This window comes from Equus quagga, chromosome 1 (assembly GCF_021613505.1).
Source record: "Equus quagga isolate Etosha38 chromosome 1, UCLA_HA_Equagga_1.0, whole genome shotgun sequence".
NCBI lineage: Eukaryota > Metazoa > Chordata > Mammalia > Perissodactyla > Equidae > Equus > Equus quagga.
The window spans coordinates 11,474,125-11,545,555 of NC_060267.1; the positions used below are offsets into that span (position 1 = coordinate 11,474,125).

The 71,431-nt window shown below is 43.1% G+C and overlaps 2 protein-coding genes and 1 long non-coding RNA gene across 3 annotated transcripts in view; all 3 read left to right on the forward strand.

Moving 5' to 3' along the window:
* Nucleotides 1-586, forward strand: part of RDH16 (retinol dehydrogenase 16) — a 3,969-nt gene extending 3,383 nt beyond the window's left edge. Inside the window, exon 4 of the mRNA XM_046681647.1 lies at nucleotides 1-586. This exon is cut by the window's left edge and continues 532 nt beyond it. The gene's annotated coding sequence lies outside the window, so the exon portion shown is untranslated.
* Nucleotides 587-6,362: 5,776 nt separating this feature from the next.
* Nucleotides 6,363-19,953, forward strand: SDR9C7 (short chain dehydrogenase/reductase family 9C member 7). The gene is made up of 4 exons (XM_046672331.1): nucleotides 6,363-6,808; nucleotides 10,055-10,313; nucleotides 11,006-11,169; nucleotides 16,933-19,953. Exons 1-4 carry the CDS (start codon nucleotides 6,508-6,510, stop codon nucleotides 17,148-17,150), a joined length of 942 nt encoding a protein of 313 aa, XP_046528287.1. The 5' UTR covers nucleotides 6,363-6,507; the 3' UTR covers nucleotides 17,151-19,953.
* Nucleotides 19,954-51,341: 31,388 nt separating this feature from the next.
* Nucleotides 51,342-60,248, forward strand: LOC124245129 (uncharacterized). The gene is made up of 3 exons (XR_006890184.1): nucleotides 51,342-51,489; nucleotides 55,989-56,139; nucleotides 59,462-60,248. It is a non-coding gene; the product is annotated as an uncharacterized LOC124245129 (long non-coding RNA).
* Nucleotides 60,249-71,431: the final 11,183 nt, after the last annotated feature.

Here is a 71,431-nt window from a genome sequence, read left to right on the forward strand (position 1 = left end):
GGGAGTGTGAGCAGTTGGGAGACACTCAGCCCCTCCTGAACCTGCTCTGCCTCTGTCCTCCTCCCCAGTTGTGCTTTGGTCCTGGCCTGTCTCTCCCTCCCACGGGATGGAAAGGACCTGGAAGAAGTGAAGTCTCCTCTCCACTGAAGACATCTGTGGACAGAGGTGGAGGTGTGGAGCGTGACACCAGCCTGACCAATCAGCCTCAGGTGCCAACTCACTAGGGAGGCCTGCCATGTGAGCTTATGACCATTCCTACCCCTGAGAGGAAGAGCCTCTATGGGTCCATTGGAAATCAATAGGCACGGTGAATGAAGAGCTGCGTGTGAAGATGCCTTAATCTATTGTTCTAAATGTGAAACAGATCTTTATTGTCCAAAGAAATGCCTGAAGGCTTCTAGTTCCCTTTATTTGAATGTAATATTTTAGCCAATTTTCCAAAATTGCTAACATATTCCAACTTAATCTAAAGTTGCTTGGCCCCATGGCCGAGTGGTTAAGTTCACGTGCTCCGCTGCAGGCGGCCCAGTGTTTCGTTGGTTCGAATCCTGGGCGCGGACATGGCACTGCTCATCAAGCCACGCTGAGGCAGCGTCCCACATGCCACAACTAGAAGGACCCACAACGAAGAATATACAACTATGTACTGGGGGGCTTTGAGGAGAAAAAGGAAAAAAAAAGTTGCAATAGAACCAGCATGAAAACAGTTTTTGGTATTTTATTTATTTTTATTTTTTAGTATTTTTGTTCCTCATCTTTATAATCAAGACTCACTGCTTCTTATCATCAGTATTTATTGAGCACTTACTGTGTACCAGGCACAAACACATGCACAAATCGTTTTTCCTTCCCTAGAGGAACTTATATCCTAAAAGAACAAAAAATACACCTCTCTTAATATGTCACCACATATATATCACTTATTGGTGTTTACTGAGGAAATATTCTGTAGGGTGGTTTTTTAAATAATTTAGCCTCATCATGTTTTAGAGAACTGAAGAAGAAGAAAGATTTAAAGGTAGTCAATGAGAGACCATTCAGGACAGGTGGATGTGGTAGGCAGGATAATCGCCCTTCAAAGATGTCCATGTCCTAATTTCTGGAACCTGTGAATTTATTGCCTTACCTGGCAAAGGAGAATTAAAATTGGATATGCAATTAAGATTGCTTGATGTGAACCTGATGGGGGTGATCCAGGTGACCCTGAGCCTGCTGTCCCTAGTGAGGAAGGCAAGGGGCTGCATGGTCAATGTCTCCAGCGTCTTGGGCTGGATGACCCTTTTTGGTGGGATCTACTGCATCTCCAAGTATGGCGTCAAGCATTTCTCGAACTCTCTCAGGTATTAGACTGGGACAGAGGCCCTCCTTCAGTCCTCCTTCTTCTGTGCTTCCAGGAAAGCCTTTTCAGAGGCCCTTCCTTCCAGATCCCTCTCTCTTGCTTTGTGCCAGGCATTCACTGGGAAGCACTTTTTAATGTTCTGGGTGTTGAGAACAGTTTGATTGAACCTATCCCTCCCCTGGAATTGGAAAGTGTCTGAGGCAGAATTGGAACTGGGGTAAAGTGGCTGTAGAGACCGTGTCCATAACCCATGTGACATTCAGCTCAGGGAGCCCTTGAGGTGGGAGTAGAGTATTTGAGTCAATTCAACAAACACTTCTTGACACCTCTGTGAGTGCACAATAAATATGTCTGAGGACAAGAAGATTTGGTCCCTGACCTAAAAAGGCTGACAGCTGAGAAAAGGACAACAGATGCAGAAATGTGGCCATCTCTCATGATGGTGGTGACCAAGTTTGGCCATCTCTCATGATGGTGGTGACCAAGTTAGCTATGTTGGCTGTGGTGCCATAGGAATGAAGGGAGGGATCTGGAGAAGGGTCTGACCTGAGTATGAAGAACTTAACTTGGTTCAGGTGTGAGAAATAGGGTGTGAAGTCTTCCTGGATGAAGGAATGATGTCAGGCAAGCCCAGGGTGAGTAATGGTTGAGTGCCTATGCTGCAGTGCCATCCAGGGGTAAAGGACAAGGCCCTGGCTGGCAGGAGGGATGCTAACCCCATGGAAGGGATTTAATCAGGGGAGCTACTTTGTCAAATCAGCATCTACAGAACCCACTGGCTTCAGGGAAGAGGATGGCTCTGAATGTGGGGGAGCTGGGACTGAGGGCAGAGAGAGGTTCCTTAGGGCACAGATGGCCAGGCAGTTGACTAGAGCAGGAGAGGGGAGAGAGAGGATTGAGGAGAGTGGAGGAAGTATGATGGGCAAAGTCTAGAGATAGATTGGATGTGAGAGGACTCAGGAGGAGAGAGTAATTAAGGGATGACTTGTAGTAGAATAGGTAAGATTTAGAGCTAATAATCACATGTAAGTAAAATATGTGGAAAGACGTACAAACCTTATACAGAGACTATGCCATCATCATCATTTTTCTCCCCTTGGCCACTGCACTTTGAAACTTACCAAACTTTTGAGTTCGTGTCACCCAAATCCTGTGTTGGGATTGCATCGTTTCTGTTTGCTTGTTTGTTTGTTGTGTTTTGTCTCCCAAGGCCTCTGAAGTCCTTGCCCCTCTGCCTGTCTGCCTTCAAGGAGGGAGCTCTCCCACTTTGGGGTGAAGGTGGCTACTATCCAGCTTAGTTACTTCAAGACCGGCATGAGTAGGAATGAGAGTTGTTTCACATGGCTTCCCTGAAGAATAAGATTAGGCAACCCAGAGGTCAAGGAGATCTGTGGGGAGAAGATCCTGGATTCTGTGAGTGAGCTGTGGACCAAGGAGAGAGAAATAAAACATTGTCTGGAAGCCTGGGTCCATCATCAGCGCCTCCTGAGGTCTCAGGTTCATGCTTCAGGCTCTGAATCACCCACACAGTGGGGACTTTTAGCTTCGTCCCATGGTCCCATGTGATCAACTGGTAACCTAAGGAAAGGATCCAGGCTTGTTAGACCTGGGGACCACAGGCTCATCTGAACCCCTCACTATGTTGAGGAGGAAACTGAAGCCAGAGAGTGAAGACACTCCTGGACTCAAGGCAAGCTGGTAGAGCAGCTGGTTTTCAGGTGCCTAGATGTCGAGGGTTTGTAGAGACCTCCTATTTATGCAGTGCACATATTCCCGGGAATAGAGTCAGAGGAGGCCTAATGTGGAGAGTGTTCCCGGGGTAAGAGTTGGGGCACACTCCAATGACATCCATGGATTCCATTTGAGCATTATTTGGGGGCACCCAGGAATTTCATCTGCTTAGATTTCTAGTGTTTATGGAAACACCCAATTGATGTTGTGCAGATATCCCAGGAATAGAGCCAGAGGTGGCTTAGTGTGGAGCACTTGTTCTTGGGGTAAGAGCTGGGGACTCCACGGGGAATTTGGATAGGTTGGATTTGGAGCATATGTTTAGAGAAGCCCAAGAATCTTTGAAATTTTATTCCCAAACTAGAGCAGTGAATTGCAGAAGAGGAATGGGGAAGTGTATAAGGACCCTGTCTCATCCTGAACAGACATAAAAATAACTGAAAATATTTTGAAAAAAATGCAGATTGAATTTACCTTTACTGACAGACTGCACGGAACATGCTCTGACCGCCTGCTACCCCTGTACCTGATACCCACCTGGCTGGCATGCAAAGCTCTTCTAGCTCCCCAAGAGCTACATGCCCTCCTTCCTGGTGGATGCCAGGAACTACTGGATATGCCTAAAGTCTGCTAAGGACCTGTGAAGCTAGGACTGTGGTGCCTGGGGGTCTAGTTGGGGTGTGTGTGAGGAGTGATGTTTCACCAGGAGGGAAATAGGGTGGAGGGAGAGAGCTCTCCGGTCTCTAGGGCGATGTAGCTAACCCTCCTCCTCACCTCTGCCCCAGTTTTCTCCTGGGACTCTGGGGATATTAGGAGGATAGAACCAAGTTTTGCAGCTGAGGAACAGGGACCTAAGGGCACACGTCTTTGTCCTGTTACTTAAATGGCCTCTCCAGGGTCTAAGCCTCATGGCTCTCCTGCCCCCATGAAGAATCTATACTTTTTGGAGGGTATGAGCAGCTGGGAAGGGGGCTCAGCCCCACCTTAGCCTGCTCTGCCTCTGTCCTCCTCCTCAGGGTGTGCCTTGGCCTGGCCAGTCTCCCCCTCCCCCAGGATGGCCTGGAGGAGACGAAGGCCCCTCTCTACTGAGGATATGTATGGACAGAGGTGGGGATGTGGAGGGCAACCACCAGCCTGACCCATAAGCCTCAAGTGCCAACTCAACAGGGAGACCTGTCATCTGAGAGTGGGTGGTATTCCCAGCCCTGGGAGGAAGAACACTCTGTGGGGGTCCTGAAGCCTTCCTATCCCCTACTCCATGGCCTGCATTTTCTGACATCTGGAGTTTGAGCCCAGGGGAGCACTGGCTTGGCCAGCAGTAGGCAGAGAGGCCCATGAGATGGTGAGTCAGTCCCAGGCCTGTGTTGGGGCAGTTCCAAGTCATCGCCTTCCAGATCCAGAGACAACACCTGGATCTCACTTGTCTTCTCAAGAACTGGGATACTCCTGTGCCTGCTCTGACTGCTCCCAGCCAAGACTTCCCTGTTCACTCACCCAGGAGGCAGAGTTGGAAGACGCCTCTCAGATCCAGTGTAGGAGGTGTTGTGCCTTGGGGTGGGTATGAAGTAGGTGAGGTTTTTCTTCATCACTTCCTACCTCCATCCCATACAGGATTAGTCTGCTCCCCTGGGGGAGGGGAGTCCACGATGTGACCTCCCACGCCTACCACCCTTGGTGTTGAATGGCCAAGCTCTCTGGCCTTTCTCCAGGTGACACTTGCTTTATCTAATTCCGGAGCTGACCAACCTTGGTAGGTAGGTAGGGGAGCATAGAGATGTACCCTTTTCTCTTCACTCTAGGGAAATTTGTGGCCCCGTTTCTGTGTCAGCCCTCTAGACAGGAAAGGCGTGGGCAGTTGGTTCCTCATCCCTCGTGATGTGCTGGTGACCAGGCTCATCCTGAGGCATGGTGACCCTAGAGGTTTATCAAAAGGACCACCATAGACTCCAGCATCATTATGTCCCTGCATCTTATGCAAGCCTGGCCATGGCTCCTACTACTCGCACATTTGTCTCATTTCCTTACCAGCTTCCTTTCTACCTTTCTGTGAGTTCTTTGCCCCATTTTCTGGAATCTCTCCCTCCCCTCCGATTTTCCAAGTCTCTGGCCCCAGTCCTCTGTTCCTCCCATACCTCATCCCCACTCAGAGCCAAGGACTTGGCCCCAGGCCCTTCCTACAGCTACCTTAGAACTCATGACCCATCCTCATCATCTGGCTGGATCTTGTCTCAATCATGCTCATGTCAGAACTCTCTCTTTTCCCTTCTTCCCTCCCTATGCCTTAAGTGTCCCCTCTCCTGATTTCTCTTGCCATCTGTGGTTCTACCTGTTATTAGCCCCACACCTTAGAATCACTTTGACTCCTGCCCTCCCCTCCCTCTGCACACCTAATTAGCCACTGAGTCAGTTGTCTTCATAGTCCCTTCCACTGTCACCACCCCTCTTCAGGCTCCTTGGCTCACCAGATCACCTACTGTGTGCTTGGTCCTGGGGGTAAAAGGAAATGCCCACTGGGGGCCCTGCCTTGGGGGAGCTGTTGTGTCCTCAGTCCTTGATTCCCTCCACTTGCGTGGTCACAGGGTAAGGGCAAGAACTGGGGCTTCTTGGAGTGCTGTGGCGGCTCCTCATTGGTGGCCTGAGTATCATCTCCCGAGGACCCAGGCCCTGAGTCCCTCAGCCTTTCTGCTTCCTGGGAGTTGGAATCTCACCTCAGTAGCCTCCCTTATAGGAGGGCCCTGCTGCCTCTGGCCTCAGGACAATGGAGGCACATCCATCCTGGGGGAACCCTTTGTTTTTCCTCATCTCTCGTAATGCAGAGAGATTCTTACCTAAAGGCAGAGAATTCCAAAGAGCTAATAACCTGGAACTCATTTCTCTTGGGGTTTGGAGGGCACAAAAATCAATTTTGTTTGTTTTACATTAATGAATTTGTCTTCATTTTTTTTCCCTGAAAATAAAAATTAAATTTATTTACACACTTGGACTCATGACAAATGATTTTGATCCCTGGGTCAGAGGTGGAGAATTTTTAGAAGAGCTCTCTGGGCTGAGTCCTCCTTTGTCCTTTGTCATTTGAACTGCTCAGACCACCCAGGTGAGCCATCTCTCAATTCCAACATCACCACTGCCGTCTTTCCCTACTTGGCACCTTCTCCCATCAGGGCTAGGGGAGAGAGAGGAATCCACCAGGGCTGTCCGAGGTGACACAGCTTCAGGTTGGACTTGAATTTCTTGCATCTAGGCTAATTGGTGTGGAGATGCATCCACCTATAAAAATTATAGAGTGGCTCACTCAGGGGCCTTGCGTGTGTCACCAGCGGTGGAAGGGAGGAGAACTGTTCTTCTCAGTGGGTTCCAGCAGACTGGGGCTCAGAGAACCAGCCTCTCCTGCTGTCTCCTGAGCCTGATCCTTCTTGGCCATCACCTCCCCCTGCCCTATGGCGGCTCTCACGGACCTCTCCTTTATGTACCGCTGGTTCAAGAACTGCAATCTGGTCCGCAACCTCTCAGAGAAGTATGTCTTCATCACGGGCTGTGACTCGGGCTTCGGGAACCTGCTGGCCAGGCAGCTAGTCGATCGGGGCATGCGGGTGCTGGCTGCGTGCTTCACTGAGGAGGGGGCCCAGAAGCTTCAGCGGGATACTTCCTACCGGCTGCAGACCACTCTATTGGATGTCACCAAGACGGAGAGCATCCGGGCCGCCGCCCAGTGGGTGAAGGACCAAGTGGGCGAGCAAGGTGGGGTAAATTGCAGTCTTTGGCTTTCTCAGTTTGTCCTTGTTCTCTCTCTCCCCCAGGCCTCTGGCAGTTATCAGGGGTCCTGTTGTTCAGATGGGGCGGGAGAGGTGATGTAGAGAAAGGGGCTGGGGCTCTGGTTCGGTGGGATTGGAAACTGTTGCATGATTTGATCTGTCCACGTGAAGAGGTGATTTCCCGAGGAAGTTTTCTGTCCTAGAAACGCAGAGGGATCAGAGGGAGGTTGCAATAAGAGCGGGGAGAGGGAAGATGTGTTCTGCGGGTCCAAACGTGTAAAGATGGAGTTGCCTCTTGGGGACTTCAGTAGTCCCGACCATCAGCTCCTATAGAAACGTGAGCACATTTCTTGTCGGGACCAGACTGGGGAGAGGGTAAGAGAAAATGAAGTTGGCCTCCCTGAGTGGGGCATTTGCTCTCCTTGGCTGTGTCAGGCTAGAAGGCCGGGGAGAGAGAGACCTACGCTGCTCCTCACATCATGGTGGATAGTGAGTTGACCTCAGGGTAAGTCCAGACATCAGAGTGGCTGCTCCTATTGGAAAAGGAGGCTGTGTGTGTGTGTAGGGGGGTGGGTCAGGACTGCATGGGGACATACCTAGGAAAGCTTCCTGCACACAGAATGTGGGCAGGGGAACGAAAGGAACAGGGTGGCTCTGTTGTAGAAGCAGCAGCCTGGGGGAAGTCCTGACTCCTAAGTGAACTAGTCTGGGGTCCATGCGTACAGGTAGGGGCAGGAGAGCCCTGGGGCTCAGAAGGGGCCAGGCAGTAACGCCTTGCTTTGTTTTTCTCCTTGGCATTTACCACTATCCTATACACAATATATTTTACTTATTTTTCTTACATATCGTCTATTTCCCCTGCTAGGATAAAGCTTCCTTGGAGGGCCGGGCTTTTTGTCTCTTTTATTGACTGCATATCCTTAGTACCTAGAACAGAGTCTGGTATCTAGTAAGGTGCTCAAATAAATATTTGTTCAATGAACTAAGTAATGAATAATTCAGCAAGAGTGAGTCTCTTTTTTCAGCAGGCTGCCTCACCCAGCAACCCACATTCAGCCTTGGGCCACTTACGTTAATGAGCAACCAAGTATATTAGTTTCCTGCTGCTGCTGTAACAAATTAACACAAATTTAGTGGTTTAAAACAATGCAAGTTCATTATCTTTTAGTTATGGAGGTCAGAATTCCAAAATAGGTCTCCCTGGGCTAAAGTCAGGTGTCTCCAGAGCTGTGCTCCTTCTGGAGGCTGGAGGGGAGAATCCATTTCACTGCCTTTTCCAGCGTCTAGAGGCCGCCTCCATTCCTTGGCTTATGACCCTCTTCCTCCATCTTCAAGGCCAGCAAGGTCGGGCCGAGTCCCTTTCATGCTGCCATCTCTCTGGTTCTCTGTCTTCTGCCTCCCTCTTCCACTTAAAAGGACCTTTGTGATTATGTTGGGCTCACCAGGTTAATCCAGAAGAATCTCTCCATTTTGAGGTCGGTTGATTAGCAACTTGAATTCCATCTGCTATCTTAATCCCCCTTTCCCATGTAATCCACCATAGTCACAGGTTCCAGGGACTAGTACGGGGATATCTTTGGGGGCCATTATTCTGCCTACCCCATTGGGAGACACTCTTGGTCTAAGAAGCCCTGGGAAATGGGGAGAGGGGCTCTTACATGCTCTCTTGTTGCTCCTGAGAGTCTCTGGTCACAGCAGGTTGGCACAGCCCTGAAGCTGTTCACACGCTCTGACAACTCTCTAGCTGCTCTTTGCAGGAAAAAAAAATTAAGGTTGCCTGATTTGCCAGCAGGCAGAGCCGTTTACAGGGGATGGTCAGAGGAAGTGGTGAGTGTGTGTCCTTTCTCCACAGGCAGAGACCACTTGGGTTTTATAGTCTTTGGATCTCAGGAGCCTCATTTCCTCTTCTGCAAGATGAGAAAGCCCCCTCTAGCTGGAAAGGTTCTGAGTTCTGCCAGCCAGTTGGTCTCCTCGGGTCTCTCTAATTGGAGGAAGACAGGAAGATAGGATGGAGGCACGGCTTGTGTGTGGATCCCAGGCCTAGGGGGAGGCACCATGAGTGGTGCTTACATCTAGACCTGCCCTCAGGAGAGAGTGGAAAGTGTGCCCAGAGGAGTATCTTGAGGCTGCAGGGGTCAAGGTGAGGTGCTGGGATGCGGGGAGGGGAAGGCAGGGGGAGGAGTCAGGGCAGTGGGGATCATGGAATCCCTGGATAGAAGAGCCAGAAGGCATCCCTGGGGATCATTTAGAGACTTTTCCAATGTGTTTTTAGCATCAAATATCCTCCCCCAAGTGGAATTTTACTTGGAAGCTCAGTATGTAACACAAATGAGAGTCGAGCTTCTGCATCTCCCTCTCTCAGCAGGTTCTGGAGTTCAACCTGGAAAGCTGTCAGGTTTGCAACCCACAGGATGGAAACAACTGGTCTAGTCTAGTCGATGAAGAACCTGAGGCCCAGAGAGGGGAACTGAGTTGTTCAAGGCTGGAGGTCGAAGCAGGACTAGAACTTGAGGCTCTTCAAGCCTGGACCCCTGCAGAATTGAGTGGCAACACTTAGCGTTTTTCCCTCTCCATTTATACCAACTCAAGTGAAATATCTCAAAGGAAGCCCTTATTACATTTCCCATAATTATTTTATTTAAATGTGTTATATATTTCTGTATGAATATTATTTATTCTCCCTCTGGTTTGTGAGCTCCTGGAGGGATAAGAGCCTGTCTTGTTCATTTTCCATCGCCAGCACCTTCCTCTGTAGCTGCCAGAGGATGGATGCATGAATAAATGAATGAAGGGATGAATGTGCGAATGGATGACTATATGACTGATTTTGGCAACGTGTGAAATGGAGTTGGTTCCTTACACTTAGGTGGAGAGAGAGAGGGAAGCAAGATGGGGGAGGATTTCAAACATTAATTCATTGGTATGAAAATGGTCTCTCTCTTCCCAGAGCTAATAGCTAAAGCCTGGATTACAGCTGGATCAGGGCCCCAGCTAGCTGGCAAACTGCATGAATCAGAAGTGCCCCTTTAGGGAAAACTAATTAGTGAAAGGCACATCTTCCTCTGGGCTGTCATAGCTCCCCACCCCACGCCCCCAGCCTGGCCGTCTTGTGCCTTGTGCAACGGCTCAACCATCCTTGGCAGCCCCGAGCTGCTGGGTAGTGGACCCTGGCACTTTTCCAGAGACACTGCTGATTTCTGTATGGTTTTCTCTCCCTCCACCATGCCCCCAGGCCTCTGGGCCCTGGTGAACAACGCTGGTGTGGCCCTGCCCAGCGGTCCCAATGAGTGGCTGACCAAGGAAGACTTTGTGAAAGTGATCAACGTGAACCTGGTAGGACTGATTGAAGTGACCCTCCACATGCTGCCCATGGTCAAGAAAGCCCGGGGCAGAGTTGTCAACATGTCTAGCTCCGGTGGTCGTGTGGCTATCATCGGTGGTGGCTACTGTGTCTCCAAATTTGGTGTCGAGGCCTTCTCTGACAGCATCAGGTGACTGGGCCCTGGTGCCAAACCACCCTGGGTGGGCATCCTGGGGGTTTCACCTCAGGAACAGAGGGCTGCAGGGGGACGGCATGTCGATAAAGTAGTTCTGGAGGAAACTGAAACAGAAGCAGGAGGAGGGCTGGTCTTCAGGGGGCCTTCCCCAAGGACCAGGAGGAGAAGGGACGAGGAGAAGAGGAAGGATGGTGATAGGAAGCTATCTTCCTGACTTCCCCTGAGCTATCTCAGAGTAAGCCAAACCCTTTTGGGCCTGTGGGAGTAGGAGAGAGAGCTACCAGACAGACAAAGAGGTCTGGGGGCGCTCATGCCCGGTGGAGACACTCCAGGGAGGAGGCAGGCCTCGCATAGACCTCCTCACTCCCTTCTCTACATTCTTGCTCGGTGTGGGGCTGAGTGGGAGGGACCCAGTGGGAGGCAAAGCCTTGGTCTAGATTCTCTGTTGACTTCCTTCTTGCTGGGTTTTCCTAATGCAAATTGCCCAGAGACAGGCTTGGGAAACAGTGAGGCTCTAAGCCAGGGCTTATTTGCAAGAAGGCAATGCCTGGCCTGGTGCAGAGGTCAGGGGAGCACCTCCAGGTTATCCTGGGAGATAAGCCCCTCTAGAGGTGTCAGAGGTAACCCTCCCTGATGATCCTCTGTCATCTTGGGGTCCCAGACTGAGTCCGACTCTTCTTTCCCAGGCATGAGCTCCACTACTTTGGGGTGAAAGTCAGCATCATCGAGCCAGGAAACTATCGGACATCCATTCTGGGCAAGGAGGGCATCGAGAAGCGCATGCAAAAGCTGTGGGCGCGGCTACCGCAGGAGACCCGGGATAGCTATGGAGAGGAGTACTTCCGTGTCTGTGAGTTCCCCGGGAGGGAGAGGGGTCTCTGAGAGGGACAGGGAGATCTTAGGGGGTCACTGACTAGCTTTCATTTTACAAATGATGGGTTGGAGGGCTCTGAGGGGCCAAGGCCACATAGCTAGTGACAGAGTGGGATTTGAGAAGAGAGACCAAATGGGCACGTGCTGGAAATGGCAGAACCACAGCTGCTGGGGAGATGGGGGTGTTGGGAGAGGGGCTGCCCAGGGATGCTGCCCCCATGCCTGGGCACTGGCGCCTGCCCCCAACATATTATTATGCAGGGGAATCTGGTGAAAGTGCCCTGACATGAGTACAGAGAAGTTACTAAGAGCATGGCTGCTTGGGCCAGACGGCTGGTTTGACTGCTGGTTCTGCCGTTTGCCAGCTAGGAGACTTTGGGCGTGTTACCTGGTCGCCCTCTGCCCCAGTTTTCTCCTCTATAAAATGGAGCTAATGATAGTGCCTACCTCACAGGGCTGCTACGAGGGTTAATGTCTGTGAAGTGTCTTGCGCACACTAAGTGCTTGTTAAATCAATAAAGAGGCAAAGGAACACTTGAGTATTTAAAAGGAAGGGGCTCCAGGCAGTCCCCTTTCTCCCTGAGTACAGATCTCTATGAATTTAAGGTGTCTTTACAGGGTGGCGGAGGGACATCTCAGCCATTTCTATATTGCCTAAAAACTTGGTGCAGTCCTTCTAGATTTTTTTTTTTTATTTGGCCCCCATGAACATCTCTGAGAGGCAATTTACCATTGTGATTAAGCTCTTAGACTCTGGAACTAGACTGCCTGAGTGCAAATTTCAATTCTCCTGCTTGCCCTGGGCAAGCTACTCAGTTTTCAAATCTGTACTGAGTTATGAGAATTAAATGAATTAATATAGATAAAGGGCTTAGAATATTAGCTGGTCCCTGGTAAGAACAATTTGATTTAAAAGTTTGTTGTTTTTAGCCTCTCTTGGACTGAGTATGGCTTCTTTTTCTACATTGCACAGGTATCTACAAGCCATAAGTTCTTGTATTGCAAAGAGAGACCCTTAGATCATAATTACCCAAAATCCAAAGTGATGAATTTTTAAAATATACCCAGACACCCTGGATGGGCTAAATGTAACCATTCAGATCAAATCCATGACAGGGGATGGCTAACTGTCCAGGGGTGGGGCCTTATTTTAGTGACATGCATTCCTGGACATCATACATCAACAGAGTCAAAAGTCAAGACACCAAAACCATGACAGCCATTTATTCACTTATAATACACACTTTACTGAGAGCCTGCCACATGCCAAGCACTGTCTGGGGCTGAGGGGTGAGACAGGACCAAGTAGCCGAGTCACAGCTCACTGCCTGTAGCGCAAGGCCCGGTAGGGGAGACAGACCTTAATAAAAACGCACACGTTGAATGACAAATGTGGATAAGAACCATGGAGAAAAACTCAGGGCTATGAACAAAGAAGGGGGTTGGGAGTGTGGCCCCAGTTTAGTTACGGCTTCGGGGAGGGCTTCTCTGAGTCGACTTCGAGGAAGAATAAGTCAGGCGTTGTTGGAAAGTGGAAAGCGGGGGCAGGCAGAGAAGTTGGTGCAGGAAGGCTCTGAGGCGGGTGACTCTTTAGAGGAACTTTAAGGATGCGAGAGGGTGGGGAGCAGGGTCAGGGAGCAGAGGGGCCCAGGATAAAGACACTGAGCATTAAGGATGCGATCTGATTTGTGATTAGGAAAGACTGCTCTGGTTGCTGCAGTATTCCAGGCTAGACACGTCAGTGGTTTGGACTAGAGAGAAGGTGGAGGAGATTGAAAGAAGTTGATAGACGTCAGGTGTGTGTTAGACCTACTGGTACTTGAACTAAGGAAACTGGTGGATGGAGGTATGATTCATTCATTGATTTAAGGAAGATTCAGGGGAAAATATTTGAAGAAGGATTCCTTGGAGAAAGTAATCTTTTGGTTCTGGACATACAAGAATTTTGTGAGGAGAAAAAAAGCTCTAAGATTTACATCAGTTGAGACTTTCTCAGTTACAAGTGACAAAAAGGCCAACCCAAATTATTTAAGCAGAAAAGGAATTTCTTGATACTCTTGACTAAAGAGTTGAGGGAGGTGGGCTTCAGGCACAGCCAGATCCAGCCCACAAATGATGTCATTAGGACCTGGGTTCACCCTATTTCTCGCCTCTGCTTCTTTTTTCCTGGCTGCAGTCTCACAAGCTCTCTCCCCTGTGGAGTTCACATGGCTGCAGCATCTCCTCATCTCCTCCCAGGGATAGTCCTTTCCAGTAGCTCCCCAAAGGGCCTAAGGTTCAATCTGACTTGGTGGGCCTATAATCAGGGTAGGATCAGATGGAACTGCAGGATGTACTCAACCCTGCGTTCATGACTGTGCCCAGGGAATGTGAAGGTCTGATTGGCTCAGCTGGGTCATGTGCTGTGCCCGGACCAAAGATCACAGAGTGGAAGAGGCGTGGATCCCCAGAGAGAAATCTATAGCTGTTGCTCTAAACAGAGGACTAGATGTTGTGGAAGGGTAATGACATGTCCTCTGTGAGATCCCCTAAAACGCTCCCTTAGTAAAAAGCAACCCAAATCATTTATGGGGCCACTAGGAGGCTGGGGCGAAACAAAGATTCAGTCAGGGTCTGGGAACCTCACAAGGCATCTTCCGAGTAAAGTAGCTCAATGCAGGCACACATTGTCGAGCCTTCAGTGCGGGCCATAAAAGAGCCTCTTCCTCTGAAAGCCTCTTGTTGCAAAGCCGGTATCGTTCTTCTGAAGAACAGTGAGGATTGGGTTTATAAAATACCATAGGCTGATTCCTCTGTCATCCACCTCGTGATTTCAGATGAAAATTTTCAGGCAGGTGTTTGACTACTTATACATAAAAACGTTTCCAAGTGAATATACTCTAATATGCATTTCAGTTAAGCTAGCGTTTCCTGGGGTAGAGAGATAAGACAAAGTCTCCGGGAATCTCGCAGGGCAGATCTGAAAGCAAATAGCACAGCACGTGGAGAACTGTGCAACAATGGGCGGCATACAAAACAAAGCAACACTACAGAGACTTAATTCTTCTGCCGCAAAAGCTTTCACGGAGCTTTGACGATGGATGCCTTGGTGAGTTTTGAAGAGTGAATAGGAGTTCACCCATAGGGAAGGTGGCAGGTATTTCCCACAGAGGGAGGAGCATGAGCAGCATTCTGGAGACCTGACACAGCACGGTGTGCTTTTGGAGGCAGCGAGGATTCAGTCAGAACTTCAGTCTTCATTAGAAAGTATAACTCCTCTCTCATGGCTCGTTAGGAGAATTAAACAAGAATGTAAAGGACTCGGATCAGCCATAAAATAAGAGTTCAACGAACCGAACCCATCTTTCTTGTTGCTGGTTTGGCCTGAGTGAAGTGCGAGGGGTGTTGGGCAATGAGGACGGGAGAGATTAGGAGTCAGATCATAAAAGGCTTTATGGCTCCACTAAGGAATGTGGCTCTTATCCTGAAGGCGTCGGAGTGTGCTGTGGGAAGGATGAGAGTAGAAACAAGAGACCATCTGGGAGGCAACGGCGGAAACTCAGTGCAGGAATGGACACAGGAAAGGTGATCGTGGGAAGTGTGTGTGTGTGTGTGTGTGTGTGTGTGTGTGAGGCGGGTGTTGCAGGGGAGTATTTCGGGAGGCTGGTGCTGTGGAGATGCACTGAAGACATCTTTCAGACTGGGCATACAGCACCACTGGGCACAAACTCCGGCAAGTTATTGTGGCCAACAAACAGGCCCCTGGATTGTGAGCCCCGGGGCCAAGTCGGGTATTGTGGAGTGATTTTTAACTACACCCAAAATAGAACCGGGTTGGAAAAGGCTAGTAATAGCAACCTAAGGCGGGCACATTCTCACAGAAGCAGCATATGGAATCAGGGGACAGCCTGGGACCAGAGCACAGTGTTCCTGTCCTCACAGGCCTGGAGCTGAGCCACCGTCTGGCTTGGTTAGCTTTGCTTAGGGACAACAAGCCACCTGCCAAGGGCCTTTCTCCATCTCAAAGGCAGCCAAAAATTCCCCCTTTATTGTCCTTTCTTCCTGAGGAGGGACTAGATCAGAAGGCCAGAACGTGTCCCTGGCAAAAGGGACGGGGACAGAAACTGAACTGTTGGTCCATCCTAAGGGCCAAAGCTGGGCCTCTGCTGCTCTGTAGACTTCATCCTGTTTAATTCTTGCAAGAACCCAAAAGTTTCCTAGTTGCCTGAACCCAGAGCTTATGTTCTTCCTCACTGTCTAGGCAAGTGACAAATTAGGACCTCTGTCTCCCTTCCCACTCCGTGCCCGGCAGGGTGCCCAGCACAGAATAGGAGCTCAGTAAATATTTGAGAGAACAATGAAAGAATGTGCCTTATGCTACTTCCATGTCTCAGGTAGCTTCTTCCACCCCACTGCCCATGCGGGCCCTCCCCATCTTTCAGAGCCTAGTTCCAAAGCCATCTGTCCACATCTGCTTGCCTGGCCCTCATCAGCCCACACAGCTTTCCCTGTGGCAAAGAGAGCACACTTGGCCCTGAGCACCTTGAATGAGTCCTTTGACACTTGCCTCCCTGCCTGGGACCTGCTGGTGCTGGACTCTGTGTGAGGCCAAAGGATGGGGAACAGAGTGCTGGCTTCCTGAGATGTTATCCCTCTGTGGACAGTCTGGCTTTAACTTAGTGTGGCTGTTTGGGGGATCCAAAAATGTAGTGTGCCTTCTTCGCTGCTGGATTTTTCTCTCTCAGAAACAGAAAAGGAGTTCCTTGGAGTTGGGGGTGAAGGGTCCTTGAACGACACTGTCCTGCCCTCATGAACTGTCCACCAGGGTCCTCGCAGAGAGGGTGAATTCTCTGCCTTCCTGGACCATCCTCACAGTTGGCCAGCTTTTGCTCCCTCTTTGTTTTTGAGTTTTAATTCCTTGTTGCGAAGTCTGACTCTCAGGCGCCACTTCCTCCGGAATTCTTGGGGCTCTCACTAGAGTATGAGTCCCCTTGACCGGCCCCTGTCCTGGAGTCCTGGGGCGAGGGTGCAGATCAGCGCCCCATAAGTGTATCACGTGGCTTGTCTCCCATCTGTGTTGTGAGCTTTGACAGACTTGGACCACTTGGGTGCCTTGTACCCATCTGCACATCCATGTACGCAATGCTAACAGAAGACCCCTCACATTTGTTAGGGCCTTACAAGGTGCCTGTCTGTGTCTTAGATCATTTGAGCCCCACAATGGCCTTATGACCAAAGCAAGGGCAGTGTTACTACTTTTTAATAACATTGTTTTCCTGCATGCTTCTATAGAAAATTTGGGAACTTTAGGAAGTACATAAGAGAAAAAAACCCTCCAGTAACTAGGAATCCCACTGGCCAGTCAATATTTTTACCTGTTTCCTTCTTGTCCTCCTCCACTGTCTACCTGCTAGTATTCATCTTTATTATTCTCTAGGGCAGGTATCATTATTCCCATTTTACAGATAATGACAATTTCAGCTCAATGTCACACAATAAGTCGCAGAACTGGGCACAGATCTCATTGCTTGTCTAACGCAACAGTAGGAATTCAATACACAACTGTTGAATTCAGGAAGAGAACCAAGATTATTTGCAGGGTGTTTGTAGAAGGAACAACTGAGAGGGAGCGGTAGATGTGCCTGAAATGTTGCATCAGCAATCTGATAGAAAGGGAGCTTAGAAGGAATTCAGAAGAAACCGTCTTTAATGAAGAGTAATAGAGCCTTTGATTTTTTTTCCTGCCTATACCCTCAAACAGATACTGACAAGTTAAAAAACACGATGCAGTTGGCAGAGCCAAGGATCAGCGAAGTCACCAACAGCATGGAGCATGCCGTTATTTCCCGGAGCCCCCGCGTCCGCTACAACCCTGGCCTGGATGCCAAACTGCTCTACATCCCTTTGGCTAAGTTTCCCACCCCTGTGACAGATTTCATCCTGAGCCGGTACCTTCCAAGGCCAGCAGACAGTGTCTGAGCTGGGGAAGCCCAAGGGTGGTCAGCGGAATGCAGAGGAGAGGGGTGGGAGAAGGGACTATGGGGTCCCAAAGGGGGTATCAGATGTTCTGGGGGGACACTATGCTTAGCCGACACCCACTGCTGGGAAATTTATGGATAACTTCTAACAGAGGATAAGTGCCTCTTCCTACTCGCCGGGGCCCCACAGAAACCTGAAGTGGCCTTTGCATGTTCAAAGACTTGCAGCGTGGCCCTAAGAACAGATGTCCCCCAGTCAGCATATGGCCTTTCCTGGACCTGGGAAAACCAAGGAGAGGAAAACCAGCTCCTGCTGAATCGTGAGCCTCCCTGAGTGATCACCGCCGCTGGGAAATATTGTGGGATAATCCAGCCCACAGGAGAATCTCAACCACTTTCCTGCTGGGCCTCTAAATATGCATTAACCTCATTCACATAACCCATTATTCAAAGTACACAGTAGGGCAGACAGGGAGTGCAAAAGTATATCAGGCAAAAGTTTGTAATATTTTCTCTCTCTTTAGATTTCTCTATCCATATGTGATTGGGATCCACAGGAAATAATAAGCATTTATTTAATCACCATTGATTAATTCTTCAAATATTTATTGAGTGCCTACTACATACCAGGCATTGTGTAGGTGCTGGAAGGATGTAAAGATGACTAACTCATCTTTTTATTGTTTATTTTGTGTTTTTGGTTTTTAGCACAGTGTCTACTACCAGGGATAGGACAAACAGTAATAGAAGAAACAGAAATCAGAAAATCACAGTTTTAGAGCTGTGAGGAACCCTAGAGTTCATCTAATTCAGTAGTTCTCAAACTTAGTTGTACATCATAATCACCTGGTTAATTAAAAATACGGATTCCTGGGCCTCAATGTTAGAAAATCTGATTCAGTAGGCTTGGGATGGGGCCCAGAAATCTGTGTCTGTAACAAGAAGCTAGATTATTCTGATATACCTGGGCACTTGGGAGTCACTGATAGTTCCATAGAAGTAACTAATGCTCAGTGGAGGAAGTGACCTACCTAAAGCCCCCCATCTTGGTGGCCAAGACAAAACTCAGGTGTCCGGGTTCCCAGACTAGGGTTTTAGCTATAAGAGAATACATTTCTGAAATTAGTAAATATTGTCAGATAAGTCATTGAACTAAATTAAAAAAGAAAGCCTTAGACTTCTGAGTCATATGAGCTTCTATTGAAAAGACTTTTTTGATCTTGAGAAATAGTCATGTAATAAAGGTCAAACGTGAGATTTTTTAAGAAAAAAATGTCTTTAATTTGTTTCTTCAACATCTGGCTGAAGTTGAAAATAATAAAATGTAACTAATTACATCCGCAACAGATCATGTTTCCAAACAAGGTAACGTTCACAGTTTCCAGGAATTAGGGTGTGGACATATCTTTTGGGGGCCACCAGACAATCTGCTGAGTCTGTTATGTGCAACACTTCTATTTCTGGCACCAAATTCTATACCAGGTGGGATGCATTGAGCAGCAAGTAACAGAAAAGCCAACTCACATTGATTTAAACAATAGAGAAAGAATTAGAGCAGGACCCTGTAGGTGAATGATGGCACCAAGGATGCAGGTTCCTTCTCCTTCTTTGCTCTGCCATCCATAGTTTTGGTTTTATCCTAAATCCGATTATCTTTATTGTTGTGGTATGACTGCCAGTGGCAATGGGAACTCTGTGCTTCCTTGCTTGCAGTTTATAGAAGAAAGAGCCTGTCTTCCATGGCATTAAAGATTGAGGAAATTTCTTCCCCAGAGCCCTTGCCAAGGCTCTCTTTGAGTCTCAATGACTCACATTGGCTTAGGTTTGTCCATCCCCGAACCAATCACTCACAAGGGGGCAAATTGCCATGAACTGTTTCACTTAACCATGGAACAGGATGGAAACACTGGGGAATCAGTCGCAGTGCCTACTGCCCTGGAAAATTCAAAACTCAGACTCTGCTATTGAGAGGGTTGAATCTAGGTCAAAAATAAATTTTCTCTGTTGGAGACACAAAAATTTACCAGAAGGAGACTATGGCTAGGTAATATTTTGAGGTATTTATCTACACATTTTCGTTGCTCCTTGGTTTCTTATCTCCCTTTTCCCCACTCAAGTAGGGAGCCAGGGCAGTGCTCCTTTACCTGCAGGGAGATATTTGACAGAATAGAACAAGCACATTTCCTGCACTTTGTCCAGCGTTAGTTTCCCCCAACCTTAATACCTTTAGAAGAATTACAGGATTTGGGAAAAGAAGACAAAGGAATGTGACTTGTGGGCACCCACAACGTCTCAGACTAGCAGGGCCTTTCTCCTAAGACAAGGAGATTCACTCTGGCTGAGGAGAGAAGTGGGTGAGGTTTGGAACTCCCAGAGCAGGAGGGACCGGGCTTCACTTTCTGGAAGTACATTGGGGAGATGGCAAGATTCAAGAGAGTCACAGCTGCATCGTGTGTTTAGGCTGATGAGACCCTGGGTGACCTCACTGAAGATTCATGTGTCCCACCACGGCAGGAAGGCAGGAGAGATTCACCAGATAGAAAGGGCACGTAGACTGGGACAGCAGACGTTTAAGAAATAAGCTGTGCAGGTAGAATACCTAATTTTTTGCTCTGAGGGCTATCCCGCCACCCCATCATTAATAGTTGAGGTATTTTTTGAGGACTAAGATTCTTATCCGCTCCAATATTACATTTCAGTTTATTTCATATTAGGATCATAACTTTTCCTGTATAGCTTTTTTATTTTCCTAGAGTTTGAATTGCCTTTCCTTTTCTTATTCACTCATTCAGCCTCTTTGTCAAATATTCTCCACATTTTTTTAAACAGAGGAGTAATGTGATCTGATTTAAATTTTAAAAAAATTACTGTAGGGCTTCTGTGGAAATGAGGGGGCAATGGTGGAATCAAGAAGACTTCCAAGGGGACCACTGCATAATCCAGCAAGATACGATGGTACCCTAGGCGAAACTGGTGATAATGGGGATGATGAGAATGGATGAACTCAGCATACAATTTGGAGGTAGTACCACTGAAGGATTTTAATGAGTTAGTCTGTCAAGAAGAATTTATTGTGCTCCTACTATGTGCCAGGCGTAGTTCTAGATGCTGGAATTATAGTGGTGGACAAGGTAGACAGAGTCCCTGCCCTCCAAGAGTTTCTATTGTGATGGGGGCGGAATTGGGCAATAGGCATCTAAAGAAATGAATGACATATTTTAAAAACTGATAAATGCCATTGAGAAGAGAAAATAGAGAAATGTAATAGATGACCAGGGAGGCTGCTTGCTTTTTTTTTTTTTTTTAAACAAACGTTATTGAAGTGAAATTGCTATAAAACAAAATGCATCCTTTTAGCTGTAAATTTTGATGAGTTTTTACGTATGAATCCACCTGTGCAATCACCACCATAAAGATGGAGAATGTGTCTCTCATCCAGAAGGGGTGCCCCTTTGCAGTTAACAACCACTGATGTGCTGGCTGTCACTGCAGATTTGTTCTGAGGTTACTTACTTTTAAAGAAGATCACTTTTGCTGCCATTGGGGAATGAATTGGAATTGGAACTGGATTGGAGGGGGGCAAAAGGAGCAAGACTAGAGATGATGAGAGAAATGTAAGAATAAAATAATAGAAATAATAATTATTAGCGTTTATTGGACATTTACTCAGTCCCAAGCGCTATGCTTAGTGTTTTCTGCACAATATCCTTTTAATTTTGTTTAATCTCTGCAACAAGCCCTGTGAGGTTTCTCCTGTTTTATGGAGGAGGAAACTGAGGCTCAGAGAGGTTAAGTAATTTGCACAAGATTATGCAGCTTATAAATGGCAGAGTCAGGATTCCAGCCCCAGCGGTTCACCACACACTGTAACAGCAAACACGTAGTGCTTACCATGCCAGGCCCTGTTCTGAGCACTTCTTCACAGACCTTGAAAGGAGGGTATTATTATTCTAGTTTTAATGAGGAGGAAACTGAGACCCAGAGAAAGTAAATACATATCCTGTAAGCAACTGGCAGGGCAGGTCCTTCTGGTTCTAAAATCCTATTCTTTGAGTGTGTCCTTGCTGTGTTTCAGCCTGAGGGGTGCCTGTGTACACACGCACGGCCAGCAGCTTGTGATGTGGCTTGCTCCTGTTTCCGTGAAACTTCTCCTAACCAGCCTTTCTTGGGCCTCTCTTCCAGCTCTTTCCCTGTGGAGACAGAGGAGGCTCTGTCCTCCCCGGGCCTCGTCTTCTCCTGTACGATGTGGCTGCCTTTCCCCCAGCCTCAGCAAGCTCTCCGATCTCCAGTGACCCTCAACCCATAAGTGAGGAGAGGAGGAGGAGAGAATGCATTCCAGAGTAACACGGGGCTGGCTGGTCACTGAGCGATCGCCCGGCCAGACCGGTTGAGACATGCTTACACAACCAGTGTGAATGCTGTACCTGGGCCAGAAAAAACAGACACAGGGAATTTTAATGCCAAACTTGAAATGACGAACAAAATGTTCCTTTTGGGATTTCTGACACAGGAGTGAGGATTTTAAATATTGTGTGCTTGTTTAACAGTCGGGGATAAGTTTCAACTAGGAGATGAAAATGAACAGCTAGTAAATAATTTTCAAAGGCAGAATCGAAACTCCACTGAGGAGGCATTTCAGAGGGCTTTGTATGTAAGGAGAGAAATGCCAACTCTTCTCTCTAAGTTTGCCGGGAAGGAGAGATCTGAATTTCTCCTTCTACCGAAGGAGACATCTGCCCCCCGCGCCCCCACTGTCCTTGTGGCTTTACCACTTTCTGCCCTGGTACCTGGGGAGACAGGTGACGGGTGAGCCACCTCCAAGATGGCTATGACTTAATTGCAACATGTGGCCTGGGCTTTGGGAGACTTCTGTCCAGGCAGCTGGACCCGTGAGGTTTGAGGGTGCTGGCCGCGTGTCTGACGGAGAAGGGAGCTTAAAACCTGAGGGACCGGACGTCAGACATGCTGGAGACGGCGATCCTGGATGTCACCAAGACACAGAACATGGCTGCAGACACCTAGTGGGTGAAGGAGTGTGTGGGGGACAGAAGTATGACTTAGATATATTACTCTTAATCTAGATGTCCTCTTATTCCAAGTACTGGCCCCACAAGAAGATGACACCAGCCTACTAAATAAGAGAGAGACACTATTAAGTTATAAAGTTTGCTGTTAATTGTCTACCTTGACGGAAAAGAACGATGATCCAGATCTAAGACAGCAGCTAATTCTACTTAGTCATGCTCTATGGTATGTAGCCGTAGGGATATAAGCAGACTTCGCATAAGCATAAGCTGTTTAATAATAAGTCATCTTTGTGTAGCACTTCATAATTTTACAAAGTTCTTTTATATGGGTTACCCCATATCCCACGCAAAGAGCTTTGACTTCACCCAGATCATCCGCCTGCAAGGTCTTTGCTCATAGCTTCTACACACGCTGGGGCACTGGGGCATGTGACTTGGAGCCCAGATACCTGCAATAAAATGCTGGCTCCACTCTATGTGACCGTGGGTAAGTCATCTAAGCCCTCAGTGGTTCAATGTCTTTCCCAATAAAGTGGGGATAATGCCACTTCCCCCAAGGGGCTATGGTAAAGTGTACATGAGGTAGTATATGAAAAGTTTTTTGTAACGGACAGATGGAGCCAGCTAGTGGAGAGGAGTCACAGGCCAAGTTAGAGAATTAGTACTCTGTCTTCTGTGCAATGGGGAGCCATAGCAGTTTATGGAGAGAGGTGGTTCTTTTCCTGATCTCTCCCAGATTTTCTTTGTCTATCCTGAATCCTTCTAATTTCTTGGACTTTGGATCTCTTTCCCCTGACAGTGTCCAGCAAATCCTGATTGAGAACTAGAAGAGCGAGAAAACTGTTGACAAGTGGCTACAGCAATAAACACCCAGGAAAGCAAGGAGAGGGAATAAGTTTCCAAAAGACAGAGCAGGATATAAGGTAGAATACAATTTAAAAAGAGAGAAAAACAACTCGACATCAGTTTATAAGAATCTCCTGTAGATTCCAGGGCAACAGTTTTTCTGTGATGGCTGCATGGTCATGGACACCCCAGGGGTAATGGCTCCAGACTCTTCATAGGAGGGACCCTTGAGAGGTGAGAGGTGGGCTGGGGCACATGGGCACATGCCATGGGGCTGCTTTTGCATGGCAAGCCATTTTTTCCTTTCAAATCGTAATTAAAAATCATTGATCTGGAATCAGACTTCATGAGTTCAAATCCCCCTTTGCCACTTACTAGCTGTGTGACCTTGGGCAAATTACTTAATCTCTTTGTGCCTCATTTTCTTCATATGCAAAATGGCGATAATAACAGTATCCATTTCATAAGGTTGTTGTAAAGATTAAATGAAGTAATATGTGTAAAGCTCTTAGAATACTGCATAGCCCACAATAAATACTATATAATCTTACGTTATTATTATTTTTGTTGTTGTTGTTATACGTTGACTTGAAGGGAGTTAGAGGGCCAGGATGGGGATTATGGGAGGACGAATTCTCCCCAAATGACCTGGCACCACCAGTGATTATGAGGTTTGTCCCGGTGCACCCCTCACTTCTGCCGGCCTTTTCTATCTTCTTTATGTCCATCCCCACAGCCTTGGTGGTCTCAGGCAGAGCCCCGTGGGACACCCCCACCCTTCCCAGGATGGGTCCTGCCCAGACTAGATCCTATATTTTGGCTCTTCTTGTCATCCTCTCACCTCTATTCCATGGCCGTTCCTTCTTGGTTACCTGTCTCAGAAAGCCACCTCTGTGAAGGGTAGGAGAAGACCTGGAGACCGATGATCCAGCAGAGGGTGAAAAGCAGGAGGCAGGCGGAATTGCTGGGTTGATAGCTCTGAGTAGGAAAGATGGACTGGAAACTCTGAGTAGGAATGAGTGTACAAGCAGAGGCGATGTCTCCTGTCCACACCTCTGAGACTAGTTTCCTCTTCACAGTGACACGTGGCCTTTGACAGTTCCCAACCTCACACCTCATAGCTTCATCATCAGACCAGAGCTAAAATTTGCTCTCTTTGGAGCCAAGTTAAAAAAATATTTGGCTCAGATGACAATCCCTGGATCAATGAACTGTAGCCAGGGGTCCAGGGTTCTATTCTCAGCCTAGCTTCAGTCAAAGGCCCATCGCTTGATTAATCAGTGGGGCCTTGGGTGTGGGTGGGATCTCTGAGAGGATGGCATCTTCCATTTAAACCACATAATAAGAGCATTTCCCAGAAAGGGAGGTGGATAGATACATGGATGCTATTTTAGGCCAGCGAGTTAAATATCTCCTACATCTGCAAAGTGAAAAAGGCAGTTTATAAACCATTTTATGGTAAAATTTAGTTGACAAATAATTAAAAAGTTAAACATTTATATATAACAGCATACATGTATAGTGAATATATTTTATAGTATTATATATTTCTTATTATTTTAATTTATAATATATTATAAATATTTATAAAACTGGAAGGTTATATAACATAAAATTAACCACTAACAGTATTTTTCCAGAGTAATACAAATTAGGATAATTCTCCAGGCTAGATCACATGATAAGTTACAAAGCAAGTCTTAGCAAATTTAAGAAGATTGAAATCATACCAAATATCTTTTCTGATTACATTTTTAAAAAACTAGAAATCAATAACAGGAGGAGAGCTGTAAAATTCACAGATATGTGGAAATTAAACAACACATTCCTAAACAACCAATGGATCAAAGAGGAAATCAAAAGGAAAATAAAAAAATATCTTGAGGGGCTGGCCTCGTGACCAAGTGGTTGAGCTCACACGCTCTGCTTCGGCCGCCCAGGATTTCACCCGTTCGAGTCCTGGGCGTGGACATGGCACCGTTCATCAAGCCATGCTGAGGCGGTGTCCCACATGCCACAACCAGAGGCACTCACAACTAGAATATACAACTATGTACCGGGGGGCTTTGGGAAGAAAAAAAAAAGAAGAAGATTGGCAACAGTTTTTAGCTCAGGTGCCAATCTTTAAAAAAAAAATCTTGAAACAAACAAAAATGAAAAACAAAACCGCAATGAGATTTCACCTCACACTCATTAGAATGACTGTTATCAAAAAGTCAAGTGATAACAAGTGTTGGTGAGAATGTGGAGAACAGGGATCCTAGTGCACTATTGGTGGAAAGGTAAATTGGTGCAGCCACTGTGGAGAACAGCATGGAGGTTCCTCAAAAATTAAAAATAGACCTACTCTATGATCCAGCAATTCCACTTCTGGGTATATATTCAAAGGCAAAGAAAACAGGATCTTGAAGAGATATCTGCACTCCCATGTTCATTGCAGCATTGTTCACAACAGCCAAGACATGGAAACAAGTGTTCGTGGATGGATGAACGGACAAACAAGATGTGGTATATGTATACATATACACATATGTATGTATGTATCTATGTATGCACACACGAAGGGAATATTATTCAGACACAAGAAAGAAGGAAATCCAACCTGGAGACAGATCTAGAGGGAAATGGGGAGATGTTGGTCAAAGAGTACAAAGTTCTGCCTATAAGACAATTAAGTTCTGGGGATCTAACATGCAGTATGGTTATTATAGTTAATAATACTGTATTATATACTTGCACGTTGCTAAGAGAGTAGATCTTAAATGTTCTCACCACACACACAAAAAGGTAATTATGTAACTTGATGGTGTTAGCTAATGCTATGGTGGTAATCATTTTGCAATATCTGTGTATCAAATCAACACATTGTACACCTTAAGCTTACACACTATTATATGTTTGTTATATCTTAATAAAGCTGGAAAAAAATTCAAAAATTCAAAAGTTAAACATGCATGTATAATAGCATATACGTATAATGAATATATTTATAGTATGATATATTTACAATATGCATTTATATTATATTAATTTATAATATATTATACATACTTATAAAACTAGAAGGTTATATAACAAAATTAGCCACTAACAGTGTTTTTCCAGAGTAATAGAAATGAGGATAATCCTTATTTTTAAATTTTATTTCTAACATTGCTACAATTAACATGTACTCGTATTTTGTCTAATAAATGAAAAAGGCAGCATTTCATGCTCATCACGGGTGTGGGCCTCTCCAAGCCTGACACTCTTCAAATTCTTGGAGGGAGCCACTGCTTTCCACACAATCTAGTTTTGTAGCAGTTGCATATCCTTCCAGCCATCTGCTCAAGCAAGAGTAGAGGTGTTTTAGTTTGTTGGTGGTGGCATTTAGAGGGGACATATTTGATCAGTTTCTCCTGCATCTTCAATCTATGACACTTTTTGGTGGCTTGGTTGCAGAGCTTTGTCTTAGAATTTTGATGTGTTCTGCTGGACCCCGTTCCGGTGGAAAGTGTTTCTCTTCCTGTTTGCTTCCTGCAGAGGGCCCCACTTGCAGGTCTGTGGGAATGGATGGTTCCTTATCTTCCAGTCCCAACTCTCCCTCAGTCTTCCACAGGGTAGGGGTCTGTCTTTCAGGGGCCATTCACCACAATCTCTGTCTCTGTTCATTTGCCCATCTATGTTTATGCCCTTCCTTCTCCAGCATTGGCACAGTTTGGGGCAAAATCATTTCAAAATTTCCTGCCTTTTGCAATCGTCTTTCTCTATGAAGATTTTTCGCTCTTCTCCTCCCCAGCCAGCCTTGTAGGGTCGTCCTTTGATGCCCCAGTGTCCTGTCCTGTAATTGTGCACAGCCTCTTCATGGAGGCTTTTCATGATCTCTGGGCTCAGACCTGGAACCAGAAGCCTGAAAGAGCCTCCCCTCCCTCTGCAGGAACGGCTTCAGCGGATTGTAACATTTCTCACACTGGTTTCTGTTCTCCTTTACGCAAAGAAAGGGAAGTTTGCCAACCACAGCCATCCTCACTAGGTATTTACTGGTCTCCTTGTGACTCAGCAGGGAAATGCTCCGGATGTCAGGCCTGGATAGAAATGTTGCCTTCTCTCCCTCTGTCCTTCTGTCCCTCTCTCTCCCCCTCCCTCCCATCCTGCCTTCCTCCCTTCCTCCACTCCTCCCACCTGTCTTTCCTTTCTGACTGGTTAATGGATGCGTTTGGAAAGAAGTGCCCCCACTCTGCAGCTTCTGGATTGTAACAGGGGATTCTTGTTGTAGGATATAGTTTCAGCTGCATGTCCAGACACCAAAATTAACAGTGAATTACACAAGACAGACGTTTCTTTCTTCCTCATGGAAAAATCTGGAATGATATGGTATCTCCTCTCTATTAATCTCTCAGGGGCTCAAACTCCTTTAGTCTTTTTGCTCTGCCATCCTACAGTCCAAGATGGCTCCAGCAGCAGGAATGGAGAAAGGAAGGACAAGCCTCGGCCCTTTAAGGCACAGCACAAATATTCCGCACATCTTGCCTTGCTCACATACTTTGGTCAGAATTTAGTTACATTGTCACACCTCGCTGCAAGACAGTCTGAAACTGTGGTTCTCGTTCTGAGCAGCCATGCATTCAGCTAAAAATTCCATTATCATGGATGAAGGGAATAATGCGTATTGTGGGACAGACGTCTGGCGGTCTCTGCCACACAGAAAAAGTCAATTCTTTTTGGAGATCTCCAGTAAGAACTTCTTCCTTGATAGTCTTCAGTGTTCGGAAGGTTTAATAATTGCATTTCTGTACCTATGGGTGAAATGGTTGGAATGTCTCTAGGAGGATTGGACTAGACTGGCAGACTCCAGGAATTCTCCTTTTCTAATGTACCCGGTGTCTCTTAAGGGCAGAGAATTGAGAAGAGTTTGGAGACATTTCTTGTGATGAATCAGTTCTGGTCTTTGGGTTGCTTCCTTTGCAGGTTAGAGATTCTTACTTTTTTCTTTTTTAAACAGTTTTGTTGAGGTATAATTTATATACCTCAAATTCATGTATTGAATTGTATGTAACGTACAGTTTAACTTTTTTTACTAAATTTATGCAATTTGTGAAACCATCCCCCGGTCCAGTAATAAAAATTTTCTTCGTCCAAAAGGTTTTCCTGCACCTGTTTGAAGTCAGTTCCCACTTGCACTCCAGGTTTTCCTAGGCAAGCACTGATCTGCTTTCTGTCACTATAGATTTACCTTTTCTAGAAATTTGATATAAATAGAATCATACAATAGGTAGTCTTTTGTGTCTGGCTTCTTTTACCTGGAATAATCTTTTGGGGCTTATCCATGTTGTTGCATATCTCAATAGTTCACTCTTTTTTATTGCTGAATTGTATTCTATTATATGGATTTACCACATTATGTTTATCCATTCACCAGTGATGGACTTTTGGATTACTTCCAGTTTGGGGGTAATATAAATAACACTACTGTGAAATTCAAATTGCCTTAATTTCATTTCTCTTGAGTAGATACCTGGGAATGGAAGTGCCAGTTCATATGGTATGTTTAACTTTTTTTTTTTAATAAATTTTTTCTCTTTCTTTTTTCTTAAGATTTTATTTTTTTCCTTTTTCTCCCCAAGCCCCCCGGTACACAGGTGTATATTCTTAGTTGTGGGTCCTTCTAGTTGTGGTATATGGGATGCCGCCTCAGCATGGCCTGGTGAGCAGTGCCATGTCCGCGCCCAGGATGCGAAACCCTGGGCTGCCGCAGTGGAGCTCAAGAACTTAACCACTCAGCCATGGGGCTGGCTGGGTATATTTAACTTTTTAAGAAACTGCCAAACTGTTTCCCAAAGAGGCTGTTCCATTTTACAGTCCCACTAGCAATATATGACGGTTCTGGTTTTTCCATGTCCTCACCAGTACTTAGCATTGTCAGTCTTTTGTATTATAGCCATACCAGTATGTGTGCAGTGGTATCCCATTCTGGTTTTAATTTGCATTTCCCTGATGATTAATGATAGTGAGTACATGAAAACCTGTAAAATTCCCTCTGAGCACAGCTTAAGCTGCATCCCATAAATTTTGTTTTCATTTTCATTCAATTCAAGTTATTTCCTGGGGCCGGCTCTGTGATCAAGGGGTTAAGTTCGCGCGATCTGCTGCGGCGGCCCAGGGTTCGGATCCTGGGAGCGGACATAGCACCACTGGTCAGGCCACGTTGAGGCAGCATCCCACATCCCACAACTAGAAGGACCTGCAACTAAGATATACAACTGTGTACAGGAGGAGGGTTGGGGAGATAAAGCAGAAAAAAAAAAAAAAAGATTGGCAACACTTGTTAGCCCAGGTGCCAATCCTTAAAAAAAAAAAAAGTTATTTCCTAATTTCCCATGTGATTCTTTTCTTTAACCCAAGGATTATTGAGACATATTTTGCTTAATTTCTAAATATTTGGGGGACTTTCACATTTCTTCTTGTTGAATTCTAATTTAATTCCTCTGTGGTTGGGAAACAATTTTTGTAAGATTTCAATCTTTTAAATTTTATTGGGACTTGTTTTAAGGCCTTGCATATCATTTGTTGTAGAGAATGCCTCATGCGCGCTTGAAAGAAAGTATGTTCTGCTGCTGTTGAGTAGAGCGTCCTACAACTATCAGTTAGGTCACGTTGGTTAACAATGGTGTTCAAGTCTTTCTATCTTACTAACTCTCTGTCTAACTGTTTTATCACTATTCAAGAGAGGAACACTGGAATCTCCAACTGTAATTATTGAGTTGTCTATTTTTCCTTTCCATTCTGTTCATTTTGCTGCATGTTATGTTGGAGTTCTATTGTTAGGCATATACATTATAAATTTTATACCTTCCAGATGTAAGGACATTATAAAATGCCTCTATTTGTCTCTAGTAATATTTCTATTCTTAAAGTTGATTAATATAGCCATTTGAGCTCTCTTACAATTGCTATTTGCACAGTATATCTTTTTACTTCCAATCTGTTTGTGTTTTGGATCTAAAGTGTGTCTCTTGTTGACGGCATACAGTTGGGTCTTCCTTTCATAGCCAGTCCCACAATTTCTACCTGTAATTGGGATGTTTAGACCATTTATAGTACTGTAATTATTGATGTCATTGGATTTATATCTGTCATTTTGCTATTTATTTTCTTTAGGTCTTATGTCACTTTTGTTCCGTTCCTCATTTACTGCCATCTTTTGTCTTAAAAAAATTTTGGTGTGCCATTTTAGTTCCTCTTCTGATTTTTAAAAACTTCTTTTAAAATGTCATTTTCTTAATAGTTGCTCTAGAGCAATGTTTCTCAATGGGGGCCAATATTGCTCCCCCAGTCCTGCCAGAAGACACTTGAAAATGTCTGGAGACGGTTTTGGTTGTCACAGCCTGGCAGGGTCATTCAGAGACCAGCCATTTCTCCAGCCTTGGCATTAGCCTTCAGCTTGGCTCTCACGGGTCTCCCCATGTGTGTGAGCACTGTCCCAGTCAGCTGGCTCTGTATGGAGAGCTTATTCCAGCCCTTCAATGGCTCTCTCATTTCCGGGGTCTCACTGCTAAATTTCTGTCTGTCTTCTGCTTGCCCCAACCAGGGCCACAAGCTCAGGCTAGAAGAGCTGTGGGTTGTCCCTGTTCACATTCCACCTACTTTGCTACTTTTCCTGATAACGCAGTGGTGTGTTTTCACCTTCTGCCTGAAATCCAGACTGCCCCCTCTGGCAGCAAAGCTGCTGATTTTCCAGTCAGCTCTGCCATTCTCACCTGTTGAGTGGGGATGGGAGAGTGGCCACAGGCAAGGAGATCACAGATTCCTTCTGATCCCACCTGAAGAGCTAGCAATTCTTCATGAATAAATTATTCTCAATTTGTAGTTTACCTTTGGTTAATTTCCAGAGACCTTAAACCATTGCTTTTGACAATTTTGTCCAATTTTAGACTTGTTTTTGGAAGAGAGGATTTGCCAACCTCTTCAGTCTAGAAGTCTCCCCACTACTTTGGAGTTCAAGTTTGCATCATAAAACCTGGCAACTTTAGGATAGTCATGTTCACCCCTGAAGGGGGTGAACAGCGTCCTTGAGGATACCTGGGTCCATGATTCTCTAGAAAGCAGAGAAAACTAAAGGTAAAAGTTCTTTGAAAACTGTAGGCCTTCTCCTACCAGCAGTCAAGCAAGTATTTTCTATCTTTCATTCAGAACAACTGATTCTGAGGCCCCAATAGGGTTCTGATCCATGGGGAACAAGTCCCTCAAAGCTGGTGGGTTTAATCCCCAGAGAACTAGCTTCCTGAGGTCTTACACTGTGAGAGCTGCTCTCTCTAGCATGTTGGTCTCCCCATTCTCTCATCTTTCCACTGTATGTGCACACACACACACACACATACTCCTGTGTGTGTACATAGATATACTGGCAGTTTGCTTTCTAGAGCAATCCAACTCAGGCTTCAGTAAGACCAATAACTTATATCTGAGGTGCCCCAGTCTAGGCCCTGGATAGGGCTATTGAAGACATTCTCCTCCAAGCGCCAAAAATCCAGGGCCACACCTTGTTCTTCATGCAACTGATTTATGTTGAAGCACCTGCGATGGAGCCCAGCACTGTGCCAGGGGCTAGAGACGTGGCGGTGAACATGCCACAGTACCCACTGTAGGGGAACTTTCAGTACCACGGAGCAGACACAAATAAATAAGTATTTACAATAAAGTGTGATGAGCATAATGGCAGGAGAGGTACAGGCTGTTTGTCAGTAGGAACTCCGCTAAGATGGAACGCTTGGGCTAGACTTGGGGGATCGGAGATGGCTCCTTGGAAGAAGTCATGTCTGCACCGAGACTAAGGAATGAGTCAAGAGTCAGGCGGGCAGCTAGCTTACGCTGTGTATGATTCCCGAATGACCAAACCAAGGTAAGATTAACTCACCTCCCACCCACTCACCTTATTTCCTGATCACCCTCTGCTTTGCTTCCTGGCCTCACCCTGCCTGTATAATTTGGTTTGTGATCTTCCAGGAATGCCAGCTGATATTAATATTGATTTGAGCCAGATAGATTTAGAAAGGTAAGTATCTAGCTGTAAAAACAATCCTTGGCCTGGTGATTGAGAAACAAACTCCCAAATTTCCTGGCAGCTTCTGAGTGTGATATGTAAAACCAGTTGACAGGGCGTCTCTAGAAGAGATTCATGCCTCTGGTGGGGGCTGGACTAGATAACCCTGAAATTCTAGTCCTGAAATTCTGCCCTTGAGTAACTGGGTGATGTTGGGCAAGTTTCTTAATGTCTCTGGGCCCCCTTGTTTTCTTTATTAGTAAAAAGAGAGGGATAAGTCAGTCCCTAGTTGCCTTCCGCCTCTAATATGGAGTTAATCAAGTTATTGGCAAAGCTGGATAGAAATGCTCTAGAATGGGTGGTGTCACAGAAACCATTCTGAGAACGACTCTGCCTACAGTGCAGAGTAGAGTTTAGGAACAGAAGTAGAGGGCTTGCAATCTACCCTAGCAGCTCTCCCAGCTTACCCCGGACGTCTCTCATAGGTCTCTCTCCTACATGTGGTTGAAAACATTGTGTCTCTGTAGATTGTACCTGTTTATAAATGTTATTGATTGAAGTAAATCGATGTGTCTCTAGGGACAGACAGCAAAGGGCACACATTGCTTCATATCTCCACACTTACTACTCTGCCAAGTTACGCTACATTCCTCTGTCTTACTAACTAGCTTTCCTGGAAGAACTCCTGCTTCTAACTGGGACGAGGGAAAAACCTGTAGGAAGTGAGGTAGACCCACTCTAGGGCCCATTACAGGGGTCCAGACACTATACGGAAGTTTAAGCCAAACGCACAGGTGGCCACTAACTCCAATATATGCCAAGTCCTGAAAAATCCCACAACAAATGTGACTCAGAAGTCTTGGCTGAATATGAAAGTCTTGAGTATGCTTGAAGAGTTAACCCAACTTTTCCAGTTTCCAAGTTCCAGTTTTGGAATAAACAACTTCCCTTTTAACACTGCCACTGGGAGTGGAAGATGGTAGACAATCTTTCCATTCATTGTGAGCCCCGGGTTCTTGTATGATCCAGGGAACAGGGGAGGGGCGGCCCAAGAGTGTCAGACTTCCGCAGCCAATAGTGTGTGTGTGTGTGTGTGTGTGTGTGCACGCGCGCATGGGCAGGGGATGTCAGGTTGGTTTTCATATCATTTGGGGAAAATTAAATGCGAATAACTGAGCTGTTCGTTAGTGACAAAGGTACAAGCAAAATTTTACCACAGGGCCATTCTAACCCGCCATTGGTGATGTCTTTTTGACTGTCCAGGAGAAGAGAAAAGTACCTTATAGTAAGCGTCAGTCACTAGCTCTTTCAAAGTGAGAGTTTCTGCTGTCCTGGGTTTGAAGGCCCTCAGTAAGATGGGTGAAAAAATCGAGTAATACTAGCATCCAACATTTAATGAGCCTTTTTTATGTGCCAAGCCCTGGGCTAAGTGTTTACATAGAAATGTTTACACACATTATCACCTTGGAGCTTGTGAAGTGTTATTTCTCCTGTTTTGTAGAAGAGGAAACAGACTCAGAGAGGTTATATAACTCGTCCAAGGTCACACAGCCAATAGTCTTGATCTGAAGCAAATTTGCCTTGAGAAAGTCATCGAACCCTTGTCTCTGGATGACATTCTGCACTTTGATCATGAGCAAATACCAGGAGGTCACTGCCCGTCAGTCTAGGAGGGTGGTCCTTCCACGTTGGAACGCTCCACTGTTCGTGCTGCAACTAAGCAGCCACTTGTGCTGTTTTGTGAGGGTTCCTGACACCTCCTCTTCTCAGACTGTCATTTCCTAGATGTCACTGTGTATAGTGGTAAGATGAGGATTACTATATCTTGCCTCTCAGAGTAGCTTTGAGGCTTGAGAGAGGGAGTGTCAGCGAAGAGCTTTCCTCGGAGCAGGGCATCGCGATAAGCTTAGGATAGACAGCGTTTTGAACATGATCAGTCCTCTTACCAATTCCTTGTTCCTCCACCATGTATATTTTTATCTCTGCTTCTTTTCTCTAAGTCAATTTCCCATCAAAGTTATGATCCCATACTTTTTTTTTTTTTTGAGGAAGACGTTGCCAATCTTCCCCCCCTTTTTTTTCCCTCCCCAAAGCCCCAGTACATAGTTGTATGTCCTGGTTGTAAGTCATCCAAGTTCTTCTCTGTGTGACGCCGCCACAGCATGGCTTGATGAGGGATGTGTAGGTCCATGCCCAGGATCTGAACCATGAACCCCGGGGATCCCCGAAGCAGAGCACGTGAATTTAACCACTTGGCCACGGGGCTGGCCCGATCCCATACTTCTTTTAAAACTGGACTTTGGAGTAGGCTTCCAAAAATTCAAAGTAACTTCATCTACTCGATTATCACATATGCACATTGTCTAACCACTGCACTCCTCTCATTCCAGTTAAACTGCAATGGTTTGCAAATCCACAGACATGGGATTCGTTGCCCCTGTATTGATCATTTGTTTTAAGGAAACAAATGGGAAGCTGGGGACACTAGAGGGTCCTATTTCCATAAGAGGGATCTGCAGCTCTGGTTAGAATCAAGCTCACCTTTCAGTCTTTGTTCTAGAGATTGAAACCTATCCTTGACAACGTGTGCAGAAGGGGAAAACATGTCCTAGATTGTCCTCCCCACGTTCTCCAGCCTAGAAATTCCCACTGGTCATTCGAGGCGCCCTGTAAGCATCCTCTCCTCCAGGAAGCCTTTCCTGAATCCCTCTCATGTGAGGTGACTCTCCTCTCAGCACCCACAGCTTGCGCGCTTCTCATCCTTTATTGTCATCGTGCCTGATGATCTTGCCCTGTAGACTCTGTGCTCCTTGAGGGCAGCAACATTGTTTCCATTTCTGTACCCTACCCATAGCACCATGCCCTGCTCATAGGAAGTGTTCAATAATGTTTGTGGAATGAATGTCGCATAGTTATTTGCTTCCTGACGGGAAGGTGAGTTTGGCGGGCGTATTTTCCCCTTCTAGCAATATTGTTTATATTGTTCCTGAGCAGATAACCAGGGAATGCTGGATTGTACATTTAGCAAACCTCACCTGTGCTGACCCTGAGGGCTCGTCTGTTTTTCCCATTTTACCTTAAGGTTTTTTCATACCTTAAAGCAAATGAACAAACAAGAAAAACACACACACAGAGCACACATGCACAGGCACACATGTGCTGTTTTATGGTTTTCCCTTATTATACAAGCAATATGTGCTTATTGTAAGACATTAGAACACACGAAAACAAAAAAGGAAGAAATAGTAATGAGCATAATTCTACCACTCAGAGATAACCATGATTAATATTTTTCTAACCATACATGCAGACTTTTCTTTATGCATGCGTATACTTTAAAAATGGGTCATAGTGTTTCTATGATACTTTTTTTCTCTTAATATATATTTAAGTGCTAAATAACCTTTTATGTCATATTTAGATCACATAGTTTCTATTGTATTAATATGCCACATTTTGTTTATTCTTGACTGGCTGCAATCTTTCCAATTTTTAGCAATTATCCACAGCACTCCAAGGTGGTTAAATGTTTTGCTCGTTATTTTATTATTACTTTAGGATACATTTTTGATAATAAAAATGCTGGTCCACTGGACATGCATAATTTATGCGGGTTTTTAAACTTTTTTACAAGCTACCAAATTACCCTTAGGCCCCACTCTTAGTGTCTGAGTGTCCAGGTCCCCCTGGACACTTGCATGAAAAACAAAGCAAAGCAAACAAGGTACTTGGTCACTGCAAAGTCGTTCTTGTTTTATTTGGCGTTTTATTCACCTGCTGGTGAACAAATTTCTTTTTGTATGTTTATTGATGCTTATCTCGTTGGCAAAGTGAGTAGTCTCATCTTTTGTTTATTTTTCTGTTGAATAATTTGAATGCTTTGTTTCACATGGGAATTAGATCAAGACTGGAAATCTCTTGGACTCAAAGCCCATTTCATAATGTGTTAAATGAAGTTTTGCGCATGTGTGTGTGAGTAGGTGTGTGCCCATGAGCAAGGCATTTATGAGTAGAAAAGACTTTTCTGGGGTTACTCTGCTTATTAAAATTAATGTTTGATTTACTAAAGTTCTAATTAAAAACATATTTTTTCTTTAATAATTTGTTCATTTTATAGATCTTATGTTAGCCATAAAATCTAGCAAATTTTTTCAGTTTTTAAGGGGGAGGGGTTAATATTTGGTTCTGCTGATTAAACTCCCTTGAAAAATTTAAACCGCATTCGTAAATGTAACATATTTCATTTTCTTTTAAAGTACATCGATTGTGTGACTGAGAAACAAAACTTAAGTAAGCCTCATAAACCAATAACAGCATATAAATATGGCAAAGTCAAGTTATCTTAAACTTGCTGATAAGTTTATGAATTTAGAACACTTTTTTTAATCTTAAAATCACAAGTCTAATAAATACTCATTATACATTTTAAAATTGGAATTATAAGGTGAATCAGTTAGTCTGTTATGCTAAATTGTTCTTTACTATGCCAAATTCTCTTATAAGTACAGTACTTAAAATACTATATACAAAATATACTACAAAGCTATAGTAACCAAAACAGCATGGTACTGGCACAAAAATAGACACATAGATCAATGGAACAGAATTGAGAGCCTGGAAATAAACCCACACATATGTGGATGGCTAATTTTCGACAAGGGAGCCAAGAACATACAATGGAGAAAGGAGAGTCTCTTCAATAAATGGTGTTGGGAAAACTGGACACCCACAGGCAAAAGAATGAAAGCAGACCATCATCTTACACCGTGCACAAAAACAAACTCAAAATGGATTAAAGACTTGAATGAAACACCTGAAACCATGAAACTTCTGGAAGAAACCAAAGGCAGCATGTTCTTTGACATCAGTCTTAGCAGCATATTTTCAAGTACTGTGTCTGACTGGGCAATGGAAACAAAAGAAAAAGTAAACAAATGTGACTACATCAAACTAAAAAGCTTCTGCACAGCAAAGGAAACCATCAACAAAACGAAAAAACAACCTAACAATTGGGAGAAGATATTTGCAAACCGTATATCAGATAAGGGGCTAATATCCAAAATATACAAAGAACTCATACGTCTCAACAACAAGAAAAACCAACAACTTGATTGAAAAATGGGCAAAAGATCTGAACAGAGATTTCTCCAAAGAAGATATACGGATCGCCAACAGGTACATGAAAACATGTTCAACATTACTAGCTATCAGGGAAATGCAAGTCAAAACTCCAAGATATCACCTCACTCTGGTCAGAATGGCTATGATTAACAAGAGAAGAAACAACAGGTTTTGGAGAGGATGTGGGGAGAAGGGAACCCTCGTACACTGCTGGTGGGAGTGTGAACTGGTGCAGCCACTATGGAAAACAGTATGGAGTTTCCTTAGAAAATTACGAATAGATCTACCATATGATCCAGCTATTCCACTGCTGGGTATTTATCCAAAAAACTTGAAAACACAAATGCATAAAGGTACTTGCACCCCTATGTTCATTGAGCATTATTCACAATAGCCAAGACTTGGAAGCAACCTAGGTGCCCATCAAGGGATGAATGGATAAAAAAGGTGTGATATGTATACACAATGGAATACTACTCAGCCATAAGAAAGGATGAAATCCAGCCATTTGTGACAACATGGATAGACCTTGAGGGTTTTATGCTAAGTGAAGTAAGTCAGAGGGAGAAAGTCAGATACCACATGACCTCACTCATAAGTAGAAGATTAAAACAATGACAAACAAGCACATAGCAACAGAGATTGGATTGATGGTTACCAGAGGGGAAAGGAGGAGGGAGGAGGGGAAAAGGGGTGATTAGGCACACATGTGTGGTGATGGACTATAATTAATCTTTGGGTGGTGAGCATGATGTAATCTACACAGAATTTGAAATATATTATGATGTACATCTGAAAGTTATATAATGTTATAATCCAATGTTACTGCTATAGAAACAAAAATTAAAATTAAAAAAAATACTATATAGCTATAGGGTATCACCAAATTTAATTCAAAATAGTAATAATTCAGGGTTCGGTTTACTTAACCATTTCTTTTTTTTTTTTTGAGGAAGATTAGCCTTGAGCTAACTGCTGCCAGTCCTCCTCTTTTTGCTGAGGAAGCCTGGCCCCGAGCTAACATCCATGCCCATCTTCCTCTACTTTATATGTGGGATGCCTACCACAGCATGGCATGCCAAGCAGTGCCATGTCCACACCTGAGACTCGAACTGGCGAACCCCGGGCCGCCAAAGTGGAATGTGTGCACTTAACCGTTGCGCCACTGGGCCGGCCCCAACCATTTCTATATTTACTTCTAAATCTCCTCAGATGTTTATCCATGAAGGAGGAAATTATTTCCTCCAAAGTAGTTTGACATTGCCCTTTTGGGTAGCTGAGGTTGCCTAGGGACTGAGAATTTCGTTGGGATAAGAATATTTATAGCTGTAGACATTGACAAAACTAAAACAATTTAGTAAGAATTTTGATGTCCTTTATTCAAGGAAAAATAATTCACAGATTGGGGGAGTACAGTGTCTTGCAAGCTGTGGAACACTCTTCCGGTGGGATTTTGGGCAATAGTGAGCTCTACGGAGCATTAGGAGTGCCAATGCCGACACAGTGCCCGATTGGCTGGGGTTGCACATCTGACCTTATTTAGAAAGATGAAGGAACAGGGAAATAAGTATAGAACCCAGAGTTGGCTTGGCATTTGGGGATTGGCTGACTGGATATACTGTGTTTCTGGTCAAGAGTAGAGTACACAGGGACACAAAAGTTTTGCTCGCTGACGTGACACCCTGGGCAGAAGCGGCTCCATCTTGGGCTTAGAAGTTTATTTCAACAACATCTAGAATGAGTTTTCTCACATTGATGGAGGATGAGTATTTCCAGAAGCCTCTTATAACGTCCTGTGCCAGATTAGGGCTGTCACACGAGCCCCTGCCCCTGCACTGGAGTATGTGGCCCCTAATTTTCATGTCTGATTTAGGCCTGCAACCCCCATGCATGTTGCTTCACCAACTGATTGGATCCAATGGATCATCTCCAGTTATATTCTAAGCTGAATTCTTGTCATATTCTTCCTATGTGTAGCGCCACAAGTCTTATAGATATTTGAACGACATCTGTTTGGATTCTGTCAAGTCTAGGTCTGATTCAAGGGTCACAATTCTAAGATCATTCTTGTGACTACACTTTTTCTTTTTGGTCAAAGCAAATAGAACAAGATAAGCATGAAGTTTTACAGTTACTTGAATAAATAATCACTGTCATTTAACCAGGTTTAACTCGACCATAGAGTTCTCCTTTCCTTCTTCTTTTCTTCTTTCTTTTACAAATCACCACAACCACATATTTATCACTTCACTTATAAACGTTGATGCATAAGGCAGCTATTAGCTCTAAGTGGGGAGATGATCTCAGAACTTGAGAATAAAGTTAGAAACAATGTGACTCTCTGAATGTGAAGTGAGTCACCTTAGAAATAACCCCACCCAAGAGGTGGTTTGCTAGTGTCACGATGAAGTGTCATGAGAAATTCCTGAGTTTCATCAGGACAAGACAGGTCCTCAAGAAAGCAGGCCTGGAACATGTGTGTACATCACATGCATGCCCCTGACACACTGCAACAAGTGTGAGTACGGTAGGGTTCTGACAGAAGGATGATAGGTTACATGGAGCGTAGGAGAAGGTAGCCAAAGAGGAGGGCCATGGCAGATGGTCTGCTGCCCTGCCCTGGAGAGAGGCTGTTCTGGCCCTGAGGGCTGCTGCTAACCCTCAGGACCCATGCTTCTAGAGTAGAGAGAGGGCAGTTCACTCAGGTAGTAACTTGATGGAAATATTCTTTAAAAACACCTAGTTCCTTTGTCTCTACACCTGTCCTTACTAAACAGCCTTCTGATCTATAATAGGGACTCCAGGTGTTCTTGGTCTCACTCAAGATAAATTATTACCCTATAAAAATGCCCTAGATAGGTTTTACACCCAGATGTAGCTTTCCTTGTAAATTGAGTTCTTGGTTTATAAATCAGCCTCCTACCAGAGTTTGAGCTTCTTGAGTAATGGCTAGAATTGGATGTAAGGACCTGCAAAGCTGAAATACAGAGTTGGCTGAGGGATCTTTTGCCAGGAAGAGTCCACCATTGGCGTTTAGCCTGAGGCCGTGGCCAATTGACCTCCCCACTGATTTTTCTTTAGCCATACTTTGACTATGAGTCTGGTGAATATAGAATTCAGAACCAGTAGGCTCTGATATCTCTGTGGAATAAAGCTAATTTTGACCTAAGTGGAAAGAAGAGTTCAGATAGGGAAGAAGTTAGTGGCTGTGTGTCCAATGGAAATGCCATCAAGTAGGGAACTCTTGGTGAGTCTTGATGAGGTTTGGGGGATAACTGGTTTCTATTCGTAGCAGAGACAAAAAGAAGATCAGTAGCATTTAAAGTTGCATGTTATTCCTAACAGAGCATGCTCTCCAAGGGGCAGCCCACCGTCTTGGTGAAGCATGTGGACCCTGGAGCCAGCTGTCTAGGATTGAATCCTGGGTCCACCACTTACCAACTGCGTAACGTTGGGCAAGTCACTTAACTTTCTGTGTGTCTTGGTTTCCTTAACTGTAAAATGGGTTGTTGTGAAGATTAAATGAGATGATGTGCATAAAATGATTACCACTGTGTCTGACATGTAGTAAGTGCTACATAAGTTTTTGCAATTATATTGTCATTAAGTGATAGTATATCAATCTTCTAACAATAATTGTGGAGTAGCGTACTTCTCATGAATTAGATGGGAAAGAGAAAACCAACCATCAGCTTGTTAAGAAGTTGGCACAAAGAATGGGAGAAATGGTTAACTAATTCTTAAGTCTGTCATCTTCCGTGAGTAGTAAAGGAAATAGACTTCTATTTGAACCCACTCAGACAGAATTTATTTCTATCAATCATGAAATGCTTACATAGAACCTAACAGGTGCAGGACACCCGTCTGTGTGCCTTACAAATATTAACTCATTTAATCTTCCTTAACGACCTTTGCTGTTACTAACACACCCATTGTACAGATGAGGAACTGAGTGGGAGGAAAGCCGGTGTTCCAGTTGCAGTGTTCAGGCTCCAGAGACACGTGCTGAACCACTGTGCGATGCTGCCCAGCTCCCCCGTGAGACAGGGTGGCAGCTGCAGAGTAGGGAAACTAAGAGGCTGCAGCCAACACCAGCAGACAGCTCTGGGGCCAACCATTTCTCATCTGTTTGCCTTGTTAAATTTTTTCCTTCATCAGGTTGGTGTAAGAGAAGAAGTTATGGCTTTCTTTACCCAAATCAGGTTTCAAGTGTGCAGAATTTAATTTTCTTATTAGGATAATAAAGCTGGGAAAAAATAAACCACCTGGGGTCACCAGGCCACTGCACTGCCACAGCTTTCTACTGAAGCCATATCAAGGATAACCAGGTCACTGTCAGTCATGTCAGCCAAAGGAAGGTCTGTAAGCACTTATTACACTTGACATTTTTTGCTGGTAGTAAGAATTAAATTTGTAAATTCCTGATTAGTCTGTAGTGGGTTTCATTTTGAAAGTGTATCACTGGGCTTGGCAAAGTTTCTTCTCTTTCTAGAACTTCTGGAGCTACAAAGACTAAGTTTACGAAGTGCAGTGTTTGCTGATAAGAAATGAAGGAGGGCAACTTCTCAAGCCAATGAAAACTCCGTGTTGCTCTTACCTCCATTTGAGTAAGTCTCACACTTACTCGAGTAACAGAATTAATACACAGGGACTGCGTCTTTGTCTTGATGTTCTTGGCACCTCACACGATGCCTGGCGTGTAGCTGGTGCTCAGCTGTGCTTGCTCCGTTCAGTTAAATCTGGCAGTGCAACAGGAACGCACTAGGTTGAATGCTCACCAGTGAGGAAAGACACGGAAACTAACAGCTGAAATCTTAACAGCAATGATCTTTGGGTGGTGAGATTCTTATGCCTTCTATTTCCTTCTTTATACTTGTGATATTTCCCCAAAACCACAGCTTTAGTCTTTGCAACAGGTGACTTGCTTACAGAACTAACAGAACCCTTTTCTCTATCTCATTCCTTTTGAAATTGTGGTTTTTATTTTTACAAATCCATATTTTTACAAAAATGTTATGGGCACACAGACAGTCAAATGGTTGCTATGAAAAGTAACAGGCTCCCCCTCCCTCTCTCTCCTTCCACTTCACAATCCACTGAGAATATCACTTTGGATTCTTTTAGTCGATAATTTTGGTGTTTAGCGCCATATGTCAAATAACATGGTTATGCTGCCTGTGTTTGATTTCGGTATTTTCCATTGATTCTCTCTGTGGGGGATGAGACTTCAGCTTGTTTTGCCACCACTCCCACCCCACCACCCAGGCACATTCCAATTACCCCCATTCTTCCAGCTGTGCAGAAATTGGCTGGATTGATACTCAGTGTTGACATTATACCAACTCTGTGAATAATTACTTCTGATTCCCTGAACAACATTTAATTTTCTCTAGAGTTAATAATTATGTTTTTTTATTTGCTTAGTTTTTGATGTTCTTACCACTAAATCAAACCCCTCCCCCCACCACCATTTTATAAATCACCTCTCAGGATGTTCAAACACCTTAGATATTCTATAATTTTATTTTCTAGAACCATTTATTGGACCTCTGGAATTGCTCCAATCTGAACTGATTTCTCCAGGCCTGCACAGAGCTGTCGGCGTGGGGTTTCTCTTCACTGTTATCCTAGGGATTCCTTTTGCCCTTTTCCTACGCTGGACCACAGTTGCCTGGATCCTCATGTCTTCCTTTGGTTAAGTCTGTCATTTTGGAGTAGCTTCCCAACAAAGGATGCAAGGGAGATAATATTTCTGAGAATTTCCATGTCTGAAAACATCTTTTTTTATTTTATGTTCATGTTTAATTGATGTTGGCTGGATGCAAAACCCCAGAATGGAAATCTCTTTCTGAAATTTTTAGGCACAGCTCCCTTCTCTTCTAGCTTCTATCATTGCTGTTGAGGAATCTGATGCCGTTCCAACTCTTGACATTTCCAAAAATCATGTTTCCCTCCCTGGAAGTCTGTGGGATCTTCTCTTTGTCCCTACTGTTCTTTCCTTTCACTCTGATGTGCCCCAGGGCACGGGGAGGGTCTGCTTTCACCCATTGTGCTGGGTGCTCCATGAGCCCTAGCAAGATGGAAATTCATGTCCTTCATTTCTAGAAAACCTTACTGAATTTTTCTTTGATAATTATATCCTCTCCTTTTTGTGCCCTCTTTCTAGAATTCTTATTTGAGGGTAACACTTTTTGTATTGTTTTCTTCTTCATTCCATGTCTTTGCCTTTTTGTTTTAAAGAGAAGTTTCCTCCCACTTAATATTCTAGCCTTTCCATTGAGTTTTCATTTGTGCTGTTCTAATTCCCAAGAGCTCTTTTTCATTCTCTGAATGTTCCTTTTATTAGCATCATCTTCCTGTTTCATGTATGTGATATTTTCTCTTATTTCTCTGAAGATATTGAGAACATTTTGTGTTTCCCCCTTGCATTTTCTGCTTTCTGCAGGTGGCTTTATTCTGTTAGCTCATTTTGGTTTTTATCTTTCATACTTGATGTTTTCTTCTAACATCTGTTGATCCCTATCTCTATTTGCTCACGTTTAAGAGTGGGGAACTAAACAACTGCAGTCGGTGGTGCTTGTCAGTTAAGATCTTCACTATTTTGTTCTGACTGGACTGCTTCTGTGGATCCATGGCTTCAATGTCCTAAACCTTTTTTTTCTCTTGGATTTGTCAGATTCCCTGGCGAAGCTTTTCCAGTCTTCTACCTGAAGGGCATATGTCTGGCTGCCACCATTCTTGTTGCCAAATACAGGAAGCAGGCTGGGCCCAGGGTTTCAGTGCTCATTATGTACATTTTCACTCCATCCCACTTTCAGTGCAATATCCGTGCCCTTGACTCTGCAAATGCCCTCCCACTCTCATCTAGATGCTCATTGTTTTTATCTGCGCTGCCCAGGTGTGAAAGGGACAGTTGCCATACACATCTGGGTGGGAATCTGATGGTCTGTTTCTTAAATAGGCTTTCAAAGAATCCTCTTTTTCTCAGTCCCTCATTAACCCCCAATTCCAGAGATATCTGGTGCCTCAATTCTTGAGCCCTTTGGGAGTTCTTCAATTAAATTGAGTTGCTTCTTAGGTTCTCCATTTCTGGCTTATTGTTTAACAATTTCAATTCTGCTAAATCATTTACCACTTGTCCATTTCCTCTCTACCTCCAAAAATTATGTTGCTATGAGTCTTCTCTTTTTCCTTGTGGACTTATTGTCTTATTTTAAAAGGTATTTACTATCGATAGGGGGTGGGACCAAGATGGCGGAGTGAGTGGTCTTCTTTGTCTCTCCCCCTTTGAATCTACAACTAATTGGACATTCACCGATTAGCAAAGGATATCCAGATAGCATCTCAAGATGCCTAAGAGACTCGTGCTGCTGTACATCAGAAGATGGACGGGAGGAGGTGGAAATAGGTGAAAACTCTCCTACCCCTGACCCTTGGACAGCCTAGCACCTGCAAGAGGCTCTCTTCCAGTGGACTCCCCCATAGCATTGCCATGCACCAAGGGCGGGAGTGTGCACTCCCCAATGGAGCGACGGTGGAAACAGGTGACAACAGCCCTACCTAAGCCCCCCGCAATTACACCTAAGCCCAGGGGGAATCTCCAGTGTCCCGCACCCACCGGCAGGGAAGGTCTCTGCTCGCCATTAGCAGGGAGGCCCCGCTCAGAAACCAGAACAAAAGAAAGCTCCCAGCGAGCAGATTCCCCGGCATGGCACCAGCCCGCCAGCTGCTGCTGGGCCCACGGTCTCCGGCGCACCGGTCGGTGCACGGGGCGCCCAGACTTCCCATGGACGTGCTTGGGGACAGGGTTGGAGCTCCAGCGCCTGGCTCTGCAGCCTGAGGGGAGGCTCCGGGGTCCCCCCCCCCGCAGGGAAAGCCTCTGCTCGCCATTGGCAGGGAGGCCCCTCCCAGCATTAGGAGCACCAGGAAGCTCCCTAGAGCAGAATTACCCGCAAGACAGCAGCTTGCCAGCCACCGCCAGGCCCACGGACTCTGGCCGTGTCCCAGACGAGGCAAGGGGCTCCCAGAGATCCCGTGAGAGTGGTGTGGGGCAGAGTGGAGCTCCGGTGAAATGGCTACATGGCCCAGGGGGGAACTCCAGGTTCCTACAGCAGCCTCAGTGAAAACCTCTGCACAGCACTAGTGGAGGGGTCCCGACTGACAATCACAAGGGGGGAAGACCCTGGGGCAAAAGTAGCACAGCTAGGTGAGTTAACGACAGACTGCAGAAGATACCCATAGCTCTGCTGGGACCTATAGTGGACAAGTGTGATCTTGTGGGCTCTGTCAGTGACAAAGCTGCAATTATAGATGATCCTGCTCCCGGCTGCTGGGAAAGCCCATAACACCGCTGCAGACCCCAAGGAGGGAGCGTGTATAAGTGGGCTGCAACAGTAGGCACCAGCAGCCTGAGGCCCCCCTTATGATTGCCCCCAACCGACGAGGGACCCCACAGGACCACTGTGACTATGAGGAGGTCCTCATAAAGATAAAGAAAGACAAAGAGGGGCAGTATATAATGATAAAAGGGACGCTCCATCAAGATGACATAACACTTATAAATATATACGCACCTAACACAGGAGCACCAAAATTCATAAAGAAACTATTAACAAAACTAAAAGGAGACATCAGCAGCAATACAATAATAGTAGGGGACCTCAACACCCCATTAACACCAATGGACAGATCATCCATACAGAAAATCAACAAGGTAATTATAGAATTAAATGAAAAATTAGATCAGATGGACCTAATAGATATATATAGGACACTTCATCCAAAAACAGCAGGTTACACATTCTTCTCAAGCGCACATGGAACATTCTCAAGGATAGACCATATCTTGGGAAACAAAGCAAGCATCAATAAGTTCAAGAGGGTTGAAATAATATCAAGCATCTTTTCTGATCATAATGCTATGAAACTAGAAATCAACTACAAGAATAAAGCTGGTCAAGGGCCAAAAATGTGGAGACTAAACAGCATGCTACTGAACAAACAATGGATTATTGAAGAAATTAAAGAAGAAATCAAATATCATCTAGAGACAAATGAAAATGAAAACACACCATACCAAATTATTTGGGACGCAGCAAGGGCAGTCCTAAGAGGGAAATTCATTGCAATACAGGCTCACCTCAATAAGCAAGAAAAATCTTAAATAAACAACCTCAAATGACACCTAACGGAATTAGAAAAAGAAGAACAAACAAAGCCCAAAGTCAGTAGAAGGAGGGAAATAATAAAAATTAGAGCAGAAATACATGATATTGAAACAAAAAAGACAGTAGAAAGGATCAATGAAACCAAGAGTTGGTTCTTCGAAAAAATTAACAAAATCGACAAACCCTTAGCCAGACTCACTAAAATAAAATGAGAGAAGTCTCAAATAAATAAAATTAGAAATGAGAGAGGAGAAATCACAACAGATACCGAAGAAATACAAAGGATTATAAGAGAATACTATGAAAAACTATATACCAACAAATTGAACAACCTAGAAGAAATGGATAAATTCCTAGACTCATGCAACCTCCCCAAACTGAATCAGAAAGAAATAGAGAATCTGAATAGACCAATCACAAGTAAAGAAATAGAAACAGTAATCAAAAACCTCCCCAAAAATAAGAGTCCAGGACCAGATGGCTTCTCTGGAGAATTCTACCAAACATTCAAAGAAGATTTAATACGTATCCTTCTCAAACTATTCCAGAAAATAGAGGAAGATGGAGCACTCCCTAATACATTCTATGAAGCCAACATCACCCTGATCCCCAAACCTGACAAGGACATCACAAAGAAGGAAAACTACAGGCCAATATCGCTGATGAACATAGATGCAAAAATCCTCAACAAAATTTTGGCAAACCGAATACAGCAATACATCAAAAAGATTATACACCATGATCAAGTGGGATTTATACCAGGGACACAGGGATGGTTCAACATCCAATTGAATCAACGTGATTCACTACATTAACAAAATGAGAAACAAAAAAACACATGATCATCTCAATAGATGCAGAGAAAGCATTCAACAAGATCCAACATCCATTTATGATAAAAACCCTCAATAAAATAGGTATAGAAGGAAAGTACCTCAACATAATAAAGGCCATATATAACAAACCCACAGCCAACATCATATTCAATGGACAAAAACTGAAACCCATCCCTCTCAGAACAGGAACAAGACAAGGGTGCCCACTTTCACCACTCCTATTCAACATAGTACTGGAGGTTTTGGCCAGAGCAATTTGGCAGGAAAAAGAAATAAAAGGAATCCAAATAGGCAACGAAGAAGTAAAACTCTTGCGGTTTGCAGATGACATGATATATATATATAATATAGAAAACCCCAAAGAATCCATAGAAAAACTATTAGAAACAATCAACAACTACAGCAAAGTTGCAGGGTATAAAATCAACATACGTAAATCAGTAGCATTTCTATATGCTAACAATGAACTAACAGAAAAAGATCTCAAGAACTAAATCCCATTCACGATTGCAACAAAAAGAATAAAATACCTTGGGATAAACTTAACCAAGGAAGTGAAAGACCTATACAACGAAAACTACAAGACTTTCTTGAAAGAAATCGACGATGACATAAAGAGATGGAAAGACATTCCATGTACATGGATTGGAAGAATAAACGTATTTAAAATGTCCATACTACCTAAAGCAATCTACAGATTCAACACTATCCCAATCAGAATTCCAATGTCATTCTTTACAGAAATTGAACAAAGAATCCTAAAATTCATATGGGGCAACAAAAGACCCCGAATTGCTAAAGCAATCCTGAGAAAGAAGAACAAAGCTGGAGGCATCACAATCCCTGACTTCAAAACATACTACAAAGCTACAGTAATCAAAACAGCGTGGTACTGGTACAAAAACAGATGCACAGATCAATGGAACAGAATTGAAAGCCCAGAAATAAAACCACACATCTATGGACAGCTAATCTTTGACAAAGGACCTGAAGGCCTACAATGGAGGAAAGAAAGTCTCTTCAACAAATGGTGCTGGGAAAACTGGACAGCCACATGTAAAAGAATGAAAATCAACCATTCTTTTTCACCATTTACTAAAATAAACTCAAAATGGATCAAAGACCTAAAGATTAGGCCTGAAACAATAAGTCTTCTAGAAGAGAATATTGGCAGTACGCTCTTTGACATCAGCTTCAAAAGAATCTTTTCGGACACCATAACCCCTCACATGAGGGAAACAATAGAAAGAATAAACAAATGGGACTTCATCAGACTAAAGAGCTTCTTCAAGACAAGGGAAAACAGGATTGAAACAAAAACCCAGCACACTAATTGGGAAAAAATATTTACAAGTTATTTATCGAACAAAGGGTTAATCTCCATAATATACAAAGAACTCACACAACTCAACAATAAAAAATCAAACAACCCAATTGCAAAATGGGCAGGGGACATGAACAGACATTTCTCCAAAGAAGATATACAGATGGCCAATAGGCACATGAAAAGATGCTCATCATCACTAATCATCAGGGAAATGCAAATCAAAACTACACTAAGATATCACCTTACACCTGTTAGAATGGCAAAAATATCCAAAACCAAGAGTGACAAATGTTGGAGAGGCTGTGGAGAAAAAGGAACCCTCATACCCTGTTGGTGGGAATGCAAACTGGTGCAGCCACTATGGAAAACAGTATGGAGATTCCTCAAAAAGTTAAGAATAGAAATTCCTTATGACCCAGCCATCCCACTACTGGGTATCTATCCTAAGAACCTGAAATCAGCAATTCCGAAAGTCCCATGCACTTCTATGTTTACCGCAGCATTATTCACAATAGCCAAGTCATGGAACCAACCTAAGTGCCCAGCAACTGATGATTGGATAAAGAAGATATGGTGTATATATACACAATGGAATACTACTCAGCCATAAAAAAGGACAAAGTCATCCCATTCACAACAACATGGATAGACCTTGAGGGTATTATGTTGAGTGAAATAAGCCAGACAGAGAAAGAGGAACTCTGTATGACTCCACTCATAGGTGGTAGTTAACATATGGACAAAGAGAACTGATTGGTGGTTACCAGGGGAAAAGGGGGCGAGGGGAGGGCACTAGGGGTGAAGTGGTGTACCTACAACATGACTAATAATGATGTACAACTGTAATTTCACAAGGTTGTTAACTATCATAACCTTAATTTAAAAAAAAGGTATTTACTATCATTTTAGTGGATTTTCAGTAGGGAACACACATAAAGTAATGTGCTAAAGCTGCCATATTTATTGCTTTTCGTACTACCCAGTCGTAAAAGTCATGACATGTGCACAAACAGGTTCTAGGAACCTACTTTTGAAAGTGTTCATGACACCTACCCTGAGCATGCTGAAAAGCAGGGAGAGGCTCCTTATCACACAGTCTAGAATCTTGCTATTCAAAATATGTTCTGTAGACCAGCATTACTAGTGACAAATAAAAATGGCAAGTAATAGGATATATTGGAGTATATGTGGAAGCCACTTGTGTCAACCTAATTCGGCCTGACCTTGTCTTTCCAAAAGGGCCTGACCGAGGCTGTTGAGCATGCATTGTATATCTGCATTAGACATTCCCTATGGCAAGAGCAAAGGCCCTTGAGATAACGGTGCCACTTCTCTCCCCCTCCCAACGTTGGCAGCTCCTTAAAGATTAAGCATCTTTCTTTAGGCTGGAAACTGATTGCAGTGCTCATCTGTGACCACCAAGCCCAAGGCAACACACCTGCCACCCTGCGGCGTTCACTGAGACAGCAGACTTATCTGCCATCTCCATCAATCGCTGTGCTGACAGAGCAGCCTTGTGACTATTGTGAAAGGGACATTTCAATCCTATGTGAAACATACTCTTTGAGGGTATATAACCACCCTGTATACCCCCACTTCTTTGGAGTGCTCTGTTCCTTTGTGGAAAGACTCTCCCGGGTTATAATCCTCAGATTTAAGCTCAGAATAAACTCACCCAAATTTTCATTTATAGATTGATTATGGATTATTTTCATTGACACTAGCATTACCTGGGAATTTATTTTAAAATGCAGAATCTCAGGCTCTGCTCCAGACTTACTGAACCAAAATCCACTTTTTTAACAAGGTCTCCAGCTAATTCACAGCCAAATGAAAAATTGAGAAGTGCTGGTCCATAACAATAGCTTTTAATGCTTCATTCAACAGTATTAAATTGTATTCGGAAACCAATTGGCCAGTATCTTTCAACTTAAATTCACACAACTATTGTTAGGGATATGACCTACAGGGGAAAACAATGGTTAGTCACACAAGTTGAGTGATGATCCAGAACATGTCCTGGGACTTCAACCTCTGAGCATAGTTATGCCAATCATCAGGGTCAAGATTGTCTAAGTGGCTCAAAAAAAATTGCCAAATGCAGACACAGTTTACTTTAAACTGTGGGAAGAGGGTAAAGTGATGCATGTCTTATCCATCTTATTGGCAATCAAATTTTAAAAAGAAAGAATTGGTTCTTACTATAAGAGCCTGGTAAACAAGTGATACTGACAAAGATTAGAACAATCAATTCACCCTTGCCTTTACCAACTCTTTGACTTGGAAATTAGAAAAAAGCAACTGCTTCCTTGAGAATAAGGTTATCAGTTCTCTCCAATCCAGGTTGCTTCCAGATACAAGATATTAAACCTTAGAAGAAAAGCTCACAGATTGGAATTTGGTCGTTCAGTGCAAGGGATGGGAGGGAGTATGCTCTGTGAAATCTCTAGGATGCAGCCATTAGCTTTATATCTTTAGGATTAAAGAATTACAACTACAAATTGAGTCCATTGATCTTAAACGAACAAGCTTAGCACCAGTGGGCCAAAGACCAGTAAGATTAGCCAATCATCTGGGATAAGGGAGTTTGTCAGGTTTGCAAAACAAGTTAATGACATAGGGACAAAATTCATAAGAGAGTCAACAGGCTCAGGTGAATTACTGCAAACCATGACTGCAGTTGAGTGTAGAGTTAAGCATTTGTGTAGAGTCAGCCTATATAGGGACATTGTCTGTGCCAATTCTGCCAGATCAGCTGGATGAGTCCTAAGCTGAGCTCAGCAGTAGGAGATTTATTTGAGCAGACAGAAGTTACATAACCAGAAAAAGAACCATGTCATTTGGAGAAGAGTGCTGAGGCTGGGGCTAGTACCAAGTGTTAAGTCAAAAAAGTGACGTAAGGGTGCAACTGAGTAGTTGATGAAAAAGTGAGCAGAAGAAGGCAGTGTTCAAGGATGTCAGAAGGAGTGTTGGATCAGGTGTGAAGAGCAGACTGAGGTGAGTCGTACAGAACAAAGACCAGGGATGATTCATTTGATTCCTATATACCCTGCAGTAGCTACTTCAAAGAGCTCCGTGGGGTCCAATAGTTAGCTGATGGGATTCAACCGGACAAGTTCCAGTGAAGGAGAGAATGCTTTCTTAGACAGGGGCTCTAACTGGAATAAACAGAAGTTTGGTCAACATAGCACTATCTGAGTGGAATAATCACTGTGAACCAGCACCTGAAGCTTAATGAAGCTATTTTTCAGAGATACAAACCTGTTCAAAATGGAATCCTTTCCTCTCTCGGGAAATGGAAAATGAGTTGAGTCCTCACTCTGATGAGGTGTAGGATAGGATAGGGGTCTGGGAGTGTGTTTTATTTTTAATCAACTATTCACCTATCTTCCAGAGAAGGACACTGTGATTGTCAACCAGGGATGGATACAATGGGTATTAGGACATTGTGTCTTCTCATTATGGGGAGGGAAAGAGAATGTCTTCATTTGTACAAAGGAAAGCTACATCTTGTCATCTTGTACATAAGTTTAACATGAGTAGAGGGACTGAATGATCTGAGTAGCCAAAGGAATGGAACCTGCTGGTTGTGAAGCTATTTTCTCTAAGCTTCTCCTCTTCTTTGCTCTGTTTGATGCTACTGTGCCTGGGTATCTGCAAACTTCTCTTCTGCCAGCTCTCCCTGTTAGGTTCTTCTAATAGAGACTCTGTAGGGAGACTAGAAGGCTGGAGAGGTGAGGGATTTACTCCTTTCCATTTGCTTTCTGTTCCTGTCAGCGCCACCCTAGCAACTGTTTTTTACTCTGGCATCAACACTTGGTTTCAGGAGCAATACTTGACTGCAGGTTGCAGTTCTTTTCTACACTCCCCACACTGCTCTCATTACGCCCCTTCAGAGACACCACTACCAGCCAGCTGGCACCTCCTCCCCAGAGGTCTGAGTCACAGCTCTGCAGAAACTTCCTCAGAGCTCCCATGGCCAGTGCCCCATCCTCAGGGGTCTAGTTCCAGCTCCTTGGGGGTCTCTCCATGGAGCACAACGATTCAAATGATCCCGACATCTTTTCTTTCCCAGCCCCAGGAGTTGCAGTTGCTTCTTGCAGCTCTACCAGAAAATCTCAGAGTTCCCTTTTCATTTTTTCAGTTCTCTCAGTCACTGATTAACAAGTCTTTATTTTAAATTCTCTTTCTTAAAATAGCCGGTGTGATATCTGTTTTTCTCTGTAGGCCCTAATTGATACTTATATCCCTGGCTACTCTGACATACTCACACACGCTTTCAGGAGATTAAGCCTTTGGCCCAGTTGAAAATTACTGCTGTAATTAGGGTACTCATATGTCCTAGTTTGCCTGGAATAATACTGACTTATGCCTGCTGTCCTTGCATAATAACTAATAGTGTAATGAAATATATAGTTCCTTTGGATATAAGGAGCCCCCGGGAATGTTTTATATCTCTCAAGTATATTGTGGAGCAAGAAAATCAGAAGTGCTATAAAGGTATAGTAATCAAAATAGTATGATGATAGCATAAAAACAGACACATAGAGCAATGGAACAGAATTGAGAGCCTAGAAATAAATTCACCCATATATGGTCAAACAGTATCTGACAAGAGAGCCAAGAATACTCAATGTGGAAAGGATAGTCTCTTCAATATACAGTGTTGGGAAAACTAGATACTCATATGCAAAGGAATGAAATTGGACCTCTATCTTACGCCACCCACAAAAATTAACTTGATTAAAGACTTAAATTTAAGACCTGAAGTCTTAAAACTCCTAGATGAAAATGCAGGGGAAAACTCCTTGACATTGGTCTTGGCAACAATTTTTTGGATGTGACACCAAAAGAGACAAAAGGAAAAGCAAAAATAAACTAAGATATCAAATTAAAAAGCTTCTACACAGCAAAAGAAACAATCAACAAAATGAAAAGGCAACCTACAGAACGGGAGAAAATATTTGCAAACTATATATCTTATAAGGGGTTAATATCCAAAATATATAGAGAACTCATACTACTCAATAGCAAAAAAGCAAACAATCTGATTTAAAACTGGGCTGAGGACTTGAATTGACATTTTCCAAAGAAAGCATGCAGGTGGCCAACAGGTACAAGAAAAGATGCTCCACGTCACTAACCATCAGGGAAATTCAAATCAAAACCATAGTTAGATATCATCTCACACCTGTTAGAATGGCTGTTACAAAAAAGACAAGGGGTAGCAAGTGTTGGCAGGATGTGGAGTAAAGGGAACCCTTGCGCACTGTTAATGGAAACGTAAGTTGGTGCTGCCACTATGGAAAACAATATGGAAGTTCCTCAAGAAATTAAAAATAGAACTAGCATATGATCCAGCAATCCCATTGCTGTGTATATATCCAATGGAAATGAAGTCATTATCTTGAAGAGGTATCTGTACACCCATATTCATTGCAGCATTGCTCACAGTGGTCAAGACATGAAAACAACCTAAGTGTCCATCGATGGATGAATGGATAAAGAAAATGTGATATATATACAATGGAATATTATTTAGCTACTATAAAAAGAAGGAAATCCTGTCATTTATGACAACATGGATGGACCTTGACGGAATTATGCTAAGTGAAATTGAAGGGGGGTACCCGAGGGTTACTGCAGATATTCAATAAGAACATGATTGCTGGGGCCACCCCATGGCCAAGCAGTTAAGTTCACATGCTTCGCTTTGGCAGCCTAGGCTTCGCTGGTTCAGATCCCGGGCACGGGTCTACACAGGCCTCATAAAGCTGTGCTGTGGTGGTGTCCCACATAGAAGAACTAGAATGACCTACAATTAGGATATACAATTATGTACCGGGGCTTTGGGGAGAAAAAAAAAAAAGAAGAAGATTAGCAACAGATGTTAGCTCAGGGCCAACCTTCCTCACCAAAAAAAAAAAAAGCATACTTAAAAAAAAGCTACATTAAAAAAAGAAAGAATGTGGTTGCTTTTTGACCTTGTTCAATTTGCTGTTTTCTTGTTTAACTTGAAGGGAGTGACTCAGAAGTCTTGAGGAGTATGTGAGCTTGCTTTGTAGAAGAAAGAGAATGTCATTGGGGAGGTTGCAATCACCAGATGGCCAGCCCCCAGCTGCTGTGGATGCCTAGAAGTCACATTGTGCAGGGGCTTATTGGGAGTGATCCCTTTGTTTCTCCAAGGTTCCTCCTGCCCAGCCCCTTAGCTCAATAAAACCCCCTGTTTTCTGCTCCTGGGAAAGTGGATTTCCATGAACCCATGCTCCTCTCTTCTCATTTCAGCCAATTCAAAGAAAACCTTTCTGCATTTCTAAGCACTGATGTCTCAGTGTTTGGCTTATTACATTGGGCACATGAACTTGAGATTAAGAGATTCGATATCAAAATAAGCCAGACAAAGACAAATATTGTATGATCTCACTTATACATGGAATCTAAAAATGTCAAACTCGTAGAAACAGAGAGCAGAATAGTAGTTGGGGGGTGCGGGTAGCCTGGGAGACAGGGAGTGTGGGGAGATGTTGGTCAAAGAGTACCAAAGTTATGTGATGAAAAATTTTGGGGATCTAATGTACAGCATAGTGACTATGGTTAAAAATACCATATTATATACTTGAAAGTTGTGAAGAGAGTAGATCTTAAATATCCTCACCACATGCACACACAAAATGGTAATTGTGTGAGGTGATGGAGGTGTTAACCGACATTACTGTGTAACTAACTTTACTGTGATACATATTACATATGTGTATCAAATCACCACACTGTACACCTTAAACTTACACAACATTATATGTCAATTATATCTCAATGAACCTGGAAAAAAAATAAAAATTAGAAAAAGCAGAACCACTGCTCAACAATAAATAATACAATTAATTAAAAATAAGAGATTGCTCGACACCAACAGCTAAAAGATTAAGAAAGTATAAAATTTATAAAATAAAGCAAAGAGTGCAAAATTAAAATAGCAAATATTCTGAACAATAAAGATAAAAGAAAATGAAATTAAAAGATAATTAAAATGATAAAACTATTTTTTAAAGTAGAGGGAAAATAAAATTTGAAAGGTTATATAAAAGTCAAAGTTTAGTGTGCTGACCACAATTATAATAAATAAAATAAAAAGATAAAATATGGTTATTAAATTCAGAGAACAAAAATTTTTAAGTAGAAAAAAGCCACTTAAAATGAAGAAATGATTATAATAAGGAAATTCTAGCTGATTAGACACAAAATATACAATAAAATCAGAAATGTAAAACTTAAGTAAGTAAAAAGACAAAATTTGTTAAAACAATGCAAAAACCAGACGAACAATTTTAGAGTCTAAGAAATTAAAATATAAAATTTCGCTGGATTAAAAGAGATAGCAGTTTAAGGGCTTACGGTTAATACTTTGCTTTGGGGCAAAAAGGGTTTCTGGGTAAAAGCCAGGCTCCTTAGTTGGTGTTGAGCAAAGCAGTTTTGACCTTTCATCTTCCCCTCAACAGCTGGCAGCTCACAATGCCTGCGTCTCAAAGTCTCTGAAATACCTGTGGGAGAGGGATGAGCGTCCACCGAGAAAGGACCGGGCAGAGAAGTTACTCTGGGAGCTGAGCCTTGGCGAGCAGCCCAGACATGCTCTCAGGCTGTAAGCAAAAGGTGAGGCTCCAGGTTGGCTGAGAGACTAGCCCGCAAAGATATCTCTGCTCTTTATCACCTCCAGAACTAAGTTCAAAGGCTGCTTAGGTAGTAGCAGCTATAGAAAAAATATGATGATGATTATTTTTAAATGTTTGATGTTGACATGGTAAATATGTTGTTTAGACAAGACTAGTTTCTAATTGTATTAAAAGAAAAATGAGTTTAAAGTCCACTACAGAAATTATGTAATCGAATGGAGAGACCAAGCAACCATTAAAATGGAGGGCAGTAAAAATGTCTCTTAAATAGAGCATTAAATGCAAATAGATTAACTCTTATGGGAAAAGAAGAAGAGCTCCCTGTGATATTTTTAAGAGATCCAATAATTTGCTGACAACAGGGCTCACACTTGAAAAGACATCAACAAGAGTTAGGAGATCTAAGATCTATCATGTCAATACGATTTAGGAAAGTCAAGTACTACCATTATAATATCAAATTTCAAGCAAAATCATTAAGGAGAAAAATAGTATCACTCAATAAAGATAAAAAGAACAATGAAAAGTTAATGATCCTGAACAACTAGATACAAAAGGTAATTTATAAAGAGGAGAGGAATGAGAAGAAAGCAGGGATGGGTGGAAATATGCTTAAAGATTTCAATGTTTGACTATCAAAACATGATATTTAGTAAGCAAAAATTTTAATGAAGAATCTATTATATACTATAGTTTTTTTTGTTTTATGTCCACAAGTTATATATTACAATAAATAATTGACAAATAGGATAAAGAAATGTGATTTCTTTTCAAGAATATATGAATATTCCAAATTTTATCATATACTAGGACACAAAGATGCACTCCAAAAAATGTAAAGGCAGGGTATATTTTACTCGTATAATGTCTTAAAATGAGCAGCAGAGCAGAATAGGAAAATGCCTGACCACTGAAAATATATTAGAATATCCTATTATCCAGATCAGGGATGAAATCCAAAGCAGAATAATGCTTTAGCTGCTAAGAAAATTAAATACCATGAGCATACTCAATTTTAGAAAATTTGGCTGACATAGAACATACAGTGAAGTTAATTGCACCAAATGGTGCAACTGCTTTAGAAACCAGTTGGCCACTTCCTTGAAAAAATTAAACACAGAAGCAACCCAAGTGCCCTTCTACATATGAATGGATAGAGAAGATGTGGTATACATATACAACAGAATGCTACTCAGCCATAAAAAAAATAAAATCGTCCCATTTGCAACAACATGGATGTACCTTGAGGGTATGATGTTCAGCAAAACAAGCCAGGCAGAGAAAGACAAATACTGCATGATATCACTCATATGTGGAAGATAACAAATACATGGATAAATAGAACAGATTAGCGGTTACCAGAGGGGAAGGGAATCCGGGGGTGGGCGAAATGGATAAAGGGGCACATGTGTATGATGATGGATGAAAATTAGACTATTAAGGGTGAGCATGATGAAATGTATTCAGAAATTCATAGGGCTGGCCCCGTGACCGAGTGGTTAAGTTCACACACTCCCGCTTAGGTGGCCCAGGGTTTTGCAGGTTTGGATCCTGGGCACGGACATGGCACCACTTGTCAGGCCATGCTGAGGCGGCGTCCCACATGGCACAATCAGAGGCACTCACAACTAGAATATACAACTATGTACTGGGGGGCTTTGAGGAGAAAAAGGAAAGAAAAAAGAAGAAGATTGGCAACAGTTGTTAGCTCAGTTGCCAACCTTAAAAAAAAAAGAAATTCATAAATAATAATGTACACCCAAAATTACACAGTTATAAACCATTATGATCTCAATAAAATTACTTGAAAAAACAACATAGAATTACCATATGACCCAACAATTCTACCCCTCGGTATAGATCCAAGAGAACTGAAAACATGTTCACACAAATATTTGTACACAAATGTGCATATCAGCATCATTTGTAATAACTAAAAAATAGAAACAAACCAAATATCCGTCAATGGATGGATTTTTAAAATGTGGTACAGCTATAATGAAATATTATTCAGCGGTAAAAAGGAATGAAGGACCAATATATGCTACAACATGGATGAACCTTGAAAATATGCTAAGCAAAAGAAGCCAGACACAAAAGGTCACACATTGTTTGACCCTGTCTATATGAAATGTTCAGAATAGTCAAACCCCTAGAGACAGAAAGTAGATTAATGATTGCCAGGAGCTGACGGAAAGGCAGAATGGAGAGTGACTCCTGAGGTATGGGGTTTCTTTTTGGAGTGATTAAATGTTCTGGAATTAGATAGTGGTAATGGTTGCACAACCTAAAAACCCCTGAATTGTACATAAAAGGGTGAATTTTACGGTATGTGAATTGTCTTAATAAAAAAGTAAACAAAAAGTTACTTTCACTAGGTAGCTACTTTAGAAATAAAAACAGAAAAATGAACAAAGAATTGAAAATCTATGCCTACAATGTAAGAGAGAATCCAAAATTGAAGTGGAAGCATTCTCAACTATATGCTGTACCAATAAATTTGGTGATCAAATAGAAAAGGCAATTACTTACTCTAACCAATACTTAGCAGTTGCATAGTTCAAGAGTAGATTGGGTGTATAAAACAGGTATAGAAAGTATCAGTTTGTAGTTTAATTAAGACAGTTATTTCTCTCTCTGCAGTAGTTTGAGCATACACAGTCCAGGGTGACATGGCATCTCCAAGATATCAGGAATGCTGGCTCCTAAGACCTTATTGCTTTAACATCTTTAAGTGTTACCCTTGTTCACATGGTCCAATATGACTCATCATCAAGTCTTCATTCCAAACAACAGAAAGGGAAAAGAAGGCATACTCCTTTCTTTTAGGGAAGTGAATTATAATTTGCACAATTACTTCTGCTGACAGACCATTACCCAGAATTTAGTTATAAGACCACATATAGATTGAAAGGAACCTGGAAAATGATGCCTTTAGCTGAGCAGTGAGATGCCTAACTATGAAAAATCTTTTCACTATGAAAAAGAAAATTAATATTTGTTTTCTTCTTTAATCTACTCCTTGTTCACAATGATTGGTTCAGGCATGGGCTTATGACCCAAGCTAAGCCAATGCGAGTCAATCCTGGGACTTACGCTCGAACTATTAGGAAACTTGAGATACTAGTAGAATGGCTTAACTACTGACCATCCTGACTATCTCAAGGGGAGAGCTTGACAGAGAATGACAACACAGAGAGAGTGGAACCAAAAGATGGAGAGGGACAGTGTCCTAAGGACACAGGTTAAGGTCCTAAATCTAACTGGGCATTTTCTTCCTTAAATGTTTTCTCTGTGAACAGAATACTGTGTACCACAATGTTGAATATTTAGAGTTTCATTCATGGATTCTCCATTCTGCCTGCACTTGAATGTTCTTTGACAGAGCTGGGAACCCAACCCTTCGACTTGCCACCCAGAATTGCACAATGTCGTAGCCTCACTCAGCACATCAAAAACATGTTCTGTGGGATGTCAGCTAGAATTTGCAAAATCTCTTCTTGGTGAATGTTTATCACATCATCCTTCCGTGTGATTGTATATTGCCTGTATGGGGTAACTTGTTACTGCTGCTATGTTTACTCCCACTGCTCTGGGTGGAGTTGCATTGACGGTTGACCTAGATGCACATGATTACATGGTCTGTGTCCTTGCTGTTTGCCCAATGTTCCTGTACCCTGAATTTCCCAATTATATGAGCCAATACATTTTGTTTTTGCTTAAGCCAGTTTGAGTTGGATTTCTGTCACTGGCAGACAAAACAGTCCCAACTAATGTCCCCAGTAAAGTTTGTTCAAGAAAGAGACTTTTCACCAGACTCTAGATATTCTGGCCTCAATGGCTTTTCTTAAAATGGAGAGTAAAATTTAAAGGGTTAACATATATATTTTTTTCCTTGGTACCTATGTATGAATGTAAAATTAAAATTATTTTGTAAAAGTTTAGAAGGATACACATCAAACTAATAGTAGTGGGTTACTTCTGGAGACAGAGTAAGCAGAGCAGAATTGGAAGTAACAATCAAAAGAGCTTTTAATTTTATCTGTAATGTTCCATGTTTAAGAACATAGCTGTAAATCTGATTTTTAAATTAGCAATAAAATAACGTTTTAAAAACAAGGTTCACTTTTCATCTTCTCTACCAGCCCATTCTGGAATAATTCGGTCCTGAAGCAGGTAAGTGTGCATGCTGGGTGGAGGTGGCGGTGTGTTGTGGTAGGAGCTGCAGTGGCCAGAAAGAAATGTCAGAACCGAAGCAGGTTGAAGAAGGAGTCCGTGAGGGAAGGCTGCCTGGTGTGGAGTGCTGGAGCCCAAATATGCTGTGAGGGAACATGTACGCAAGAGGGGGCAATGGGAAATTTGTTATATACAGAAGTTTTGTTAGAATAAGTAAATCTACTAAGGGAGATGGAAACCAGAGTTCTCGCTGAGAAAGGAGTAGCAAATATGGAAAAGGAGAAAACTAGTGTGAACTCTGAGATGTTGGGTTGGAATTGAATATATCTGTGTAAAGTCAAGGTTTTCAATAGATATATGAATGGATAGATAGACAGATAGGGATTTAAAAGTGAATATGTTTGTGTGTATATGTTCCCTAACTTTCTTACCGAGGGGACCTTGGAGCAGCAACATCCCAATAACAGTTAGAACACCTACCACCCAGATCTTGGCTTCTAAATACCAGTCTCCACTAAAAAGAAGCAAGATCCTGATACTTGCAGGGAAAGTATAAGATGGACCTGGAACACATTTCTGTGCCAGAAAGTAAGGCAATGTGCAAAGAATGAAGGGGACATGACAATTGGGCCCAGAAGCTAGTTCAAAAGGAGCCCCATTTATTAAGTAGGTGACAAATTGAACAACAAAATATTAAACTTAATAGAAAATAACCAGTTGAATAAAATAGGAAACTATCAGTGCATGTTGATATTAATTTATTAGGTAATGGGTAACAGAATATTTACATAGTTTCATAGTTACCTCCCCACAAAATGCTCACTAATTACCAGGGGAAATAGAGCAACTTTACGGTAGAGAAGCTTGACAGACACCACCTGAATCACGTGATGAAAGTGAACCTTGTCAGTAATGAGACAAATTGAAATTGTGCACCACCTGAGAGGATGTAACGAGAGGAACATAGCTTTACCTGTGTGATATTCCGGCCAAAGATGCATAGCCTGAATCCAACCATGAGGAAATAAATACCAGACACACCCAAACTGAGGGACGTTCTACAAAATAACCCATCTGTAATCTTCAAAATTGTTTGGGTCATGAAAGTCAAGGAAAGCCCGAGGAACTATTCCAGACTGAAGTAGATTAAGGGACATGAAACCAAATACAACATGTGATTCTGAACTGAATCTTTCCCTACAAAGAATAATATTAGGACAACTGACAAAATTTAAATAGGGTCTAAGATTAGATGGTAGTAGTGTAACACTGTCAATTTCCCGATGTTGATGGCTGTACTGTGGTTGTGTAGAATGATCTTGTTGGTAGAAAATACAACTAAAGTTTTCGAGGATGATGTGGCATCATTTTAGCAACTTGCTCTCAAATCATTCAGGAAAAAAGTAGTTTTTCATACTGTATTTGCAGCTTTTCTGTATGTTTGAGATTATTTCAATATGAAAAAAACAAGATATATAAGAGAATGTACCATAAAGCAATATTTATGTTACCCTAGAAACCAGCAATAGCAAATACTTCTAAGGGAGAGAACTGATGGGCCCGGCCTGGTGGTGCAGCGGTTGAGTTCGCATGTTCTGCTTCTCGGCGGCCCGGGGTTCCCCCATTTGGATCCCAGGTGTGGACGCAGCACTGCTTGGTAAAAGCCATACTGTGGTAGACATCCGACGTACAAAGTAGAGGAAGATGGGCACAGATGTGAGCTCAGGGCCAGTCTTCCTCAGAAAAAAGAGGAGGATTGGCAAATGTTAGCTCAGGGCTAATCTTCCTCCGGGGGGGGAAAAAAAGTTCAATTTCTGAGGCCAGCCTTATGGCCTAGTGGTTAAGTTCAGTCCACTCCACTTTGGCAACCCAAGTTCACTTCCTGGGTGTGACCTACACCACTTGTCAGCGGCCTTGTTGTGGTGATGACCCACATACAAAATAGAGGAAGATTGGCACAGATGTTAGCTCAGGGCCAATCTTCCTCAGGAAAAAAAAAAAAGTTCAACTTCTATGAAACAGTTATTTATTATAACTGCATGCCTTGAAGGAGCTACATTCCAAAATCAGAACATCATCTCCTAGGATTTAAGGCTAGGAAAGATGACCTAACTGTGTGGTTTAGCTTCAATGCCAAACCAAGGGCCATGAGCCAACCCATCCACATCTGGTGTTAGAATATCCCATCAGATTTCAGGTAATCCTCCTGGTACCACTTCACAAATGCGCAAGCTGCAATAACTCTGACACCCACTTCTGCAGGCAAACTTTGGGTCTTTCTCAAGGTGAGGGGCCCTGTTTATTGTATTTATGTATTTCTTATCATTTGATATGTGTAAAACTGGCTATAGTTTTCATTGGATTCCTATCTTTTTAAGAAATGTGTTATTGCAAAAGCTTTTCAGTGTTGATACTAAGCTCAATTCCCAGTAAACCCTGAGGACTGTACCCTGTACTTTTGCATAATACAGTGATTTTTGTAAGGAGGTGTAGGGGAGGAAGAAACATTGTTCTACCCTCTAGGTTCTTTTGTTGGTCCAAGAATTACATTGACATGAGACGGAATAACAGAGAAAATGAAACAAAGTTTAAACGCATGTATCCACGGGAGATACCCAGGAAAACAGTAACCACAATGGCTGAAGCCACCGCCTTAAATACCATTTTCAGCTAAAGACAAAGGAGGATGTTGGAGATAGTGGTTTGGGACTTGAAAGAGAAGGAAGGCAACTCACATGGAGACAGAAAAGCAAGTGTTTGTTAAACAAATGTTTTCCATGCCTTGTAGAGACAGTGAGACGTGGAAAGGACTTTGATCAGATGGACCTTGTTAGGTTCCTCCCTGTCTACCACACCACATTTGTGTTAGCTATAATTTTCTATGGTGATAGCTCCTTCCTGGACAGGCCTGCTATCTTAGATTCTTTTAGGCAGTTAGGGGGAAGGTCAAAATTTCTTCCTGAGTCTTTTGTTCTTAAAAATAGTCAAGTCAAAGAGATAAAATTTGGGGCAGTAAATTCTGCTCCCCTCCAGAGGCATGTATTGAGTAACTGCAGAACTGAATGTCCCTAGATGGAAAGACTCACTCTTATCACTCTGGAACAGTGAATACACAAAGTCAATGCAATCGCATTCAGAATTCAAACTAGATTTATTTTGGATCTTGACAAATTGATAATAAAGTTAATCTACAACAGAGTTTCTCAGTCTTTCTGCTATTGACATTTTGGACCAGGCAATTCTTTGTTGTAGGAGTCTGTCCTGTATACTGTAGGATTTTAGCAGCACCCCTGGTCTCTACCCAACAAATACCAGTAGCCCCGCCCTCCCAGTTGTGACAATAAAAATGCTCTAGACAGTGCCAAATGTTCCCCGGAAGGCAAAATTGCCTCCTTGAGAACCACTGATTTAAAAGAACAGATTTGGGAAAAAGAGCAGACAGAGGGGATTGCTTTATTGAATCAAAACTATAAGACTATAAATATTAAAATTGTATGGTACATCTTGGAAATCGACAAATATCTCTGGAGAATAAAATAGAGAATACCCAAATAAACCCACGTATATTTGAAGATGCAGTATATTACAATGGTACATTTCTAGTGAGTGAGGAAAATACTGGCTATTCAGTGAACAATGTTGATACAATGGGCTATCCAAGTGGGGGCAAGATCAAATCTCTGTCTCATGCAGTATACAAACATGACTTTCAGACAGATTATCATTATAACTGGATTATGTTTATAAAAGAACATATAGGAGAACATTTTTATTATTTTTGTGGTAGAGAAAGCATTTTTAAGTACTATTGCAATACATATACAAGATAAAGGAAATAGTCTACAGATGGACTAAAAATTGAAACCTTCTTTATTACCAAAAGACAGTTTAAACAAGATTAAAAGAAAATTGGGAGGAAATCTTTCAATATGTTTAATACACAGGGAGCTAATATCCCTTACACACAAGAAAATGCACATCAGAAGTAACACATGAAATTTTCCCAACTCTGAGTACAACTCATAGAAAGAAAGACATGATTAGTAAGTAAATGGAAAAAATAATTAAAGAAATGGATTTTAAGCAATAATTATAGAAACTTATATTCAAAATCAAATGTTTAAGTATGAACATGCTTGGTATTCATCCAGTTAAAAATTATGATTTATACATATAATGGAATAATATGTGGTCATCAAAATTATTAGAGAAATGTATCAGAGAAAAATGTAAATGACAGAAATGATTATGATTATTAAGTGAAAAAAGATAGTTATGAAATTAGTACGTACCCTATGATCACATTTTTGTTTTGAAAAATGTTTAAAGAGGGATGGAGAAACAAAAGGATGCACAACAAAACATTAACAGTTGTTATCATTAGGTGACGGCATTTGTTTTGATTTTTATTTTCTTCGTCTTTAACTACAGTTTCCATAATTTTCACAATTGATGTGTCAATCAGTTCTAGAACCAGAAACAAAAAAGTATTTTTAAGAACAATTGGATCTTGCTTTAGAATATGTATGCTTTGAAATGCTGGTAAGAATATTCCCCTCCCTCTGTACTGGAGATCTGTGTCACACAGCCCCCTCCTGGTAGGTGTTCCCCACCCTTTTCAGAGAATCTGCTCAAACACTCTCTATTGAATGGCCTTTGGACCATGTGACCTCGCATCTCTGTCCCCAGCTGATTGGACCAGGGGTGGAATTGAGCAAAGCCCTCAAGTTTCTTGAGAATTTTATTTCAGCAGAAACACTTGCCAGCTTGGGCTGAAAGGGATAGAGAGACAACGAAATGACAGAAGACTATCAGATCTCCAAAATTCAACCTGTAGGAAGTTAGCTGATAAAACTACTCAGCTACAAATGCATGCCAACTTCCACGAAAAAGGAAAGATGGCTCAGAGGTGGCTCCGAGGGCCCAGAGGATGGTACCAACAGCACAGAGCACCGAACCCAGAGCTCACAGAGCATTATTCCCAGGCCTTGAAAGCTAAGGAAGTTTGCCTGGCTGCTTTTCAAAACTGCTTTGTCCTGGTGACTCCTTTTTAACTTTCCATTTTCCCTCTTTTTGAGCTAGAATTTCTATAACTGTTGTCCTATGCCCATACCACCATCCATTATGCATTGGAACAGACAACTTCTTAAATCACACAGGTGCATAGATGGAGAAGAATTGTGACCAGGCACATCTGATTTAGATTATATCACAAGATTTGGGATTTTGGAGCTGATGAGATTTTTGTGATTTGAGCTAATGCTGTAATGGGATGTTCCTTTGGAGACCTTGGGTTGGGGTGAATGGATTTTGTATGTTGGGTAGACATGGAACTATAGTGATGGGAAACAGATCAGTGGCTGCCACTGTATGGATGGGTGAGGGTGTGACTCTAAAGGGACAGCTCGAGTTTTGGGTGTGATAGAACTGTTCTGTATCCTGATTGTAGTGGTGGATACAAAATCTATACATGAGTTAAAATCCACAAAACTGTACACCAACAGAAAAGTTAATTATACTAAGTGATAATTTAAATAATAAAAAGAGAAAAAAATGGAAGGAATGGAGACCTCCTTTAATTCAATTTATGAAGTCCTATTATTTGTGAGAAATGAATATTGGAATCTTGTCTAGAGAAAGCAAAGTAAGAATTGGGTCCCAGCCTCTCATTGTTTGCTTGCCTTTTAGCAGTAGGTTCTGCCTATTCAGCCCTGAGCTCTCCTAGGATAACCCAAATCTCTCCTTTTTGTGAGGTGCCAGGTCCACCATATCTGAGGATATGGGTTTGATAGAGCATATCCCCTATCATAGTACAAAGTCCTCCAATGGGAGGGTCATAAAAGGCACGTGGAACCTGCTGACTCTTCTCAGATTCCTGGCAGGAGCCATTCATTGGACAGAGAGGAGAAGCTAGGCAATGAATGGGTCTTGCCCACTAGAAGGAAGTGTGGAATGAAGTGGGACAACTATTAGCTAGTTTTAGAGGAAGGCAGTACTTCATGGTCATGAATTTAGATAAGTGGGCTAGCTGCCCTTGAGCTCAGAGGAATCCTCCTCAGAGGAATCTGGCCTGTTGCCTCACAGGTAACAGGATGTGAGAAGCACATGAAGTAATGTGCTTAAAAGCACTTGTAAATGATAAGACATTATTCATACAAGAGCCTTACTGTTATTGTTATCAGCCATGAACTTTGAATATTAATTCTTGTGGTTCTCAGATTCTAATCTCCCAACTGTCTCTTCCAAAAGGCCATTCTACTCAGCTTCTTATAAGATCCCTTTGCTTCTACCTTTATCACATATAATCCAATCACCTGGATCCAAGTTGGGGAAACTTACCTGAAAGAAGTTGAGTTTGCATGGGACCTACTTTCTCTTCTGAAATGACAATGGATCTCTTCTCCTTCTTTCCTGTATCATTCTTCTTAGCATGGCCAATGCCACTCCAGGGCCTCCAGGCAGCCTGGAGTTGACGTGGAAAGCCGCAGAGAAGGGAGTGTGAACAAAAGCACTGTAGTGAGGGATAAAAGGAGTATTGTGAGTCAGAGATACAGGGGAATGTGAAGGAGAAGAATGTTGGGTCTGTGTTCTGCTCCTGGCTACAACTTGGATCCCTGATAAGGGCAGCTTTCGGTAACTGTTGCAACAAAGATCTCTGCTGTGAAGTGTGTGAAACGGCAATTGAGGAAGATGACCTGCTGTTTGGGGAGCCTCTGGAAGATGTTGCTCCCTTTCTGTCCCCTTTGGCTTCCACATCTCCTCTGACTGAGTCATCTCTAACTCTGGCCTCCATCCACTCACCAGACTCTCTTGGAGACCAATTACCAGCCCCTCTGTATGTACCTTCTATAACCCTGTTTATCAGCCCAATTATCAACCTCTCTGCCTATGTCTCTCTGGAGTAGCTGTGCAGGCCCATCGTCGCTCACTGGACCTGTCTCATGTCTGACTTATTCTCCCTCTTTATCCCACTTCTTATGGGACCCTGACTTCTGAATGAGTCTCATCATCACATCACTCCATTCACCTCATTATTGGCCTTCTCTCTGCAATCAGCAGCCACTTGTTATTGGCCCCCAAATTCCCACACTCCTTTTATTCACGCCCACGAACAGTCTTATCAACCTTGCCTTCAGAGCCTTCCTTGCCACTGGGCCCTCCTGTTGCTCATTTATCCTTCTTTCATTTCCACCATCAGTTTTCCCAGCTTTATCACCAAGGTCCTCTCTGTCCTTCGACCATATCTACCCCAAGATGCCCCTAATTTCCTATCACCTCTGGGATTCTCTCTGAATCCTTTGGCCACCACACCCTACCACCCCTCTCTTACCTTTATTTCCTGCTCACCAATAGGCACCAAAATAGGTTCCCGGACCCAATTCCAATGTGTGCACGTGTCTGTGTGGGGGTGTGGAAGTATCTGCATGGTAGGAGCTGGCTCACAGGATCCAAGAGTCTCTGGCACAGATGCAGACTAGGAGCAAATTTCCAGAGATTGCAGCTCAAGAGCAGAAATGATCTCAACAAAAAGAATAACATATCTAGGAATAAATTTAACCAAGGAGGCGAAAGACCTATACAAGGAAAACTGCAAGACATTACTGAGAGAAATTGATAATGACATAAAGAAATGGAAAGGTATTCCGTCTACATGGATTGGAAGAATAAACATAGTTAAAATGTCCATACTACTGAAAGCTATCCACAGATTCAAGGCAATCCCAATCAGAATCCCAATGACGTTCTTCACAGAGATAGTACAAAGAATCTTAAAATTCATATGGGGCAACAAAAGACCCCAAATAGCCAAAGCAATCCTGAGAAACAAGAATAAGCTGGTGGCATCACAATCCCAGACTTCAAAATATACTACAAAGCTACAGTAATCAAAACTGTGGTACTGGTACAAAAACAGGCATACAGATCAATGAAACAGAATTGAAAGCCCAGAAATAAAACCACAGATCTATGGACAGCTAATCTTCAACAAAGGAACCAAGTAAATGCAGTGGAGAAAGGAAAGCCTCTTCAATAAATGGTGCTGGGAAAACTGGACAGTCACATTCTAAAGAATGAAAGTAGACCACTATCTTTCTCCATACACAAAAATAAACACAAAATGGGTCAAAGATTTGAAGGTAAGAACTGAAACCATAGAACTTCTGGAAGAAAATATGGGCAGTACACTCTTTGACATGAGACTTAAAAGGATCTTTTCAAATACCATGTCTTCTCAGACAATGGAAACAAAAGAAAAACAAGTGGGACTTCATCAGACTAGAGAGCTTCTGGAAGGCAAAGGAAACGAGGATCAAAATGAGAAAACAACACACCAACTAGGAGAAAATATTTGCAAATCATATATCTGACAAAGAGTTAATCTCCATAATATATAAAGAACTCACACAACCGAACTACAACAAAACAAACAATGCAATGAAAAAATGGGCAGAAGATATGAACAGACATTTTACCAAAGAAGAAAAGCAGATGGCCAATAGGCACATAAAAAGATGCTCGACATCACTAATCATCAGAGAAATGCAAATCAAAACTACACTTAGATATCACCTTACGCCCGTTAGAATGACTATAATCACTAAAACAAAAAATAACAAATGTTGGCGAGGTTGTGGAGAAAAGGGGTCCCTCATACACTGCTGGTGGGAATGCAAACTGGTGCAGCCACTATGGAAAACAGTACAGAGATTTCTCAAAAAATTAAAAATAGAAATACCGTATGATCCAGCCATCCCACTACTGGGTATTTATCCAAAGAACTTGAAATCAACAGTATAAAGAAGTTTATGCACCCCTGTGTTCATTGCAGCATTATCACACTAGCCAAGACGTGGACGCAAACCAAGTGCCCATCAACTGATGACTGGATAAAGAAGATGAGGTATATATAGGCAATGGAATACCACTCAGCCATAAAAAGACAAAATCATCCCATTCACAACCACATGGATGAAGCTTGAGGGTATTATGTTAAGTGAAATAAGCCAGAGAAAGACAAACACCATATGATTTCACTGATTTGTGGAAGATAAACAAACTTAGGGACAAAGAGAACAGTTTAGTGGTTACCAGGGGGAAGGAGGGTGGGAGGTGGGGACAAGGAGTGAAGGGGAACACTTATATCACATCTAACAAATAATAATGTACAACTGAAATTTCACGATGTTGCAAACTATTGTGACCTCAATAAAAAAATAAATTTAAAAAAAGAGAGCAGAAATGGAATCATGGCTTCTTGGTTAAGAACCAAAGAAGCAAAAACCCGAGGGTAACAGTGTTGAGGCACTCAGGAAACTTCCATGTGAGCAACCTAGGAAATCTCCAACAAGGAAATGACCTGGGGAAGGTTCTAGAGCAAGTCTGGGGAGAGATTGAAAAGATCACCTGTCACGGGGCTCAGAAAGCTATGCCATGGGGGATCTGGGGGCTGACTCTGAAAGGAAGCACAAATGGATTTGGTGAGTACCTGAAGGAGTCACTCAGAGAGTGACTTATCAGAGCATCAAAGGAGACCTAGAGCAGAAGCAACTGGAAAACATCTCAATCCTACGCTGTGGGCAAGAAGCTGGGGCACATCAGTCAAGTAGGAGCCTTACAGGTGTGTGCCAGTAAGGGCTGGCTGCCAGCTATACGTTCCTCTCCCCAGGCAGTCCCGTAGCCACTTCCAAACCAGAGATTTAGTAACCTCGCTGGATGAGAGCTTGGCCTGAACATATAGAGTTTTTTCCTTTGATCCAGGCACATGGTAAGTGCTAGGAGCCCATATTATTTGGCTTCGGTGTGGCAGAGGCGGAGTTTACCTCTCAAGCTCCTTGAATCCATAAATCTGTTTCAGTTGAAAGAAACCCAGTCCTGACCCCTTCCTCAGTCCTCTTTTCCCTCCTTGGGCACTGATGTGTATATTGAGTATATTGGTGCTGCCGTAACCTCCTGTTCTACAACTAATGGTCAGCCCCAGCAACACCTGGAACTAATTTATTAAGTGACTACCAGGTGCCACACACTCTTAAGCAAGTGGGATACATCAGTGAACCAAACAGACAAAGCCCTCTGCCTCATGTAGCTTAAAACAGCAACTCTCGTATCAAAAACTATTTCAAACCTTCACCCCTTTCTTCAACCTTCTGCCCCAACCCTCATAGCAAATGTGCTGCATTCCCACTTCACAGAGGAACCAGAAGTCATCGGAAGGGAACTTTTCATTTAAAAATCTTACAAAATACTTGCAAGTCATCCTTCCTTTTCTCTTTCCTTCCTGTTTTCCAAGCTAGAATTGGTGTCCTTACTTCCCCTGTCACAACATGTTTCACACTGTTGTAACTTGTGGCTTAATTATCTATCTGTCCTGAGATTGGGGACCCCATCTGTCTTTCCCAGGGCTCTATCTTCAGCATCTGGCACTTAACCTCCAGCTGGTACTCAATCTCCTGGGATAATGAGTGCCTCAAGGAAGCGTACCAGGAAGAGAAGCCGAACTCTGGGGACGGGACTGCTTCCTGAGCGGGGCCAGTTTCCCAGAGGCACCTTTCTGGCTTCACAGCTGGAAGCTGCCTTGTCTCCATGTCTTCCAGAAGGCAGAAGTTGGAGATGTAATCTCATTGATGAGGTTCTGTCAGAGTTTTCTAGATCGCTGAGGGATCTTGAAGACTCCTCTGCCTGAAAGACTCAAGAGGGCAAGACTGGTCCCACTAGGGCTCTTCAGAAAACCTACTCTGAAATTCTAGCTTGGACTACATACCCCTCTCTCTGTTCCATGTCGTGCTTCTCTCTATCCACTTACCTATGTTACTGGAATTATCTTTTTAAGTGTATATCTCTCTGTAATAGAACTCTTGGATACAAGTGATAGAAATCCGGCCCAAACTAAAGCAAAAAGAAAATATCCCCCATACAACCAGGGCAGGGGAACCCAAGGAGGTAACTAGCTTCTGGCCCAGTTGGACCCAGAGGGTCAAATCCTTAAGATTTCTTATTCCACCTCTCAGTTCTGCTTATCTCTCCTTGGCTTTATTCTTCAGAAAAGGCTTGGCTCTTTCCATGTGATAGGCAGGATGGCCACCAGCAGTGCATTCTTA

Coding starts and splice junctions, on each gene's coding strand:
- SDR9C7 (XM_046672331.1), top strand. CDS start 6,508: ATGGCGGCTCTCACGGACCTCTCCTTTATGTACCGCTGGTTCAAGAAC. Junction 10,314..11,005: donor GCCTTCTCTGACAGCATCAG/GTGACTGGGCCC, acceptor CTTCTTTCCCAG/GCATGAGCTCCACTACTTTG. Junction 11,170..16,932: donor AGAGGAGTACTTCCGTGTCT/GTGAGTTCCCCG, acceptor ACCCTCAAACAG/ATACTGACAAGTTAAAAAAC.